Below are 72,089 nucleotides of genomic sequence, written 5' to 3' on the forward strand. Positions count from 1 at the left end.
GGCCGGACCCAGCACTTCCTGATCATCGGCATCAAGGCACCTGACAATAAAACAATTCCCGGCACAGTGAACCAAACAACTCCCGGAAAATTTTCCACTGTCAGTTCGACAATTCCGAAGGCCCCTCCTACTCTCTTGTAAGGTCACGTGGGTCTGCCAGCGGCTGGGATTCGTTTTTGCTTTCATTCACGATGGCGCAGTCGGATAGTAAAGACCGGTCCGCATCGAAGAGACAACAGTACTCCAAGTCAATTGATTTCTCTTTGTCACCGTAGGAAGTTCCATTGGATTCGGGAATTCTGGCGTTTTCCTTACGTTTGCTATCGAAATGGAGGTGGTAAGTGTGGAAATAATGTCATATTTTTACAACTAAATCCGCACCTTTATGTAGGCCTTAGTGTATAGACATACACAGATTTAAATTATAACATCGGTGTTTTTTTTTTTATCCGCATTTCTTAAATGTTAAGTTCTACATTTTCAGGCTGTGCTTTCAATCAGTCGCGTCGAAATTTCCGGTTATGATTGATATGTTAATATGCGGATGAAGCCGGACATTGTGTTCAACGTATGTAGTAGCAGCAGACGTTCACGGCCCTCGATGCGTGGTACACACGCCGTCCCTCGTGGAGTCCGCCAGAGGCAAGCCGGCTGTGATCACCGATGTTTAACACGTGCCCTGCAGCGCACGGGACCGCCTGCAGGCCTCGATCGGCACGAGACCTCAACCCCTCGCCGTTGCCAAGCAACTGTCGTGTTCCACCGGTCGAGCGACGATAATTTTGCTTGATTGATTTGATGGACTGGTCTGAGCTTTAAACTAGAGCTTCGCCAAATGAAAGACCGCGATAACGTGTATATCCAGAATGTATTGACATCACCGGAATGCGATAGATGTTCGATTGATTCGCTTACTGCATGGATTCCGCTGTTACATGTAGGTCCCTACACTTCCGTCCCGACAAGGATCGGTTCCCACCCACCGCATTCCCGTTTCCCCGCATAGTTTTAGGCCTAGGGCATTGATTAAATTAGTCACGATATGTAATTGTATTATAATAGTAAATTTATGAAGTCTGATAAATCATACTCTTTTCACGGACATATTAGTGTATTTTTTCACCTGTAAAAGGCCTACCGGTACTTATCAAGCGGTGCTCACTTTCACGTGAGGAAGTTTGTTAGCAACTTGCCATAAGTCTATGGTTTAATCTGGGCAGTCTGTTTCCTTCCGCCAATAAACCCTGCCGCCATGGTCATATAATTTTACAGGGCCTAGAATAAGTGAATTTTTCCATTGGTATGTATTATTATGCATCATTCAAATATACCTACATATATAAGTAAATGTTACTTTCGGACTTGTAAAAATCGATGAACCTGCTATAGTGAGTAGGCCTATCGGCTATACACCGCATCCTGCCATTCAACAACTGGATAGTGCCGCCATTCACGGTGAACCCGTGAAAATATCAGGTGATCTGTTTGCTAAGTAAATATTGTGTTTGCCAGCAAGTCACAAATGTTTTGTTGAGTTGATTTTACGGAGGTATCTATGTAATACAGATTACTCACACAGGACAATAGAGTAATTAGTAAAACTCCTCATAATTGTAAAAATACAGGCAGATGAAAAATAAATAGGTTTTAAAATTATGCCTGGAGTATTTATTTTTTGAATTTGATAATGAGTAAACTTCACGCAGCACTATACTCGAGGGCCGGTCGATATGGCGTAACCTGAAATTGTTCTTTCAGTCTTGTAAAAATGTATGTTTGCTTCGCGTTACCCTCTCTGCCCACGAGAAGGTACCCTACTCAAATGTTTCCTTTGAACTTTTTTTCCAGAAAATCTTTGTATTGTTTCCTTTCCAGTGCCATTTTCCTGTACTTGTAAATTTTATTCTGAAAGTTAAAAAAAATCCTACTTTTTCCTGATCGGGTAACGCGAAGCAAGCATTTTAAAAAGGGTGGGCCTATAACGCCCTACGAGCGCTCTCACTCTAAATATGGACGTCCTTGTCTGAAAAATAATAATAATAATATTTTTTATTATAGACAGCAATAGGAAACAAAATAATAAGATTACTGAAGCAGAAGTGTACAGATAATTACTGTTAATAAAAGGAAAGCAAACAGTAAAACTACATTAAAGTCGTAGCCTATACAAAGCTTGTACGTTTAACAGCGCTGTGTCAATTTGATCGAGGTACTATTAAAGGATTGGTTGAGAATTGTGCACTGTCCATGGCAAAAGCTATATCTCTTACGATATTACCAGTAATTTCTTTGCGAGTTAGATTGGGTGTATGGTTACATGGTATTTCGAAATTATTTTCAACCTGGCACTATACTTATTCTGTAAACCGGGTCGGAAGTTGGGGGGCACGTGACCATCCTTTCGTGTCTAAAACAAAATGGCCGCCGAATGTTAAAGCATTGGGGAAAAGGTCACTTTTTTCCTCTTGGCTATCGACCAGTAAGGCCTAGTTGTACAAAATAACGTCAGGAAAGCTCTGTAGAAATACTCAGACTGTGTGGAAAGCTGAAAATTGTACAAATCCAACGGATACAAGATCGCTGACAGCGATTCAGAAATAGGCATTTTCCTGTGGAACAACGTTGGGAGGACCGTTTTCTTCACCCACGCCGTTTCTTACTGAGGAGATCTAGCTTCCGATTGGCCTTACAGAATATTAGTCCCAGTTTCAACAAAGTACAACGAAGTATATCCCTTGGGGGTTACGTCATAAGAACGGCACCTGGAAAACCTTCGCCACTCAGTGTTTTATTGCAGTTAGTACTAGGGTAGGTGTGAGTGTAGCTCAAGTACCAGTACAAAAAGAGTTTTAAAGTAGACCCATTACCCCATTATACATCAGTCCTCTTTGCGAAGGCATCTCATTGTCACCTTGTCTAGGATAACACTCAGCCTCTCAACCCAATGCAGTGGCAATGAATGATGTGCCCCCCCCCACCTCCCACCACGCCCCCACCCCCAATCCACGTGGGTACACTTACAACCTAAATCCTGTTCTTTGTTCAGAAAGCGTCATTCTAAAACTTGTGCACATCACATGCGTTATTTGCATTCTCGAACTTTATTATTACGTCACGGTGAAGAAAGTGAAAGGCTTTCTGCCTGTGAAATTCTCGCTGCCAGAAGCATAGTCGTATGGCACTAGTCCAGAAACAGTTCAGATGTGGTTGAATCCTGCCAAGTCCCTCGCTAATATGTACTCATTAATTGTCAGTCATGATTACTGTGGCTTACTTTTCTATGAACTCATGTTGTTGTAGTTTGTTTAATGCTTTATTTGATAGACTTTTAATGAATATCAACAGAGCTCATGTCACAAGATGATGACAGGGTGTAGTGGTTTGTTTGTAATTTCATTCATGATGGAAACTGTCATATCTGAAGGCTAAAAATTTTCTTATTACTTTTCCAGAAAGACTTTCTTACCTAAACTCTATATATTTCATTTTTTTATGCTTATATCGTCTTTAGTGCTTATCTCTCCTGTGCTAAATTCACTTTGTTTTTATCCCCAGTACGCTAGTCACCTAACTAAAGAGCTTGATGATGGTTGTCTCAGAGCAGATAAGACATCACTGCAAAGCTACGATTACTCTAGAATCTTCACTTAAAGATATGACAAAAACACGTCGTACATACGTAGATTGATATTTTCGTGGATGTAGGCTTACAACACGTATATCAGCATGTATTATGCACAGCCCAAAAGGATATCACATACCTGTACAGATAAATGTCACGAAATTTCATCGACAAAAACAGGTCAAATTTGTGTTTTAAAAGGGCTCGGTGTTGTTTAAAAAATCATTGCAGATGTGCATATCATTAAAAAATTTACATGACTGTTCAGTGTTGCCGTAAATATAAGACGTACACGAGTGTACTTTTGTATGTCATCAGCAAGGAAATTCAACAGAATAGCGAGTGTCAAATTGGTATTTCCCCCACCAATTCTCCGCTTCTCCCTGCCTCGTTATCACTAGGTTGAATCTCCACTCACGGGCATTCTCCCCAAGCCAACCAAATGCCTTTTTTTCTTCTTTTTCTTTCTCTGCTGTTGATTGACAGTCAAAATTACTACAGCAGAAAGTAGCGCGTAACTGTCGCTTTCAGAACGCGGTCGGACCACGCATGCGTTTTTACTCTTACGAGATGCATATTGGTATATATATATATGACTATTTACCTGTGAATTTTTGTGTGGGGACAAGGGTCTGTGTACATGTATTTCACCTCTTCCCATCTGTAAGGAGACCATCTAAGTGACACTTTATCCATAAACTTCTGTTAACATGTAAACTTGTGTAAGAACGCGTGACTCTGTTTACCTGTCCACTTGCGTGAGGACACGTGACTTCACGTGTAAACTCTCGTGAGTTCACGTGCTCTGTTTACCTGTAACTTGCCTGAGGACACGTGACTCTGTTTACCTGTAAACTTGTGTGAGGACACGTGATTTTGTTTCCTGTAAACTTGCGTGAGGACACGTGATTTTGTTTCCTGTAAACTTGCGTGAGGACACGTGACTCTGTTTACCTGTAAGCTTGCGTGAGGGCACGCGATTTTGCTTTCCTGTAAACTTGCGTGAGGACACGTGACTCTGTTTTCTTGTAAACGTACATGAACACGTGACTGTTTACCAGTCAACTTGCGTGAGGACAAGTGACTCTTTACCTGTAAACTTGCCTCAGGACACGTGAATGTTAACCTGTAAACTTGCGTCAGGACACATGACTCTGTTTACCTGTAAACTTGCGCGAGGACATGTGACTCTATTTACCTGTAAACTTGCGCAAGGACACCTGATTTTAGCTTTTACTATTTAGCTACAAACTTGTGTGAGAGAGGACGCGGGACTGTTCAACTGTAAACTTGTGTGAGAGAGGACGCATGATTCTGTTCACCTGTAAATTTGTGAGAGAGAGGACGCGTAACTATTTATCTGTAAACTTGCGTGAGAGAGGACGCTTACTTGTAAGTTTGTGAGACTATTTACGTGTGACTATTTACCTGTGAATTTGTGCGAGAAAGGACACGTGACTATTTACCTGTAATCTTGTGTGAGAGAGGACGCGTGTCTTTACCAGTAAATTGTGTGAGAGAGAACGCGTGACTGTTTACCTGTGAATTTATTTGAGTGGGGACGTGTAGCATTATCTGTAAACTTGTGTGAGAGAGGACGCGTGACTCCCTTTACTGTAAACTTTACTGAGAGAGGACGCAGAATTGTTTACCTGTAAACTTGAGAGGACACGAGTGACTGTATTTACCTGTAAACTTGTGTGAGAGAGGACACGTGACTTTACCTGTAAACTCGTGTAAGAGAGGATGCGTGACTTTACCTGTAAACTTGTGTGAGAGAGGGCGCGTGACTTAACCTGTAAACTTGTGTGAGTGAGGATGCGTGACTGTACCTGTAAACTTGTGTGAGAGAGAACGCGTGACTGTTTACCTGTGAATTTATTTGAGAGGGGACGTGTAGCATTATCTGTAAACTTGTGTGAGAGAGGACGCGTGACTCTCTTTACTGTAAACTTTACTGAGAGAGGATGCAGGATTGTTTACCCGTAAACTTGAGAGGACACGAGTGACTGTATTTACCTGTAAACTTGTGTGAGAGAGGACGCGTGACTTTACCTGTAAACTCGTGTGAGAGAAGGTGCGTGACTTTACCAATAAACTTGTGTGAGAGAGGGCGCGTGACTTAACCTGTAAACTTGTGCGAGAGAGGACGCGTGATTGTACCTGTAAACTTGTGCGATAGAGGACGCGTGACTGTACCTGTAAACTTGTGTGAGAGAGGATGCGTGACTTTACCTGGAAACTTGGACAAGAGAGGTCGCGTGACGCCATTTGCTTTTAAATTTGCGTGAGAGAAGGCGTGACTCTATTTACCTGTGAATTTGTGAGAAAGGACGTGTGACTGTTTAGCTGTAAACGTGCGTGAGAGAGGACGCGTGACTTTACCTGTAAATTTGTGTGAGAGAGGACGCGTGGCTCTATTTATCTGTAAGTAGAATTTGAGGGAGAGAGGCCGTGGGACTGTTTAGCTACACACTTGTGTGAGACAGGATGCGGGACTGTTTACTAGTAAACTTGTGTGTGTACAGTTAAGGGACTATGTTGATCTATATTTTGTGTGAGGACACAATGGGTTCATGTAGCTGTGAGTTGTAAACTACTCTGGGGGCCCCCGTGGCTCAGTAGGTTAGCGCGCTAGCACAGCGTAATGGCCCAGGAGTCTCTCACCAATGCAGTCGCTGTGAGCTCAAGTCCAGCTCATGCTGGCTTCATCTACGGCCGTAAGTGGGAAGGTCCGCCAGAGCCCGGTTTCCTCCCACCATAATACTGGTCGCCATCGTATAAGTGACGAAATATTTTTGAGTACGGCGTAAAACACCAATCAAATAAATAAATAAATAAACTATCCTGTTTACGTTAGGTATAAGGGTTTGAAGGAGAACAAGACGCGACTCTGTTGATAGACTATCTGTGTACCCCAACATATCGACGGTTGAGAAATTTACCGGAAAGTAACCAAAGCCGCTTCTTCCAGATGTATGCCAGATGAAAATTTTGCTTGTGACGCCAAAATTAGTTACGTGAAGGCTGTTTTAAACATAGTTGTAGTGTTACATGTATCGACTTTCGCGTGAACTGGTTGCTACATGTGTCCAGGCCAAGACCGCGCGTGATGCTATAGTACGTACATATATACATACATACATATTTTGCACTGAAAATAACAGCTTTGCATAGAAAATAACGGTTTCGAATGTACCAAATAACGACCTTGGATATAGAAAATAATGCTTTCAGTTTGATGGAAATCCGGTCTTGGTTGGGAATATGGAGATTTTTAATCGAAAATTACTTTAGCACAGAAAATACTGGCTCAACATTTAAAACAAGAAGACAGATTTGGTTTGCTGGTAGTGTTGTGTTTGTGGTTTAGTGAAAAGGGGGTATGTCACTATGAATTAATTTCAGCCGATATATGCGTTTTGTACTTTTCTTACATTTAATACATGTGCAGGCCTCACAGCCTTTTCATGTGAAACTTCTGAATTGGAAGGCAGCCAAGGAGTACATTGCTTGTCTGTATTCAAAGCTATCAAGCGCTGGACCCAAACTTGAAGTGCATGTAATGCACGAGTGATAAATGCCAAAAGTATTTGCTAGTAAACCAAGACCAGGAATGTAGATATTCCGATAAACAACTACACAGTAAATGTTGTTACGTTTAAAATACACCTGGAACTTGCCTCGTGTATATTAGGCTTGGAAGTCGGCATCATTGAGAGTGAATGTCCCGTGACACGGTCAACATACCATCACTTAACAACCAGGCGGGCTAAACGAATATCGATGTATAGGGAGAAAGAGATATTGAATTAATAAATAGTGAAGAGAATATGACAGAAACAGAAAAGACTTCATGACGTGTTTCTGATCTACTTTCTCAGCGTGGTGCCGAATTTTAAACCTTGCGTGAAGTTTTAATCTATTTAAAGCTTTCCTCGAAAAGACAAAGAAAATGGAAAAGACCTTGTGTGCGCTCACCAGCTACGACGCATGCGCATTTCACAAATAAAAAGCAAGAAGAACACCAACAACAACAGTAAAAACGCTCCGCCCCCCTTCCACCCTCCCCACAAAGCTGAGCAACTAAATATGATATATGCACTTGTCACGCATGCAGAAAGCAGTCACGTTGTTGTCAAGACGTACGAACCGAGATAAAACGTGCAGTAATGCTATGTTAACCAGATGAACGAGGCCAAATTAATAATTGGAATACTACGAAACCCTGCTTGGTAATCTGTCAGTTTCTCACGTCTAAAAACTTCAGACAATAGGTATAACAGCCAAAGTGGTAATCCAGTTTGTCATGCTTAAGAGCACATGAAAAGTAATGCAGAGTCAAATTCAGCAAAAGCATCCAATATAGTGTGATAATATTGCTACCCATGAACTACCGCCTCCCAACGGGATAATTTTAAAATTTTTTCACTTCTGAAACGCCGTGATATACTGCTTAGGTACGGGCATGGTTCTTTATCATTGTGTAAAAAGCCTTTAATTGCATGCCGTAATTAATAGTGGTAGTAATATTACACACAAAGACTGCAATTAACAAATTATTTTATAAATAAAAACAATCCTTTTTAACATATTTACAGGGATATGGTTCTCTAAGGTTGCTAAGAATCTTTCTGAATTAACACGTTGATATATTGCGTTACGATTTTTTTACTTTCAACACAGGACATTAAGTATTTGTATTTATTTATTTGTTTATTTGTTTGTTTGATTAGTGTTTACGCCGCACTCAAGACTATTTAACTTATAGGACGGCGGCCAGGATTATGGTGGGAGGAAACCGGGCAGAGACCGAGAGAAACCCACGACCATCCGCAGGTTGCTGACAGACCATCCCACGTACGACAAGAGATAAACGCAAGCATGTGCTGGACTTGAACTCACAAGTGTTCCCGCATTGGCGGGAGGCCCCTGGGTCATACGTCGCGCAGGCTTGCTGACCCCATCGGCCACGGAGACCCTCACGACATATTGTACATCGTATATATTTGCATAGTGGCAATATTATTTATGGTACCCTTGGGGCCTGCGCGGCCGAGGTGATTAGCGTGCAAACGCGGCGCAATGACCCAGCTAGGAGCCTTTCGTCAGTGCGGTCGCTGTGAGTTCAAGTTCAGCTCATGCCGGCTTCCTCTCCGGTCGTAAGTGGGAAGGTCTGTCGCCAACTTGCGGATGGTCTTGGGTTACTTCCGGGTTGCCCAGTTTCCTCCCTTCCTCCGCCGTCGCATAAATGAAACATGCTTGAATACCGCGTAAAAACATCAAATAAATAAATAAATAAATAAATGAATAAATAAATAAAGGTGAACTTAAAAGACGAAGATTAATGCCAGAAGTAAGCGCTACTAAGACCTATTCCGTTTCAGGTATTAATGAATCTTCCCATACGGTAGTATAAGTAAATTGGTTTTGCATGCACTGAGTAAACTTGGCTTGACGCCAATATCATTAGTTTACCGTTAACATGTCGCATGACTTCTGTTGACTTGACCATGCATTGCTGCAGTACCATTATGGACGGCGGACTCACAAGAATGGACCTATACATATGTATAAGTCCACAGGTGTCAGCATTGCAACTGTGTTTGGTAGAAAAATAATGGACTATATTCCTAAGCAAACAATCAAATAAATAAATATTATACTTAATTGGGAAAACGAGATGGCGAAGTGAACAGTTGTGGTTGTAATCTCAAGGAAGGCTATGTGGTCAATCCCATTTAATGATGTGTAGGGGTGACAAGTGAATTAGAAGGTTCCTTTGTCGGGGGTCTGCGTGAGAGGTATGACTGGAGGTGGGATGAGGAGGAGTTGGGGGCGTTGGCTAAGGAGACACTTGTGCCATTGGTATTTGCATTCTTCCACGCCTCTGCGTGAGCTAATTAAGCGATGTTAATTAAGCTGTAGGTGGCAATGCTGGGGCTAAGTATGCTGCGTCAGGCAAGGGTCCAGTGGCTGTGCAGGACGCTACCATGCATTACCTCCAAAGACACTTTTAAGACTCAGGAATGGCTCGCATGGTGTGGGTGTAAGGCTCATGACCACGGCTGTCTTGGGCTGTGTGAAGCACGCAACGTCTGCCGGAGTATCTGGGCTGAGAAAATCTTAACCAAATCGGTGAGAGCTGGATTCGAAATTGCGACGATATTGAACTAAGCCGATTGGATGTGGCGAGAGCTGTTTTTTCATAGGGAAAATGGTCTTTCTTCTGCAACATGTCAATGTTATTGTCTGTTAAATTTGATGATAGCATATTGAGTAATTCAAGATCAGTGGCGTTTTTTGAGCGTTGATGCTGGGTGCGGGGGGGGGGGGGAGGGGCTTTAATTTGCTACTATTTAATTTACATGAACAGTTACAATAAAAGCCTAGGAAATGTTAATAGATAAAATACCGTATTTAATAGGTTAAGTGTGTTTTTTAAATATAATTATTTGCTATATATGTATCAATGGCCCTGGTTGCTTCGATTGGCGACATCGTATTTCCATGACATCGAGCTGATCCTGACTCAAATACAATTGTTCAAGGATGAATAATCGTTCGCACCAGGATTTAAAATCGGATTTCCTCCTCCGAAAATCCAGCACTACTACTATAGTGTGAGAGAACTGGAAAGCTGCTCCCTTTGCTACACATCCACGTTTGTTATGTACTCTTCCATAGAAGTGGCGTCTTTCGCTCTATAATGCTTTAATTCTAATCTAGTATGTATATGTTCCACCAATTGATTGAGCATGGCGGCCGGAAAAAAACCCGGCAATCAAAGTATCCAATAACACGCTAACATTGTAATTGCGCGCCCATTATAGTTCATTGTCCAAGCTAACACGTATAGAGCTCATTGAAACGAGATCGTTTGGGGATAATTTATTTCATGCACGCTCTAGGGCGCACCGAATTACCTGCCTTGATGTGACTCTCCCATTCAAATAATGCTTAGTAAGTTGTGATTGTTGGATCACCAGAAAATGGCTAGTGGCGGGTCAGAGTGGTATAAACTAGTTGAAGACTTATAGTTTCAAGACAGATTTTAATTTTGTAAACTGATTTGAAAAGACAAGGATAAACGTTATAGGCCAGTATTTTTTAAGCCATGCATTCTATAAGGAATTTACTGAAATCCTCTATTAAAAGTACGTGTGTTGCATTGTACATGTACGACGGATTTACAGCTGCGGTGAACTCCGTCAATTATGTATTTTAGACCCAAAATAAAAAAACACAGAGTTCATTTGATCTGACGCTCTGATTAGCTGATATCATATTTTCGGCAGTCATATGGTGAGCAAATATAGTTGCGACTGCAGTGACTCAATCTACATGAACATACTGCGTAGGCTGACTTCATTTGGCATGGTTGCACTTCTTGCAGTTTCACACCTCAAAAACCAATCTATCGTTACGTCATAGCTGCTGTCGTGTGACAAGGGAGGTAATTCAGGCGGAGCTGTAGTGAATCTCCACGCGCGAATACAACATTTACTGAACCCATTATGTTTAATTTAACGGAAATTTAACTACGAGACCAGAGGGTAAAATATGGACTTTTTAATTAATTGTACTGAGCTGAGATAACCAAGCCTGCTGCTGGCCAGTAAAGCGATGTAACAAAATGTATCTTGGATTTGGTGGTGTTCTGGAATAAGCCAATAGCAGCTATCGTAAAGTCACGCCTTTTAGCCGTGTTAGTTCGGGACGGCCCCTACCCTCTCTCGTCTCATCCTTCGTGAACTCTCGAGATTCCTGAAATGCTGGCACGGCGTATAGAAAAGACTACAACCAGTGAAATATGATCTCTCGTCAGTTTACCGTAGTTAGTTTTTCATTCTAACAGTAACCGTAAATGCTTAAATAGAAGCAACGTATACGTCCCATAGCTTAAACAAAATTAGGTAAAACAGTCGCAGTGAAAGCGGTGTTTTGACGAAGATGCACAGGTTAAGCACAAAGATAACATGGACTCGTCAATGGCGAATTGGTCTGATGTACATGGAACTAAACGTACGATACTAGAATTTAGACATCTTTCAAGAAACCAGTATTGATCCGTTTTTGCCTCGGCGCTTAGCCTTACGCGGTATAATCCCAAAACCTTTTGGCCAGTCTAAATATAGATATATGGATATATTCGTGCCTGTTCAGATGGCTGGTAAGGTTATATAGTATAGCTCCTTCGTCCCCAATTCCTGGTAAACTGGGATCGATTGCCATGTTTGAAGTGTGGTCCTCGCAGATTGAAGCGACTGTATGGTGAATTCTGTGGAAAACTAACAAGCCCGCTGGCCTCTAAGTTTGCGGGATCCAACTGGAAGGTCCTGAATTTCTCCTAACTCGGCTGGGTGTGAGCTTTCTTGTACCTGTAACAGTGACCGCCTCGATATAAATTTTTGAATATGTGGCTAATTACCAGCCATATATAAATAAGCCAAACTGCCAGTTGTGTACGTAGAGTAGATCTATAGTGGACGAAAACAGAAATGCTGAGAAATTAGTTAAAAAAAAAACGCAAGACACAACAAAACGGTTTTGTGACACCGAGCGCAAGACTATACAAAACCGTTCTGCGACACTCAGCGAGAAAACGCTATGCGACACAGGCCGATAAACACACATAAGCCGCTCTGTGACACAAACTCGAAAACGCGCAAAGCTTTTATTCCACATATAGCGCGCAGTACTGCACTGCGGCGGTCAATCGGTAAAGCCTCCACTGGCTTAATTCGTAAGCGGAAGGTTTGGTGTCCAATATAGACTCGAATCGGGGCTTAAAAGATTTATTATTATTTAGTATTTCCTTTGAATCAAAGAGCGCTCTTAGTGTTACGTGAACTATAACTGTCATGGCATTCAGCATCCAGGCTTTATACATCATTATAGTAGTTACGGTATAAAGGCTCACTCGTTACAATCCTGGCTTGCTGAAAGCAGCATGTAGTATCTCCGGTCTCACAGCCTGGCCTGTTTGGAAACCACGGTGTATCAGACGAGCAAGTCGCAAAATCTCAGAGAAAATGTCAGCTATATTAGTGTGTGCATGCCTGCCGATTGAGGATGACTTTGCCGTGGCCCCTACCCGCTACACCAAAAGAATCACGTACACTCGAATATCAGTGTTCCAACGATTGTTGTGTGAGTTGTTGTTATACTGGAATAGGCAAGACGTGAAAAGATTGTTTTGTACAGTGTCATGCATTTGTCCTTCTAAAGACCACTGTTACAGACAGTGCATTGTCAGTCGAGAAGTAATCAAACACCTGTGGGGGCTATTGAGAAACAGTAACGGTGTAGTTGTAACGCCTAGGAACGATCGAGTTGGCAACCAGGGGAATAAGGTCATAGAAGGATAATTTATAACAAAAACAACAAGAAAAGCTTAGACGAGGAATAGAACGCCTTTGCACAAGTAACATTGTTACTTAACTGTTAACATGGAATAGCTTTCTGAGTATAAGTAGATCAGTTATATTACTTTTGTTGTTAACCCTTTTAACTACTTTCTGTTGACGAGCTTGCTTCAGACAAGGAGGCGGTAAGACGGTTTGGAAGCGGTGAAGTGATATCGTCACTATAGCCATTTACACCAAACTGCGCCGCAAATTTATGTGCTTTTGAGATTTTATTTGGAGAAAAGTAGATCTTAAATGCTGCAAGGATATTAGAACCCCTATTTAGCAAAATATATCATGAAAATATAGTATGAACTATGTATATATATATATATATATATATATATATATATATGCTCTGAAAGACTCCTGATGTCAAAAATACTTTTCAAAATGTATCTATCTTTCGTATCAGTAAAAACAAAGAGAAAACTGTAAAACATTTTATAATTATTTTTCAAAATGCTATTTCATTTGTGCCAATTTTCAAGTGCATAGCTTATTATTTAAACTCAAAAACGGTTCCACGGGTTTTGTTATATACATTTTAGATTTTTCTTAGTATCGATATGAAGTTAAGACTTTCACAAATTTCTATTGGTTTGGAAAGTTTACAGAACAGATACCAAAACTGTTTATTTAGATTATGTATTCAGCTACATTTGTGTCAAATTTCAAAGCATGATGTTGAAAAAAAAAAAGAGAAATAAAAGTACTCCACAAGACGATTGTCTCTAAAACAGAAAGAAGAGAAAATGTTTTGGGGAGCCCAATGTGTCCACACCGCGCGCATGGGCAGAGGCCCACACTGCCTGTACTGGCAGAGTCCCTCACAGCCTACATGGATAGAGGCCCAGACAGCCTGCGTGGACATGGACAGAGACCCACACTGCCTGCATGTGCAGAGACCCACACTGCCTGCATGTGCAGAAAACCACACTGCCTGCATGTGCAGAGGCCCACACAACCTGCATGGACAGAGCCCCGCACAGCCTGTATGTGCAGAGGCCCACACAGTCTGGATGGATAGAGGCCCACACAGCCTACATGCGCAGAGGCCCACACAGCCTGCATGGACAGGGGCCCACAAAGCTTGCATGGACAGAGCCCCACACAACCTGCATGGATAGAGACCCTCACAGGCGGCATGGATAGAGGCCCACACAGCCTACATCGACAGAGGCCCACGCTTCCTATATGGGCAGAAGTCTGCACAAGCAGTGCTACACGGTTTTTAGATAAATGGTATAGCAGGAGGAAGTAAACATTTACCACAAGCATGTCTATCTATATGAGGCAGGTAATCCTCCTCAGTGAGTTAACCCCTCTTATCAGGGGAACTATGCTAACACGGCTGCTTTGTTTTGTGTGTAATAATCATCTTGGTTCACACACAACAAGTTTTACTTTTTGGTCAAATTGAAGGTATTATACTTAAAATTCAAATTCGGCTTTCATCTTTATGTGAGTGGAAAGTTAAGAAAATGGATAATCAAATAGTTTAATAAAAAACTGGTCAAATTGTGGCTTGCATGTCCAAAAAGAAAAATATATAAAAAAAATAATAAAAAAGCAGTAAACAATTATGATGATATGACCTACGCTGAAACAGAAGGAAATAGCAGCGGGAGAAAATAAACATTGAGCAGAGGCATGGCTATTTATGTCTTCCTCCCCAGTGAGTTAATCTTTCTAATGAGGGTGAATTAAGAAAGCACGGTTGCCTTGGCTCACGACAAGTTATACTTTTTGTTAAATTTAAGGTACTGTTTTTACAGTTCGAAATCGAGCTGCGCTTAAACGCAGGGCTGATAACATTAGTTAAGAATGTAAAGGGGTCAATTTGAAAACTAAGAATTAACGAAGCATTTTCTAAACTCGTTTCTTTCAATGTTATAGAAGGCCACAGGGTTTGCAGAGGTTCCGTAATTGCGAAATCTTAAACTTATTTTATCAGATATGCATTAGATATTGCTGTGAATGGTTCACCTTGTTTTGGTTGGAGCTTTAACTTCACCTGTTTCTCATTGGAAATTTACAGAAAATAGAACTTAGCTACGTAAGAAAACTGCTGTTAAAGTATAAACATAGCCTCATGATGTTTCACAGCCAAAGTGAAGCGAAGGCATAAACAGCAATGAAATGCATACCAAGATGATGTATGAAATGAGTGTGTCTTTTCGGTGGGGTCAGAGATTATCTGTGATCCAGACTTGGGTCTGCTCTAGTGGTGACGGAGCTTCTCATTCCTCTCTTCTATATGAGCTGTGCCCTTTTGTAAAGCTCCGAAGCATTGTGAGGTAATAACAGACGTTATTATGTTAAGGCTGGTTGGGTTAAACTCAAAAACATGTTGCTCTGTAGTGATGGCCTGTTTATTTTGCAACATTTCAAGGGAGGCCATCGGAAGTTAGAAATAGCGATTCGGACTGTATTTTCTTTTCATTCAAAACAACAAATAAATAAATAAAGAAAAAAATAAAAGAGAAAGACTTTCCAAAAGTTAGGTTTGTGTTTTGATACCTTTAAAATCTATCAATCTTGTTTCAAATGCACTCCAATGTTTGGCTATGGCTAATGCCGGAAAAGGAAATAAAGAATAAAGAAAAATGAGAATAAAATTTATTGTTATTGAAACAAAATGACAGACGAGGGACAAAACGAGTGGTTGTTTGATATTAATCAGTGGTTTACCGTGCAGAGCGTAAACACCTATATAAGTATGTTTAGCCTTGGCTAACCCTGCCCGGAGCAGCGTTTCATTGTTGCTAATCTGTTCCGCACGAGCTCAGACGGTCAGCACTTCTTTCTTTAAGAGGGTATGTGATACTATAGTGTAAAGGCTCTTGTCACGTGACCAAATGGCAGCCATATAATGAAATTCGCCACGCCGCCCTGAGTAGTTCGATCGGAAGCGAGCGAGCGAGCGAGCGGTAAAATGAAGGCGGACAATCGGCAGACGTATACGAATACCATCGACTTCCTGTTTGTTACCTTGGGGAGTTGTGTTGGCTTAGGAAATGTTTGGCGTTTTCCTTATGTTTGCTACCGGAATGGTGGAGGTAGGTTGCTTTTGTTGTCGCTGTTTTGATATAAGACTGTACCGCGGACATTGTTATTCACGAATTACATTGCCATACCTGATGGAGCCGTTTTGCCGAAAGACACCTTTGCGCGGTGGTTTATGCAAATATCTTTGTAACCATTCACAATACGAAAGCACAACCCGTAGAAAGTGTGAACGTGTAAATCTTAAAGCCAATTCGACAAGATTTAAGCCGTGTGTCTAACGATATTACTGAACGAAGAATTGCTTGTGGAGCAAAAACCGTGGGTCTTTGGCCGTGCGACAGAAAATGTACTCCCCGGAGCGTGTAGGAGGGCAGGGGCTTGTTTCCCTTAGTGGTCTAAGGAGACTTAGCGCGCAGGGCATCCTGGACATCGTATTATGACATACCCACAGTGTGATGTACCTCTTTTATTTATCCTTGAGGTCATACTGGTAATTCACCGCATCTTAATCCTTCCAGGATGCTGGTTCAGGAAAAAGAAACCATATTATAAGCTACAAAACAACGGCTTCTAAGAAATCGTCAAATCAGTCATTAAAATACGTATGTCAGCCACATACTCTGTATACATCCTCAGGTAAAAACCATAAGCTAGAAGAAATGAAATAATGTAGAAATTTACACCTGTAGGTTTTAGGCTTGCACATACAGGTTGTTTGTCCAGACTGAGCTGCATGGCCATTGTGTATACACCCAGAGTTAGCGACAAAGTGACGTGACATTTGTGCAACGATTGGCGTTCGTTGATCTCCCTGGAACATTTCTTTTACTCCTTGTAAACAAGCATCTGCATTATTATGTGCAAGTTTACGTAACCAGACGGGGTTTTTGTAACCAGACGGGGTTTTGTTGCATTTTCTACCCGGTCTCTTGTCATACATGTTTAGATTCATCATGTACGTGACAGTCTGCCCGAGTTTTCAGTTTTGTGGAAAGAAAAACTGCGTAGGAAAAGGAGGAGGAGGAAGCATTTGTTTCAGTCAATATTGAAATAAATGCATAAAACGACATTGTGTGAGTCTTAGCCGGGACCTTTTGCCACGTTGTGTGAGAGATTCTTGGTTCAAGGATAACAGACTGGGTACAGTTCCTAAGCTGAAAAAAACTCCCAGTTGAGTTTTCGTAGAGTGGGGTACATATCTTTTGTGGAAGCAGGGTTCACGTTTTAGGGCACCCTTTAGGGCACAGTGAGGAAGTTGTGCACCCTTCAGGGCACATTTAGGGAGCTGCGCATCCTTGCAGGCACACTGAGGAAGGTGTGCGTCCTTCTAGGCACACTAAGGAAGGTGCGCATCCTTCCAGGCACAGTGAGAAACGCGCGCATCCTTTCAGTCATATCGAGGGAATTGTACATTTTTATAGACAGCATGGAGTGTACGGTATTCAAGACAATGGATGGGCGTTTGAGACAAATTGTATAAAGAACATAGTTTTTAACAGACATTAATAGAGTTCGCTTGTGAACTAGAGGCGAAGTGTGCTCTTGTTATACCCTGATATGTATAGCACATATCATACCTAGATTTGCCCTGCCTATATCGAAATATTGGCTCTCCACAGGTACCATAGAACGTCAAAGGTATCCGATTATAACCGCAGTGCACATTGCAGTCACTTTTGCCCGATTGATCATTAGTGTCGTACGGACTTCGGGGGTCAGAGTCAATGAAGCGTGACAGGTGCGCGCTTATGCGGAATTACCTCCACTAGACCGACCCTGTTCAAAAAGGCTAAGGCCAGTTTTTATGAAGAGGCAGGCCCTCTTGTTTGTAGACCAAACAGGTTTTTTTCTTTTTGATTTATGATTTCGCGAACTGATAAATTAGCATTACCCCAAAGAAAGCACAATGGACAGTTGGAGAAAATGGTTGATTAATTTAAAGGCAGTTTGAACTGACATGTGACGTTAAGTCCAACGAATAGGGTGGATTGAACACGTGAGACGAACGCATTGCAAATGTGAATTAAACTGAATTAACACTTCGACAGCGTGACAATTCGTATATGGTCAAACACAATGGCTTTAGGATAGTCATTTTGCATTAGTATAGGCCATTAAGCATTTATCTCGGTTAGATCTTTATTCTCTCTGTTCGTGGTAAATGCTTGAATTGTATATAACATAAAACACAGCCATAAACACCACAATTTGAAAGGAATTCAGTAGGAAATATATTAAGCACAAGGCCTTACATCGAATATCGCAATCTAGCTTGCAGACATGTCTTCTAGTTAAAGTGTTTGGCTAAGAGACGAGGACTCTTGTGGATAGGAGTGTTCAAGGAAGAAATGTCACCTTAGAAAACCCCTCTCCCCGCCCCCACCCCTCACCCCAACCCCCGCCCAGGATAAACAGTCACTCAGATACTCTTTCATATTAAACACGCGTCACAAGGATATGGTGGAAAGATTGCGGATGTCGCGTTAAGACATAATCATTCGTTCAGCAGATACGCATTTTGTACATGGATTATTCAATCCCAAAATTGCTGATGTGTTGGCAGTCTCTTGCTCTATGCACCTCTCCGGTCGGCGGCCCACGGACATGACCACAATAACCAGGGTCAATTTACCGTTTATTTAAGGATTATCTCATTAATACACAAGTCTCCTTGTTTTGCTACTTTTCTTGGGGTTCTGTTGAAGTTAGCTGTGAGACAATAGCGGCTTTGTTTAGATACCGAAACATATGGTTTACGTGTCGTGTTCTGATTGGTTAAAAGGAACAGTCTGTATTATTTATTTATTTAACCGCGCATTATTTTCAGCTAATGGTGGAGTTGGATTCTGGTAGCTGTATTATTATACCGAAAATCCGATAAAAGTTGTTTGTCCTGTGCAGTGATCACTTAAGCTCGGTGAAGCGGAAGGTAGTTGTTTGTGTTAAGTTAAGAGGCAGATTCAGCTAGAATTTTTGTTTATTCACGTGATCACTCAGCCATTCATTACGTGAAGGGGACATGTTTATTTTTCTTATGAGTCACACAATAAAAGTGATGAGTACACCCCTGATTTGATTCATCATTGCTGTTCTATTTAAGGAGAATGAAACGTATCAGTAGTAGTAAGTATATTTATTTTGGCAACTGTCCAACTGATGAACAAACAACATGTTCACGACGAAGTAAAAATAACATGTTTTGAATGACGTCACCGAACAATTGTTGTCTGCTTGACACCTGTGGTGACACATGATTGTCCACTCACGGGTCACAATATCCCAGCTTAGATACCTGAGCCTGGCTTGTGCTTTGCATATAACAAAACGCCAATACAAATGAACACACATAAAACGCTTCGTATATTCCAGTTTTTCTTTCATACGTGAAAAAAACAAGAAAAAAAAAAAAACAAGGAAGGAAAGAAAAATCAATTTGAATGCCTTTTGCTTCGCTCCCCATTTACATTTGACATCAGACCATGCATGAATCTACCACATCAAAGAAATGTTGTGTGAATGTTGGATACGCTGTCCCTCTGTAATTTGGGTTTTTTTCTTTAAAGTGGAGATTTTTTAATATAGCCTGAAATAAACATTGATGTAATAAACATATATCAGAGTATATTATGTTGTCTTTGCAGGGGTTTTCCTCATCCCTTATTTGGTGGCCGTGCTGCTTATTGGAATCCCAGTGGTCTTCCTCGAGTCCGCTCTGGGACAGTTCATGTCCAGGGGAGCCATTAAAGCCTGGAAAATATCACCCCTATTCCAAGGTAATAGACTCGTTAAAGATTGTTTGACTTGGAATAAGGAAAAATTAACCGTGATATTTCATGAAATTCGGTCTTTTACACAATTGTGTTATAAGATGATAGTGGTTTATTAGTGGTCATTTGAATTAACACGAGTTCTTGAATTGAGTCGTGAAAATTCACTTAAATGAGAATATTAATACATTGTCTTGAATAGCGTCTAACCCTATTGAATGTTTCGCTAGTTGTGCGTGTTTTCTGTTTACTATGGCCTCTCTGAACACGGATCATCGTGTTACATTGTCATATTGCCATAGATACCTTATCACTCGTTTCACTGTTTACCTGTAATTTCAGTGTTCGTTAGCGCTTCATTGTTTAATTTCACCATCACCTCCATTCCATTTCAAGAACAGTATCTAATCCTTTTTTGTTGTTGTTGTTGTCTAGGTGTTGGTTTTTCCATGACTGCTCTGAACGTCTTCAGTCAGTGTTACTACAACGTGGTGCTGGCATGGGTGTTGTATTATCTTTTCTCATCCTTCACGACCCGTTTACCTTGGTCTCATTGTGGAAACGATTGGAACTCGGATCGCTGCATCGAACGGTGTGGCAGCTACAACCGTACCGATAACAACACTTTCGAAGGCACCGCATCTGATGATGCAATTACGAACCGGACCAGCAAGTACTGCTCCATGCTGTATTCGGGACTCCTTCCCAACTATACAGCCAATAATTCTCAAGTGTTTATGGACCCAGCTACGGAGTTTTGGGAGTAAGTTATCTAAGTTTATTGTACTTTCCGCGGTACTGAATCATGCAGTGAGATAAATTCTACACTCTGACCTTTAAGTTATGTTGTTTATATACCATACACAACCACAAAGCTAAACGTATGGCTGCATTGTGGGGACTGATAGTTATCTGAGGATGCTGGAATGTAGGGGCATTAGATCGATACTTTCTTGTGAAGCCCAAAATTCATGAGACAAACTCACAAAGTGATGCTATAAGAACGTTTTTGTTTAGCCTTTTCTTTTGTTTGAAGATTTGAAAATATGAGCAGTATATTTTTTTATGCCATTGAAATGCATGGTCAATATTGTGGAAAGCGATTCTCTCTGATTTGAAGGAAAAAAATAGTTTCTTAAGACATTGTACGTTTTTGTGGATCGTATGTTTTCTTCCAGCTCTGCTAGGTTTTCTCTTCCCAAGAAACATAAGCGCAACCATATAACTTAGATATGTTTGAAGAGCGGGCCACGTGTTTGAAGTGCTTGCTTATCACTTGTTAGGTCGCACCACACCTATGTTCAGTTCCATTCTCAGACAAATAATTTTCTAGATTTATCTGCTTTCATTGGTCGCGGGGCCATGGTTACATTAATCTGTCGACTACGCTTCTCTTGAGTGGTCGTGCATGACGTTTGCAGGATACCACTTGCCTTCCACCATTATGATGTGGAAAAGTTTGCCTGTAGTCGGTGGTTTTCTCTGGGCACCGTCTTTTCCTGTACTGAAAAACCGGCCGCCGTCATATAAAAAAAGTCTTCTTCAGTATCATTGCGTTAAAAAACATCGAAATAAATGAATGTTTGAGAAAGGCAAAGTAAATAAGTAAATAAATAAAACTATTTTGTTTCCTTGTGAAGGCGCAAGGTGCTGGGTGTAACGGAAGGGATTGAGCACAGCGGCAGCGTTAAGTGGGATCTCGCTCTTTGCTTACTGCTCGCTTGGCTCATGGTCTACTTCTGCATTTGGAAAGGCGTCAAGTTGACCGGCAAGGTAAGTTTGTTGGTTTATTGATTTATTGGCGCATGCAGCCTTAAGGCTATTCACTGCAAGACGGCAAGATAAAACCTGTAGTCTTGACTAAGAAGCAAAACAATCTTAGCTAGGTCCAAAGTTTTTTGCCAAAGGGTATACATTAATCTAAGAATCTATCTGGAAAAGATTTTAAGTCAAAAACTACTTACGCGCCGTTAAGATGTTGCTTTAAGGATACATGAAACGCTTGCTTTTTATGTCTTAATATGTAGACGCTAATTAGAATTGGGGGGTGCTGTGCTGATCTCACGTTTCAAGTGTGTTCATCGATGACGTCATTTCCGCAAATTCCCTAGCATTGGCGGAAAACAGTCATATACGTTTTTTCTCATTGGTTTAACATATTTTCCTTCATTCTCCTTAAATACATACTCTTGGGGTTTTTTTAAGCGAAAGTACTCATCCATATACATTATCCAGTCCAGTGTCATTTGTCAAACAGCGTTGTTGTATTGTTGCAGATCACATACGTCACTGTCACCACACCCTACTTGCTGCTCTTCGCTCTCCTCGTCCGAGGAGTAACCTTGGAAAGTGCCTCGTTGGGTATAAATTACTACCTACTTCCGGACTGGTCGAAACTTGCCAAAGTCCAGGTGTGTATTCCAACTGCATTCATGCGCGCGCGCTCTCTCTCGCTCTCGGTGCTGTGGCACAACCTTCTGTGTAACTAGCTTTTGTATATAGTGCATCTCATTTTTTTTTGCAACTGAAATGTTTGGATCTGAAATACCTGCATCAAACCGTGTTAATCTTCCTAGCAAACTGTATTAGACATAAACATGTTATAGAAATTCTGTAAGCTATATAGGCCATAGGTTCTGTGTTAGCGGGAAGATATTAAAACTGACCTTGGCTGGCGGATTCTGGACGTTGGTCGAGTGAAGAGGGAGATGAAGAAGCCGATACTACCAGTTACCTAAAGGTGAGGCATCTTGTCGTTTTCAAACTAGAAAGTTCCTCTTTACTGCTGAAATTACTAAGGTAAGGAATGCTGGGAATAAACGCGTGTGACAATCGGGGATATCATGACCACTCATCGGTTCCTGTGAAAGAGTTTGTTGTTTCATGACCAGTAGTGTTGTGTTGTGCCAAGTCAACTTTGTTTGAGCATGTGTTCTTGGTATGAAGTCTTGAAAACAAAAGTGGATCTTTATCTTGTTTTTATCATGTGTTTTAAAAATGGGCAAAATGGACAATACAAATGAGTTTTAAATGCGTCACCGAGATACGTTCAAAATTTGTTATCTGATTGGGGTTATAACTTAGATCCCCAAAAAGTTTTCCTTGTGGCACCGACCCCAATTTTAGTCGTGATTACATATTCATCCGGTTTGTTAACTCTGCCAATCTTCTGTATTCAGCGTATTTTTGTATTTTCTGCAAATCTTAGGGCGTGTGTGATTCAACAAACCAAAGAGATATGTGAATCCGCAAACAAAAGAGGTATGTCAATCAGTAAATAAAGAGATATGTGAATCCTCGTGCAAAAGAGGTATGTGAATCCTCGCACAAAAGAAATATGTGAATCGGCAAACAAAAGAGGTATGTGAATCCGCAAACGGAAGAGGTATGAGAATCTGCAGACAAAAGAGGTATGTGAATCTGCAAACGGAAGAGGTATGAGAATCTGTGAACAAAAGAGGTATGTGAATCCGCAAACAAAGGAGGTATGTGAATCCACAAACAAAAGAGGTATGTGAATCCACAAACAAGAGGTATGTGAATCCGCAAACAAGAGGTATGAGAATCCGCAAACAAAAGAGGTATGTGAATCAAGTTCTCTCCATAAACCTGATTTCTTTTTTCTCTGTATGTAATCTTTCTTGAATAACCATGCCTTTGTTTTGCAGCATTTCTGTCTGTTATTGGTTTGTTCTTAATTAGGTTGACGTCTTCTTCACAGGGTAAATGGTTTGAAGTTTTTCTTTTTGTGTTGAGAGAAGCCAGATATTATCCGATTGCGTTATCATTTATACAGTAGTCTTGTCTTGACGCCATTCAGTAGGTGTCTTTACAGCTGTGAAAACGCCTAGACATGTATCGTTGTTATAGACATTTGCGCTAGACATGATGTTTTAAGGAGTTTATATTTGTGTTTACTTTCTGATATTTTGTCACACCATTATTCTTGCTGGATAGCGACAGTGTGTTTTTTACTTCTAGACATTTCGCTGCCCAGTCTTGTGGTATACAGAGATGTAGGTGTTGTTCAATAACTTGACCAGTTTGTATTTGCATGTATACAATATGAAGTGAATTGGTCATATGTAGGTGTTGCCTTCCGTTTTTCTTCCTGTAGGACATTTTTTGTGTTTTTGGAGTTGGGAGTGTACGAATCATGGTACATTTCATCGTTTGTTTTTCTTCGCATTTATCATTGAAGGGAAAAAAATGTTGAACTGTATCAAATGTGTGATCATACTTTGTTGTCTGTATGTGTTTAACATCTCGTTGCGAATACACAGTTTTACTGACACTCTCAAATAATTTGACACAACATTCCGTCTACAAGCTCATAACAACAACATTTGCATATCTTCCTACATGGATACCAATGCTGTTAATTATGGCGATGGACAAAGTCCATTCTTTAATGAAGATCTACCTGATCTTAGAGTGTATATACCCATAACTGAGTGCGTACTAACACAACCCGTCTATTTCTGCTTGAATAATTGTGATTTTGGCGTCATTCTAATAAACCTAATGTTTGGCATGAAAAACTGATCCTCTAAAGTGTCAACGTTTTTGAATAAGTCCCAAAAATGTCAGAGTATAGCCCATGATAAAGCCTAAGCTACCAAAAGACAGAAGGGTTAATATCTAAAGCCGTTGACATCCATACCTGTATGGAATTGCTTAGAAAAATGACAAAGGCTTGTTATTTTGGTAGAGATGTCACCTACAGTCAAACTCAGTCAACGGTGAAACTTAGCCCCTTGGAATATAATGTACGGGGGCGATAGAAATGACTCGTGTGTTGGTAAAATTCCACTGGAACTACCTGTGTTACTGTGACCCAAGCAGGTTTTATATTTCCTTATTTGCTTGTCGTTAGGTACTTGTAACCATCATAAAACACGGCCTTTTACACATAAAACACAAGACCCTCTCGAAACGGTGTTTAAGACAGCAAAAGGGTTGTTGCGTGCATGGTGCTGGCGTCGTTTTTTTTTTCGTCAAACCAGAGACACCAGTGCATAAAGAAAGGAGAATTCCTGTGTCTATTCGAAAACTGTCATATTGTACACATCGCCCCTCTCCCCTTTCCCTTCCCCAACAACCCCATGTTCACTTGGATGGTAAATCTCCATATAAAAAAAAAACGTTAAAATCTAGTTTCAAAGAACAGGAAATACTATTGTGGCCTAAATGGTCGTTTTCTACGAATATTTTCACAGGGTTGCATGATTATGACGAAGTAAACCCGAATTTATGCGTCTTTACGTCATGTCCGACATAATTGTCCTAGAAGACAAAAAAAGGCTTAAAAAATAATAAACATATAAATAGAAACAAAAGAAATAAATTAAAAATAAGTATTCTATTAAGCTGTAAGTAATTTTAGTTTATTTGTGATATACATTTGCTTATATTCAAGGTACTGTTACTTGGTAGCATACTATTTATTAACCTATTGCAAGATTCACAGTTATGTTTTCCATGGATAAACTTCATACTCTTCCCAACGGGATGCCTGTAGCAAACACTTCCAATGGTTCCATCATCAACTCTGTTGATGCCGACTGTTTATGGTCAGCTGTATATAGCCGATGCTGGCAGAACTAAAATCTCACAAGCATGCTGAAAAAAAAAACCGCTCTGTTGATTTCTTACATAATCCTTAAAGCAGACCTATGATGAGCAACGTAACTAACTAACAGGGTGTGCCAAGTTGGCGCTCTTAGTAAGCTTGTTTCAGCCTAACTTCGCCTACCGCTGCGCAGAGACCGTTGACTACGACCGAAGACAACAACAACCAGTCAGGTATGAAGCCGAGTCCATGTAACCCTTGCAGCATCATCCAAACTGTCTTAATGAACTATGGCGTCTTTGCTTGAGGCTAGACGCCCAACCACCCAAGCCCCCCAAAATATTTTACAGGTCTGAGCGGTACAAGACTGAAGAGAGATGTGTGGTGATGGTTCCGCTTGGACAAGCCTAGCTTTCGTTGCCCTTGGAGAAAGAGGGGGTTTTCCCGCCGTTTCACAACTGGCAACAATGTGGCCAGTGTTTGCGAACACTTCTGAGCTCAGAGGTTTTTTGTTTATTTAAGGTGTGGTTAGAGGCAGGCATTCAAGTGTTTTACTCCTACGGCGTCGGGCTCACTATTCATACTTCCTTAGGAAGCTGCAACAGGTTCCATCACAATTCTCTCAGGTATTTTGGCTCGCTGAACGTATGTATGAAATCACTCACTTTGTGAATGGGGCGTGAAGGTATGGCGGACCATTCACACTTTGGATTGAGTTTTTATTGAATGTTTTCATCAACTACTACCACAAGTACAAACTATACCATTCACAACACACCACTTTTAATTAAGACAGTACTTGTATTTCTATTTTTTTATTTTCTACTTTGAGGAAGAGATAAAAAAAAACAACAAAAACATCTGAATAGTTAACAGCTTCTAATTAACGAAACAGCAGCTCTGTAAGCACCCGCATAACTCAGACTAAAGGTTAGTTAGTTAATACCCATCACCTTCACAAGGAAGGAGCTATCTGCCTGGAAATTCACTCCCGAGAATCTCCAGTTCTTGGAGAGGATGATGGTATAGCGGGATGAGTTTCAGTGGTGGGTAGCCTAACTCTTCGCATAAGTCTTCTATAGCTTTCTGATACAGATTTTTGAAGAGCTGTGTTGATAAGCAGTGGTTAATTTAACTGGATTGCTTGTTTTGGAATGGTAGAGATGTTAAGAAAGGTATAGCATGGAAAACGATTTTGAATATTGGAGGGCAGTTATAGCGTTTTGTTTCATCGTTTTCCTGCCAATAAGAGGTTTCGGAAATTTTCTCTTTTGTTAGTTTGCCATTTAGCGTCTATTCTTGCTTAGACGTTTTCATGGGGAAGTTTTATACGTTTGTCGATGTGGATAGAGCAATTTGGTTAGGTATTTATATTGTACCAGTCAGTGTTGTCATATACGATATTCTTCATTTTCTGCTGGCACTCTGCCCATCTATCAATGTTCAGACAAAAGATAATTACCAGATAAAAGTATTTATCGAATTTAGAAGGACCGATTTGGCTGGTTTTTTTCCTATAACAACAGCGTTGGCTACGTCTGAAATTCGGCACCTGACCAGTGATGTACGGGAATCTGTGTTACTAAGCGTGGTGTCACATTTCATTGCAGACGCCGAGAGCGGCATTATTAATTTATGATATAAATAATAATAATCACTTAACAGTAATTTAGTACTTATGATTACAAAGCCTCGTAAAATGTCAGTTAAATGACCTTGAACTTAATTTTGACCTTGCCCTGTCATCATGGCGTCTTGTGCCCAATGCGCTGCTAATCCTTGAGAGGACTATGTTTTGTTTCCTTTCCTCTGATTTGACCAGCCTCAGCGGTTGTCTTCCGCACATGTCTAGATATATGTATTTTGTTTCTTTTTTAGACATATCCTGATATTCGCGTGCCTGAACAGTGCAACCAGTTTCATATCTGGGTTCGTCATATTTTCCGTGTTGGGATTTATGGCGAACAAACAGGGGCTGTCTGTGGACAAGGTAGCGGGCTCAGGTAAGACCAGCGCATTTACTCTCTTTTGTTTTACTCTCAGAGCAGTCGTGGACAGTTTCGGGTTTCTCTGTCCGATCTTATTTATTTGATTGCGTTTTAACGCCGAACTTTTGTTTGGAGGAAAGAAACCTTTAAGTCCAAAATTTCTGATTAAGCTTTGAGTGAACTTCAAAGAATTAGATTATTAAAGCAAAAGGCCAGCTGACGGGATAGTGGTTAGTGGTTCCAATTGTGTATTGGACAAGGTGCAGACGTACAATATGTAAGAATCGAGAAACCAGATGGAAGGACGGTGACTTTAATTTTGAGCGGAAACATTTATATCCTCTGCTTTTCTGTGTGCGACAGTCTTATTTCTGTCAACAGTGATGTAATTAGATACCAAGATGAACAAGGGATATAAATTTGGGCATATAAAAGTATGGGTACTGCCCGTCCGTCTGTCTGTCTGTCTGTTGTGCTTTGTTTCCGTGTAATAGATGCTTCAAATATTATCCCATTGATACAATTGTTTTTGCAGCTTCATTGTGTGGATCCAGTTTGAAAACCATCTCGGTCCATGGACAAATTTTTCGTATTTAGTACGGGATATAAATTACCTGAATTTGGTAATTTTGTAACGAAGCCTTTCCCTTTTCTGTTACTGTATAGGACCTGGCCTGGCCTTTGTGGCCTATCCCGAGGCCATGTCCCAGATGCCAGCGGCTCCAGTCTGGTCCGTCGTCTTCTTTCTCACCCTCATTCTACTGGGGATTGACAGTCAGGTAGGTCAGAGGTTATAGGTTACCTTAGTTGGTGTCAAAGGTCATGCCGACACAAAACACTGGGCGTCTGTCAATTATATGCATTATGACTAAGTCGGTGTGCAATAATTATCGTAGGTGCGTACCGAAAATGAGAACAAACCAGAAAATGCATCTTCCTGCAGAAACATAATGGGTTCACACTGATCCTTGAAATCCAGGAATGTACTTGAATTTTATTGAGAGAATTTCCATTCTTTGAAAAACAAAATATTTAGTGTACGTTCCTGAAAGCCTGTACTGAAACTGAATTTTCTTAGAAAGTGTTGGAAAACCTAGCTCATTAGGTCCTTGAACATCCTGGAAAACAATCTGTCACTAATGGGAATCCTGATGCGACGAATTTGATACCTTTAGTACATTCTATGACATTGGGCCGGAAATGCGTCACGAAGTCATTCGCCACCAATATCATAACACGGAGGCTTGTTTATAACACTTAGCCTGTGGCCCCGGATGTTTGAAGGGTAAACAATTTGTCTATTTATATAACACATACAACAGACGCTTATATTATTTGAACGCAAAAAACGAAACAAGCATTTCAAAAACGTTTAAACTGTTTTGATGTCGCTTAAGAATGGTTTTCCAACCGGTTTCAAGCTGGGTACTCTGTCATTCTTTTTTGCGAAATTCTCTTTTATTGCACGAGAGCACTGAGTTCGCCAGCTGTTTGTCGACTTTGGTTGTGTTATTTTTTTTTCTTTGTTGTTTTTTTAATTTACCTGTAAAAATGATGGTCTTGGGCGAAGTTCAACGTTCAAAAGACTAATAAAGCAAACAAGTACGTCTCCCGCGTTTTGAGACTTGAGTTTTGATATACATAGGCTAGAATGGAATCCAACCATAACAAAAGTGTTGGCGTGTACGCATAGGGAAACCAACTACGATCTTCTACTACGACCTTGAAGTTGTAATGCTATATCATTCCGACTGAAAAACGCTTAGGGAGGTCTTGATTTACAGCTATTAGTGAATGGTTTAACAGACGTTCTCTACAGCTTACCCTCCAAACACACACGCCCCCCCCCCCCCCATCCCCAACCCCACCCCCAATCCCGTGTCCCTACCTTTAGTTACGTGGTAGTAGTAAGCTTACAGTACACTTTTCGTTTTGCAACATTTTAAAATTTGAGCTGAAAAGTTGTACTAGGTATTGTTTCTTTTGGCTAGTACCCAAACTGCAAAGAACGTGAAAATAACGGAGCTAGGCCTACGAGTGGTACGTGAAGCGTTTGCAGTGAAGCGATTTGAGCGGATTTCTGTTCCCAAAACACGTATGATTACTAAGCCAATAGTTGTGACAATAATATTTGTGTATAGTGTAGAGGAATTAAGTGAGAAGCTGTTTAAGAAAAAAAAAACAGGCAAACATGACCAACCCTAACATAGTAACGTTTGTGTTTGAAAAATTAGAGCTATGGACAGCCACATTAGAAATCATAAATATATATTAAAAAACTTTGTCTTATATAAGGCAGTGGCGATCCCTGGTGCACCCCTGTAATCGGTGCTGAACTCACCCTACCTTTCCGTCAATGACCCCTGATAAGTCTCGTGGGGGGGGGGGGGGGGGCAAGGGGCCGTCGGGACTGGCGCTAACTGCCTCTGACCGCTTCAGAATGTCCAGCACGAGATAAAGCAGATTTCACAAATTACTTCTCAGACCGTTTTGATGATTTTTTTTTCTGTTCATATTTTCTAAGCTGGATATGTTTTTGTACGTCCTGTCAAACAAGACATCTGCTTGTAATAGATTGCAGAGGTTTTATTTCTTTGTCCGAAATATATTAACCATGGGGACAGTCTTGGTATTTTTACTCCATGATGTAAATTAATGAATACAGCTAGCTAAAACCCAATGCAGGATAGTTTATTAGAAGTGCTTATAGAATGTTGTTTAGTTTCGGTGAAATAATTGGGAATTTTTGAGTACAATGAAGTCCTCATATTTTATGGGTTGCAGTTCTTTGTTTGGCTCACTTTGCTTTATTGTTGTTTTGTATTCAGTAAGCAGATCTCGCTTGTTTTCTTTTTTGCTTCATTTTACTTTGCCTATCGTCCTCGTTATAAGAGCCACCAACAAAATGCTGGACATTTAGAGCTACAAACCCATTCACGTCTAGTATTAACATAAATCCCCACTAAATCGTTTGAAAAGATATGACGTGTATAAACAGAACAGACAGATGTGTGTATCTAGGCTCGATGTTGACGGTAACCGCGAAAACACGCTGCTCTGAGAGACCTTGTTAAGGTCAGATGTGTTTGTCAGCCTTCAGGTTTTGACGGGAACATTGCGCATGTCATCCTGTGAACATGGCAAGATGTCAGGCAGGGCGATTACATCTTTGTCCTAACTGACCGAAACCTTTGACTGATATTTTCTCCGCCAGCTCTCCAATGGCTAACGTAGGCATGGGAATTTATCTGAAAATTTAAAGACAAAATGTTAAAATAAACTAATTTTTCAACTTAGATCATGCAGTTACAATTCAGACGTCGTGATATATGTTGTAAACACTGCTGTCAGAAGTGCGAATTCCCATGCTGTTGACTTAATTCACAATTCAGCTGCATAGAAGTATGCATTTGAAAGATGTCTTAACTTTCAAAACTGAGTTCATGCAGAAACCGTAAGCTAACATCTCAAACTCAACCCTTACACAAGTGCCTAGTGCAACCACTTGTGACGCCTCGGCTCACAGGACCAGTGAGTGTAGATAGCTGCACAAGATCATTTGAAACTATGCCTCTAGGCAGCTACACAAGTTCATTTGAAACTGTGCCTCTAGGTAGCTACACAAGATCAATTGAAACTGTGCCTCTAGGCAGCTACACAAGATCAGTTGAAACTGAGCCTCTAGGTATCTACACAAGATCATCTGAAACTGTGCCTCTGGGTAGCTACACAAGATCATTGGAAACTGTGCCTTTAGGCAGCTACACAAGATCATTTGAAACTGTGCCTCTAGGCAGCTACACAAGATCAGTTGTAACTGAGCCTCTAGGTATCTACACAAGATCATCTGAAACTGTGCCTCTGGGTAGCTACACAAGATCATTGGAAACTGTGCCTTTAGGCAGCTACACAAGATCATTTGAAACTGTGCATCTAGGTAACTACACAAGATGATCTATGTCTTTCACTGTACCCAAGAACAGTACAATGGTTCACGTATATGATTTATAAGGGCTTTACAATGGACTGCGAAACATTGAATCTTATGCTAGCTCCATGAGCTACGTCGATACATTGTCTGAATTAATGGGAGTAACGCTTGATAAGGTCAAGAATGAAAGCCAGCCTAGGAATCTAACAACAAAATTTTATTCTCCTTTCTTGGTACAAACTTAAGGTATGGTTGCTTGCAGCAGAGTTGTAAGAGATGTAAATAATCAATATTAGCCTTGGGCTGGTTGCCTGGAAGCATTATTAACTTCACAGCGGGATAAAAAAAAAACACACGCACTCGCCTTTACCTGATTAACAAATTCTAAAATTTTCCGTTCATCAATATTCATGTTACGATAGCAACAGCCTGGATGTGATGACCCAATGAGCCTCAGCTGTTGCGTGCCTGCGCGGACGTCTTTGAAAGCCATCAATGCACAAATTACCGACCGGCGAGTGGAAGCAAAGTGCATTTCTCCTTACACAATATCTTCAACCTCCCCAGGAACCCATGCTTTTATTTGTGTGCTTTTTTTTTCAGCCCTCAGTTGTATTGAATTTCTACTCTGAAATAAGTTATGTCTTGTTCATCGATTTGTGTGTAATGTAATGTTGCTTAAATCCCAAGCTTTCACCCTATTTAACTCCCTTTCGCTGTTGATATCTCTTTCGCAGCAATAAAAATACGAATGCATATCGATTTTTTTCTGTGCGATACAAAGTCTCAAGTTTTATTATGAAAATTTGTTGGAGGCTCAACACTTTCTAAAATGCTATAAATTTAACACTTTACAAAATGCAAAGAAAATGTTGTAATTTTGCAACGTATCTCAGTGTAAGCTTGACTCTTTTCGGTGTTGTGCATGTTACGTACCTTCTTGATGCATTTTACATTATAAATATAACATTTTAAAATATTGCTCACATTTTGCAGTATTTAACATGCATCATTCTACCACTGAGAAAATGTCAACGTTTTAAGAGTGTATCCACACTGCAAACGAAAATGCTTTGTTTATACAATACACAATGTTGATGTTACTTGATGTTATTTTGACATTTGATGAAATGTGTCCACCCGATTTAGGGAATACAGTGCTATTAGAAAGGTTTGGCTAGACGTTCGCGTACCTCATGCAGGGCACCTAGCCCTTGGCTTACTGAACACAGAGCTGATCGGCATCACGTTTTGGCGTTTCTATTAACACATGCTGTTACGACTGCGAGACCAAATTACCGCGCACTTTTTCTTGAGGTTTATACTAATCAATTGCACCGTCAAAGTAGAAGCAGATGGAAGGGTTGGACTCAATATTCAATAATACACTTTCAGGCTGTGTTTGAAAGAATGCTTCTTGTTGTAACAGAAAGATGAGAAACTGTTCACGGTTATAAATTATGTGAAATCAGTGATCTCCATTTAAGACAAGTTCACCTAAACCGATGACGTCACCACACTTACCCATCACGTGTCACGTCCAGGCTCACGTGTAGCCGAGCCTCACCATTATTGTAATGAAAGCTGAGATCAGTGAAACTTGACGCTGTTATGAGGGTCACATAGGCTCACAGCAGAGGTCATATGAGTTAATTAATTCAGCACAGGTAATATTAATTAATTAATTTATTTATTTATTTATCTATTTTTTTGATTTTCTTTTTTTTTTACTCAAGAATATTTCACTCATACGTCGCCGGGCAACATTATGATGGGAAGATATACTAATTGAAGAAGAATCTTAAATTGCGTTTTGGGCATTGCATGTATATAGTCTTGACCAGCCTTGATTTTCATGACAGACTCCGTCTTCACTAGAATCATAAAGCCTTAAATACAGTCAAAGCCCCTGACCAGTGAGGTTGAAGATTCCAGTTCAGCTCTAGCTGGTTCGAATGTGACCTTTCAGTCAGGCAGGTTGTTAACCCTGTATGACAACCCTCGAAGGGCCTCGCAGGTCCTCGCGTAGTCATTGCTGGGTCCCCTTTTGCCCGGTAGGATGAATTGTAGAATTTCGGAAAACAGTCTATTACTAACATACCTCGTCCATCCTGCCACTCCTTTGCACAGGCATGAGATTTGTCCTCTTTTTGGAGGAATTCCTCTTTATTTATACAAAAAAATGCGTCACAGTGTTAAGAATGTAATTCAGGAATGCTAAAAATGACAAAATTATGGTTGTGCTGTATAATTTGCTCTTTTTCATCGTAGTGTCTGTCTCATCCCTGTTTACAATGCGTGTGCTCATAGGGCACACGACTGTTAAAATCCCGAGATGTCGATCATCGCAAAGGTAAAGATTCATCCATCCGGAGAGTCCCCCTCCGTTGGCTTTTCATGTACGAAATGGCCGCCATCTACACGGCGCGCATGCGCAGCCAGGCAGCTGAGTACGAAACGTCTGACTCTTACTGGCTTCATTTGTGGAGGTCAGGCATGTCAAAACAACGGTGCGTGCTCTAGTTTGGTTCCCTGACGCACTGGTTGTACCATGTTCGCGTAACAACAAAATGACATAACCAGCATAATTGAAGAGAGGGATAGTTTCGTATCCAGCTGCCTGGCGGTGCATGCGCGCCGCGTAGATGGCGGCCATTTCATAAATGAAAAGTCAGCGGAGAGGGGGACTTTAATAATTATGGATGGATATTTACCTTTGGGGTGATCGACATCTCCGGATTTTAACTGTCAGGTGTCCTGGGACCCTAAGCATTGTAAAGGAGTGGCTGGATGGGCGAAGTACGTTAGTAATCGACTGTTTTCCGAAATTACACAATTCATCCTGCCGGGCTAAAGGGAACCCAGCCATGACAACGCGAGGCCCTACGAGTGTTGTCATCCAGGTCTAGCAGTTTGTCAGGCATAAATCTGACCTTTGTCGTATAAATAAAAATTTTTTTATCACCAACCAAATAAGTGAATGAATAAAAATTAAATGGTACTCATGAAAACAGCAGTGCAACGATATTCACGTTCAATAAGTCCGTTTTTGTGTCTGTCTTGCGTGTGTATTTAAGGCCTGTGTGTGTGATAAGATACCATCGCTGAGACCAAAGAGGCTATAAAATCTTCTTGCTATGTAGGTGGATAAGCGGTTACCACGAGCTTTATTGCTCAGCTGCTCTATTTTTCGGATACAAATGTAAATACAAGTGCGTAAAATTTATTGCGGCTGTCAACACGCGAACGGTGCGTTATCGTAGCGCTTCGCTGGATAATACAGCCAGTTTGCCTCAGTTTTCGAATGCTTGCGAATGGCTAAAATAACTAAATGTAGACACAGGAAGTAGTTCAAACTCGCTGCGTACAGGAGGATCGAGTTAATGGTCTGTTGAATTGGATAAGCTCTGCAGTCTACCCACAAACTAGATCAATCAACCTGGTTTTGGACTGACTTCCAACATTAGCGATCTTACCAGTGCTTGTTCTCCTTGCTTGTTAATCAGTATACTTATCTGTACCGGAAAAAATTGGAGCATTCATGGGCCTTTATTTATGATCGCCCTACTTTAGTTCGACAAATTACTACTTGACCTCTTTGCCCTTGCTCTGTTTTTTTTTTTTTTTTTTTTTTGCTTCAAGGCAGTTTGTGGCCTTGTTTTTCTAACTCGTGCCGTACTTTGCTAATTGACTGGAGGAAGAATGAGGTCTTCTCTAGGGGAGACCAATTACACCCTGGGACAAATGGCTTCTGGATGATTGTCTGCGACAGATACAATGGGTTGTGGCAAGATTTTCTGAAACTAATTTGTTCTCGCAGGATTATTTGAGACAGACCTTTTCTGCCAGGATTATTTGGGACAAAACGGTTCTGGATGCTTGTCTGTGACAAACGGGTTCTGACAGGTTATCAGGGACAAGTGGGTTGTGGTAGGATCATCTTTGACAAATGGGTTCTGGCAGGAGTACCTGGGACAAACGGGTTTTGACAGGTTATCTGGGACAAACGGGTTCTGACAGGTTATCTGGGACAAACGGGTTCTGACAGGTTATCTGCGAGACATAGGTTGTGGCAGGATTATCTTTGACAAATGGGTATGGCGGGATTTTCTGGGACAAATTTGTTCTGGCAGGATAATCTGGGACAGACGTTTTCTGTCAGGATTATCTGGGACAAACGTTTTCTGACAGTATTATTTGGGACAAACGTTTCCTGGCAGGATTATCTGGGACAAATGGGTTCTGGCAGGATTATTTGGGACAAACGTTTTCTGACAGGTTATCTGGGATAAGTGGGTTCTGACAGGTTTTCTGGGACACATGGTTGTGGTAGGATTATCTTTGACAAATGGATTCTGACAAGATCATCTGAGATCAATGGGTTCTAGTAGGATTATGTGGAACAAAGGGGATGTAGGGGATAGTCTACAGGATTGTCTCAGTGACTGAAAAGACAAGCAGCTTGTTGTTGTTTGCATGTCCTATTCATCCTTGCCCTGGCGACAACTCCAGCTGTTCCACGCGTGTTGTTTTGGTTTATGGTGGATACCTAGATACAGATGTGTCAAGATGTCGCGCCTAACATTTGAACATTTTCGCGGTTTGCCTTGTTGACCTGATTGCTATTTTCCCTATATTTATATACTATATGGAATAAGGATGGCGGGTTTTCGTGTGTGCATGTGGATTTTTGAAAATTTTTTGTTATATACATACATGCTGAGACGATCTGTTACGTATTTGTTACGACGAGGAAGACAAATAGGTTTGCAGACAAATGTTGTACTGACAGATTATGATAGATGTTTGTCTCAATATTTCTGTTACTAAACTATAAAACTGTAAAAAACTATATTATTTTGCGTTTTCAAAGTGTTTCAGTATATAATTATTTCACATTTTTTTCTTGTATATAAAAATGTGCCCTCCCACCCCTCCCTCCCCATTCCCACCCTCTCCCTCCCCATTTCCACCCTCATCTTCCTTTGCTCTTCCCTTCCTCTTCCCAGTCGGGCCCTTCCAGAGATCAAGAGTTCCAGAGCTTGAGAGATCAAGCTGGGTGATAACCCGAGAACATCATAACCGTCTCACAAAACTTGACTCTTTGCATGGTGAAACGTTACGAGTTGCCCTAACTCGAGCTGTGTGATTAGCACATCTACGCAAGAGTAGGGTTGCACTGCAGTGGCATTTCTCCAAACATTCACTCATGTTATTCAAGACTGAGACGATGCCAGATGCCATATACATTCTGTTATACACTGTAATGTCTTAAGTTCCGTTGCAGCCACACCCCTATACCCCCCCCCCCAACCACCACCATCTTTGACCACAATGTCGAGGCATGTTCACATTCCTTTGTTAGTCAACAAATACACGCACTGATCTGAGTCATAGTTTGCTTTCAACTGGATGGAAATTCGTTCCATTTATGACGTCGTCAAAGGTCATAGCCCAATGAAACAGACGTCAAATTTATGCCAGACATGCGCATTGAACCTTGTTTTGTGGAATGCACTCTTAACATAAGCGATACTCAGAACCATATGAGCGAGTTATGCGCGCTAAAGTAAACCTGAAAATGAAAACACCTGAGTGTAAGAAATCGATAGTCATCGGGAATTCAGTACACGATCTAATTCAGTGGCGCAATTCCATTATTTTTTTGCCTAATTTAGTTAACGTAAGAGAAAGTATGTCGGACACAAAATTGCCGCGTGCGCCGGTTGTTTGAGCAGATATGCGTTCCATTTAATAGCCAGAAATGGCCGGGTCATATAATTATGGGTTATGCAGGGAACAATAATCTATCTTCCTGTACTCGGCGTGAATTCAGCGAGAGATTGGAGGGGGGTGGGTGGGGGAAGGGGGGGGGGGAGAGGGTACGTGGTATGGTGGGAAAATGGGTCTGATAGTGAGAAGAGCGTTAATTGTATGGAGGCTCTAATGTTGTTGACCTTACAAATGCTGGTGTCAATTAGAATGGAGGTCCATTTTAAGAACGCGTAGATTGCAGAGCATAAATGATACATATCTGTGAGCGATCATCCGCTAATCCTGCGTACATAGTGTGATAACCACGTCTAAAGCGTTTCAGCAATTCTCTAGCTATACTCTAGCTGTTGCCTTGGCGTGTTGAGCTGACGTGTCTTCAGGAGAAGTCATCGATCGTGAAGGGACTCCTGTGGCCGCATCTGTTGCTGTAAAATAATAAATAGGTCGCCGCCTTCGATTGAAGTTACGCCGCAGAGCCCACAGTGGGGTCACCCCGATCTTGCAGGCTTCCCGGAACTCCGGTGAGCTGGGGGCCTCTCGTATCCTCACAAGACTGTGACGTCTACACGCTGAGTCGCGTGGAAAACTACCGGCTGCCACTGAATGATGAACTGGGCTGGTTGACCCCAGGATTGACTTCGCACAGGGCACACTGAGGCATGTGGCCTAGTTTTAGCATTCAGTCAGGGAGCTGGGCATTGGTTTCTGGCTGCCGTCGACGCGTCAATGACAGGGTCACTTGGTTGGGATTGACGACACGAAAGCTATGCGTCTGCCAGGCGGCACAGACTAAATGATGTAACACATCCTAGTTGGATATTTTTCTAAAGGTGTCTTAATGTTGAAAAAGAAAAAAAAATTAAGAAAAGAATAAAGAAAAGTATAGAATAATTAACGTATTGAATTACAGCTGTGAAAGGATTCAGTGACAAGGGATGTACCTGCGTAGGTTGAATAAACGGTTTGTAACGTATGGCCAGACTGTGACAACCCAGTTTCGCTGAACTGAAATACTAATTGTGGTTATCTCCAGCCCAATCTTTTAGGCTATAGAATACCTATAGATTTGACGGTCTACTGATGAAACTCACACGCACGTGTTTTTTTTTTTTTTTGTTTTTTTTTTTTCTATTTTGGGTACTCTACACGTCCTTGGCATTATAACTGATCTCGTGTAATTTAATATCAGTTGAAGAAAAGCACTGAACCTAGTGAAGTAGACGAGGGGGCCTGCACGGCTCAGTCGGTTAGCGCGCTAGCGCGGCGTAATGACCCAGGAACCTCTCACCAAGGCGGTCGCTGTGAGTTCATGCTAGCTTCCTCTCCGGCCATAAGTCGGATGGTCGTGGGTTTCCCCCGGGCTCAAATAAATAAATTAAGCAGACAACATGTGTTACAAAATTTTATTTGTTTGCTGGTATTGTTATTTGCTCTGTTGTCAAGATCACGGCCATTTCTTTAGTATGACATAAAGCAAAAATCAGATAAACAAATAAATAAAGACAACAATAAAAAAAAACTCTGACGTTGTGTCTCTAAAAACATAGGACGGTACAACAAGATTCTTCCCTTCACAAAAATTCGACTTCAAAGCAAAAAGGGAAGGCAATTTTCACCCAACAAACGGTCGTCGGTAATTAAGTATACGTTCGTGTTTAAACGTTGTAAAGCATACCTTGTGTCAAGGTAGACTTTTTATTAGCTCGGTTGTACAAAGTAGGGGGGAGGGCTTATGTCATACCCCTGGTCCCGGTCTTCAGCAACGGTTAAAGCATATGGCATTTGTACGACACTAATCTTTGAAGTAACAATTTCTGACATTCGAAATAAGGGTTTATTCAAGGGTAATGTGGGTAAATGCATATTATTATGCCTGCGTAACAAATGGAACTGGCTGTAATTGAACCTTGAGTATTCAGTGACTGGTCTATTCCTTGTTGGGACATGGGAAGAACTGACAGTAACCTGTGGATGGTCGTGAGCTTTTCGTGGGCTCTACCCGTTTTCCTCCCACCGTAATTCTGTCTGCTGTCGTATAAATAAAAAAAATAAAATCAAATAAATAAATATTGATAAGTTCTAAGCCTTGCTACAGGGTAAAAATTTATGTTCAATTTAATTAATGAATGGCGAAATTTCTAGCCTGTTTTTTTTTTTTGAAAAATAAAAATGTTCCTAGCTTCTAATTTTAAGAAATGTCGTCTGATTAGGATGTAAATTATCAGTAAAAGAAAAACGCTCACTGCGAAGGTTGTATAGCGTCCCTAAGTACCTGGCCCTTCTAGTCACGGGGTGTTAGTCCACAGTCTGAATCTTTGTTTCGTGTTTCAGTTCGCTCAATGTGAATAGTGTATAGCGTCCTCAAGTACTTGGCTATTCTAGTCACGAAACCCTAGTTTTAGTCCACAGTCTGAGTCTTTGTTTCGAGTTTCAGTTCGTTCACTGCGGAAGTTGTATTGTGTCTCCAAGTACTTGGCTATAGTAGTCACGAAATGTTAGTCTTAGTTCACAGTTTGAGTCTTTGTTTCGTGTTTCAGTTCGCTCACTGCGAAGGTTTCATAGTGTCCGTGACGGACCTGTTCCCCAAGTATCTCAGGGGAACGCCTAGGAAGGAGATCTTCATCGCTGTTCTCTGCACCTCCTGGTTCCTGGTTGGCCTGTCCATGGTGACCGAGGTAAGTACGCCAGCAATTAGATTAGGTGTTTCACGCTGCGCATCGACCTGGTACATGGATCAAATCGCCACCAATCAGGTTAGGTGTTTCACTCTGCGCATCGACCTGGTACATGGATCAGATCGCCACCAATCAGATTAAGTGTTTCACACTGCGCATCGACCTGGTACATGGACCAGATCGCCACCAATCAGATTAGGTGTTTCACACTGCGCATCGACCTGGTACATGGATCAGATCGCAACCAATCAGATTAGGTGTTTCACACTGCGCATTGACCTAGTTCATGGGTCAAATCGTAATTAGTCAGATTGTTCGTTTATTTATTTCATAAGTGTTTTTCGCCCTATTCAAGAATATTTCACATATGCACCAACATTATGGTGTGGGTAAAGCGGGCAGAGCCCGAGGGAAAGCCACGACCATCCGCAGGTTTCTGCCAGACCTTCCCACGTACAGCTCAGTCAGATTAAGTGTGTCATACTGCCCATCAACCTGGTTCATGAGTAAGATCGCTACGCTGGATATAGGAACAGTTGCAACCAAGGCGCCAGTGCATGGCTTGGAAAAAAAAAAGCATTTTGCTCTTACCTTTCTGCTTCGGCCCCAAGAAAATGTTATCTTACCTTACTAATTCCATATCTCAAGGAGCCAAATTGGGTGTCAAATAGATCATTGGCCCAAAGTTTCAAACAATCATTTCAAGCACTGAACTGAGAATCCTTTTTGTGGATCTCCAACTTAGATACACATACTTACATTGTACAAGTTTTGGATTCTGATTTGATTCATTCGCCTACAACGTTGTATTACGAGCTGTTGTTTGTAACTGTTTAACCGATCCAATTGTCAAGTCATATATCACTCGTAAATCACGAGGGGACGTGCCTCATTTCCAAAGCAACCTAATTTCTAAAACTCCATTCCCCAAAGAAATATGTAATAAATGATTATAACAAAAGAAGATGGTGATGAGAATTATTATGTTGTATAACGCCTTCCAGTGGGACAATTTGCCCGTTTTATCCTTCAAGGTCATTCAGGACACGTCATCGTTCATAGAATATTGTATTTATTTGATAAGGATTTTACTACAGAATATTCCACTTATACGGCGGCCAGCATTATGGTTGGAGGAAACCAAAGAAATTGCGGTCTGGGTTCAGTGCCTGCTGTGGGATGTTTTTGTTAGTTACTTCCTTTGCGCACAGGCATCTGTGGTTTGCTCTGAGAGTCTGGCGTCGTGTAATGTACAAGATGGTGTATTGTCAAGTAGAACACCAAAAACCATTCAAATCACTCAATAAATGTTTAAATCCGATTGTTTTCTGGCGCCACACTATGACCCAGAAGCCTCTCACCAATGTTGCTGTGAGTTCAAGTCTAGCTAATGCTGGCTTCCTCTCCGGCCATACGTGGGAAAGTCTTCTAACAACCTGCGGAAGGTCATGGGTTTCCCCTGGGGCTCAAGCTGCAAGGTTTCTTCTTACCATAATGCTGGCCTCCGTCGTATAAGTGAAATGTTCTTAAGTACGGCGTATAACACCAACCTAATAAATAAATGAATAAATCAAATTGTTATCCGGCAAAAACATTCCCACTGCTATTGTAAATATTGTGACTTGAGTTGCGGGATGAATGTATCACCTCTCCATCTCACTTTCTCTCTCCCTTCCCCCAGGGTGGTGTGTACGTGCAGCAGATATTCGAGTGGTACTGTGGGGGACGAATCTTGCTGCTGATGGTGTTTCTACAGTGTATAGGCATAGCCTACTTCTATGGTAAGTACAAGTTTGCCTGACGGCTGATGAGTCTCTAATACAGTTCTTAGAGGTTCAGATTATTTGGCTATACTTTGGTTCAGTAATAATACTGGTCGCACGTGGGAAGGTCTTGCAGCAACCTGCGGATCTACCCGGTTTCCTCCCACCACAATGCTGGTTGCAATGGTATGAGTCAAATATTCTTGAGTACGGCGTGAAAGACCAATCAAATAAATAAAGAACTAAATATAGTCATACTGTAAACAGGTAAACTTGGTGTGAATATGTCTTTACGTCTTAAGTTTCTGTGTTTCTTATGATGGATATTAAAACTTTTCTCAGTTTACCGTATCCTGTGAATATTGTCCTTGTTAATTGTCGAACAAAAATTGCTCGAATGTATTAGGCAGTGTCGTCCTTTTCGGAGAATGGGTCTGATTGTGAGCAGAGCGTTATTTGTATGGAGGTTCTAATGTTGTTGACCTTACAAATGCTGGTGTCAATTAGAATGGAGGTCCATTTTAAGAACGCGTAGATTGCAGAGCATAAATGATACATATCCGTGAGCGATCATCCGCTAATCCTGCGTACATAGTGTGATAGCCACGTCTAAAGCGTTTCAGCAATTCTCTAGCTATACTCTGGCTGTTGCCATAGTGTGTTGCTCTGATGTATCTTCAGGAGAAGTCATCGAGCGTGAGGGGACTCCTGTGGCCGCATGTGTTGCTGTAAAATGATAAACAGTTCGCCGCCTTCGTTGGAAGTTACGCCGCAGAGCCCCCAGAGTCCCGATCTTGCAGGCTTCCGACCTTGCTAAGCCTTTCTCAGTTTACCGTATCGTGTGAATGTGGCCCTTGTTAATATTTAACCATGATTCCCATGAAGGAAACGCCCGTACCAGTTTAAGTTTCGTTCCTTTGGGATGACAAGACCAAGATGACGAGCACATATTTACCAAAACACTTCAAAACGGGACGTGATATGGTTTTAATTGTTACTTTAATGATGTAATTCTTCATTACTTTGATTAAATCGCGAATTTTTTGCCTCTTTTTTTTTCAGGAATTAATAAGTTTCAACAGAATATCGAATACATGCTGGGGTATAGAGTTGGACCGTTCTTTAAAATCGCCTGGCTTTTCGCCTCTCCGCTGTTCTCAATAGTAAGTTGTCTGAATGAGATTGTGTGTAGCTGTGTTGAAATATTAAAAGAGAGTACAGATGTAGTCAATACGATTTGCAGCTTTCGAGTAAAAAAGTCATGACTGTTCACATATTGATGTTTTGATGTATGTTCCAAGTCCATCCTACAAACCAGGAGAAAAATCTGTGTACGAAGTTTTATGAAAATTTCACCAAAAATCACTCCTCCAACCATGAAATGAATGAGAAAAACACAAAAGTAAAATCGACAGTAGTAAAAATTATTCATAGAAGAAACATGTAAATGATATGCTAACTGGTAACTTAGGCTAGCGATAGAAGGGGTGGTGGTGGGGTGGGGGGTAATAAAGGGGGGTAACTGCATGTCAGTCGACGCAAATCAATTCACTTTGGAGATGTGACATTCTAAACTTTTTTAGTCAAGGAATGGTTCTTTGGCATTTCCTCTTTCGTAAGTAGGTCCCACTTCGTTAGCCTTTAATCAGATTAAACTTATTTGCATGACTATATTTGCATCGAGCGTTCCGGTCACAAACTTATTTTACTTGCCAACAGCTGCTGTTCATTTTGGACATTGTCCTGTACCCGGAAATGACGTACAAGCGGAAATCTGGCGTCTACTACTTCCCAGACTGGGCACGTGGGGTAGGCTGGCTCATGTCGGGAATTCCCCTTCTATTCATTCCTGGAGTAGCCATTTGGCGTTTGATGCACACAGGCGGTGGAATCACCAAGGTAATGAGGCAACCTCTGTACAAAGCAACTGAAAGCATGACGTGTGACGGGAAGCTGTAAATGTCCAATCAGATATCTTTCTTGTGCTGCTAAAACACATGTTTCTTCTGCCGGTAAATCGGCATTTAAATGTCTCTCTTGTGACGGTAAATCAAACGTCTTTATGGTGATAGGCAGTCACCAAATCACATCCCATTCTTGTGTCTGGAAAGCACTAGTCAGTGTCTTGTTCGTGGTTCATCTCCAATGAAATCTCTCTCTTTTGCTTGTAAGTCACCAATCAGTTGTAAACTCATTTTTATGCTAGTAAATCACCAATCACTTGTCTACTCTTCTTTGTGCTGGTAAATCACCAATCAAATGTCTTTGTTCGTACAGCGTATCCGGTTCCTGTGCAAGCCTCAGTTTGACGATACTCAGATGAGCCGGTCTTTGAGGCGGATTGGAGAGTCCAAACCTGATGACGAGGTGGAGTTGTCTACCTTGACCACCAAGTCGTGATCCCTGACCGTCAAGTCAGGGTTCGGTGCTTTGACACAGCTGGGAAGAGGGCAGGGCAAGGAGACTGAATTGGGGTCGGGCTAGATAGCCAAAGAGATTACACTGAAGTCTGCGCTTTGTTTGGACGCTTGATGTCCATACTATCCTGACTCTAATCATCTTTACGTACGAAAAGACACAATGGACGACGTGTTGCCATTATTTTCACTCATTCTATCGCACTCTGAAGAGAGTTTCCTTGCCGACCAAATGGTCATTCGAAGTATTCTCAAGGGTGGGTTTTAGTGGAAAGACTCACTTCCACCCTTGGATTCGCGTGAAGGATTCTGGGTAAAAGAAATGGCGCATCATTCATGGCATCATTGAATTTCTCCACGGACAGAACGATTGTCGACTTCGAAGTTACATGAATTTTTATTTGACATCAGATATCTTCGTTTTAATTGTAATTTGTGTCAACTTTTACCGCATTCGCATTTCTAGATATCCTGTATTTCTCTTTGTTAACTTAAGGTTTTTTAATGTAATATCACCGCTGTATATTGCCTTTCTCAGGGAGGCCATCTTATCAATTTTTGCTTTCTTTTCCTGGGAGCGTATCTTGTTTTTGTGTTTTTTTTGGTTTTTTTTTCTCTAAGCGCCTAACTTGTCTTTTTTGTTTTTCTATGGGAGCCTATGCTGTCCTTGTTTTTACCAATTCTGACAATTCCAGGCATATCCAGAACAGTATATGCGACACTCTTCGATCTCTATCGTATTGGAGAGGGAAATAAAACAGACTTAACATTAACAGTTTGTTTGCTTATTTTTCTTACTGTTGTTGTTTGCATGCTGCAGAGTAAATATAATAAATGGCTCTGCACGGTTTCCTCTCACCATAATGCTGGCCGCCGTCGTATAAGTGAAATATTCTTGAGTACGGCTTACAACTCCAATCAGTTAAGTAAATTAATAAGTTTATATTAATCGTTTTACAATCGTCATGACACCCCGTCTCGTCTGTTGGAACCTTTGCCAACGTTTACAGAACTGAGTAAGTACGTTATGCGATCTTGCTCGTAGATCTCATCTACATGTATAATCAAATGAAAAATCAATAAGTAAAACATAAGAGAAAATTGATTTATGAAGTGTTTAGCTAGTGGCCCATGTGCTACGTATATAAAACGGGCGCTCATCAAATGATGTCGTTTGTATCTGCGGTTGTTGGGCCTAAACGTGGGTCGTCTTTATATAGGCCTATAAACAAACTACCTCCACGAAATGGCTGAAATATTGCCAGCGAGATGCTAAATATTAATCATTCAGCAAGCTAATTTTGAAGGATACCCCTTATGTAGTAATTACATGCAGCTGGTACACGCACAAAAGCCACCACTAGGAATATTAATTTCTGCATGATGTTTTATGGTGCGTCCGCTGAGACAGAAAGTGTGAACCGATTCATGAAATTCGAGAATTAACAACAAGGCACTGCACAGGACATAATTACAGTATACTGCTTTCCTTATATTATGATAGCGTATTATGATAGCTGGCAAAGTATCACATTAGTGAGTTACTTCATGTATCACGCATATATGTCGTAAACACCACACGCAAAGCCCCTCATCGTGAACCAGACGTGTGTATATCTCCAAAGTTTAGAAAGCACGCATATTTTAATATTCTAGAAAGCACGTTTATTTCAACATTCTATAAAGCAGGTTTATTTCAACATTCTAGAAAGCTCGTATATTTCAGCATTTTAGAATTCTAATTAAACTCCGACTCTCAAAAAGTTTGGAGCGCTGCGCTGGCCTAATGGTTTAGAGGGACATGGGATCAAACCCGGGTCGGATCAAACCAAAAATTTTAAAAATGGTATTTGTTGTTGCCTCGCTTGAGGCAGTATAAGGGAGATTACTGCCAAGAAACAGCACTGGTTGAACCGGTGTCAGTATAATGCACCTTGACGGAATGAACTCTTGCCATAAGAAGACACGGTTTATGTACACATACCTAATGATTCCTAGTCGTTATAACTCAAAAATTGTTACGTACGACGTACAACCAGAAGCATACATGCACACTGAAACGGTCTGGGTAACCTCCGTGAAATGGTGGTTAGCGTGCAAGGGCAGCAAAATGACAAGGAGCCTCTCACAGGTGAGATCATTGTGAGTTCAAGTCCTTCTCAGGTTAGCGTTTTTCCTCCCAAGGTTGTGTTTGGGATGGTCTGGCAACAACCTGCGGATTGTAATGGTTGTCCCCGGTTCCGCCCGGCTTCATCCCACTGTAATGCTGGCCGCCGTTGTATACGTGAAATATTTTTGAGCACGGCATCAAACACCGATTAAATCAATAAATAAATCAGTTCAAACGATTTGTTCTTTTCACAACGTCATGCAGCATGCCATAAAGGGATGCCACTCTATCATAACAAGCGAGTTTTTTTGATTACAGGGAGACTACTCTGCTGTGAGAGAGATTTTACTTTAGCGAGTAAGATGCATGGTTGATGCATGCTACAATCCGGTCGGCAAACCCTATATATGCCACATTCCAGCCTCCTACATAGATAAAACAAGATGATGTAACATACAGACACAGATGTGAAACGCACTTCAACTGACACAACACAAAGTATCCGAAATTCCAAAAATTCCCCAGATGGGGCTATTATCTTGATTCCACCCTTCAGTGGTGTTATATGCCAATCGGGCGTGTAGGCCTATGTGCTATCTTGGCTTACCAGTCGTCGGCCGCGATCACTCACCCATTTTTTCAACCCTGGACTAACCAAAGGGCTTTTATCCATAAGGGATTGACCACGTTTTTACAGAGCCTCTTGTAATACCACTAGGACATAGTATGGGGAGGCTTTTGATATATTCACATTCGCCATATTACTTAAACCAGAAACTTACAAGCGCAAGTAAGGAACTACAAGTGTTCGAATCCAGTCCGTAAATGTTAACACCAGAGCACATTTCTCTCATTCACTTTAAACGGTTGTTGTGACGTCACTCTATTCAGAAATCGTGATTTCTCCCCGTACTTTCCTAAATTCGCTTGTATACATGTCGCAATACATAAAGGATGGACAGTTAGCCAGACTTTCTCCACACATGAAATCAAGAGTTCAAAGTACCGAAAGGTAACTGACACTCAAAAAGCATCACGAACCTACTCAAAAAATAATGTGGTAAATTTAACTTAAAGTCTGTTATCAGACAATAAAATCTTGTCTTGTATATTTTTTATTTTTTTTTTTGTATTTTTTGGAGTGTATACACACAATATTTATTCCACTTAGAAATTGGAACCAAAGCTGGCTACCATGGATTGTGTGAATCTGAGACCAGTTTTATGCAGGAACATTGAAAAGGTGAAGTGCAGAGAAGAAATATGTACATGGAGAACAAAAATACCTCAGACTACCTGACCGCTCAGGAATACCCCACTCGTTGGCTCGTTCCAAGAAGAAACGGTCTAAAGTGGTCTAGAGGCACTTACAGGCACTTTCCGAGTTCGCATTCTGTCGTTAATCAGAATAGCCTAAATTAACTCTAAAATACATTTTTTCAAATACTTTCTCTCTCAGGTCGTCGCTAGCACCTCCTCCGAAGAAATTATCTGCTTTCCATACTTTACTATCTTTATTTTTTGTCGCTGCTTTGAATTTCATCGAACTCAGGTTATTTGAGAAACCTGGACTTCTGCGTATAATACCTCAAAATATGTGATTGAGTGAGTGAGTGAGTGCTTGGGGTTTAGTTGTGCGCCCTTTTTGCAGAACGAATTTCCATCGCTCCTTATCTAGCGCTGCTTTACTGAGACGACTTCCCGAAGGCAAGTAAGCAGCCCCACACGAGCAATTATACTGATACGGGTCAACCACTCGTTACACTATCCCATTAATACTGAACGCCAAGCTAGGAAGTTACAACTTCCTCTTTTTCAACGTCTTAGGTGTGACCCGACCCAAGATTGGTCATGGATGTACCGCCCATGAAGCGGACGCTCTACCAGCTGAGCTATCGGGGCCGGTCTCACAAACACGGAAATTTCCCTTCAATGTGTCAGAAAACGAGATACTACTTCCATACCACACTCCTTACAGCGGATGCGCCGTTCTGTGCGTTTGCTTTACATCACTGCCATAACCAGCAAATTTTGTACAGAAATCTTGAACAACGGTCTCTTGGGTCACGGCGAATACTTTATATACTTGCATTCTCTTTATCAAAAACATGCAATACAAGATTCTAATCAACACGTGAAACAATTTTTATTAATGAATGTTGATTAAAGAATTCTGCGTGAGGACACTAGTGATGAGGCTAGGCCTAAACAAGCCTACGTGTGTCTTACAGGCTCCAAAGGTCAAAATTGTCTAATGGTGGTAGTGATGTAAAGCGAAGATTGAGCACGACACATGTGCGCTAAGGAGCAATCTCGATCACAACTCGCGCATGTGAGTTTATTAGGCTACTCATAGACATGCATGTGCTTTTTATTTGTTCTCTGGCTGTTTCACGTTGTACTATGCTGTTATAACTGTGGTCCTCACACATGCACTGACAGTGAAGGCCCACTGTCCTTGAGTCTACCATGCAGTATGCTTGAACCAGTCTTCTAATGCTTTAAAGATATTACTGTTGCCAGTCAGAAAGTGTTCTGTGCTGTACAATTTCTACGAGTCACAATATGATAACGGTCTTATTTCAGGTGGCAATGATTAGTGACAAAAGATTGTGTCTTAGAGCCACCGGCTAAACCTCCATTAAGGAGCCTTCATTAAGGTGGGTACGTACGCCCCTTCCAGACGTATATGCCAAAGGCAGGAGAAATGTATATAGAATTTGACATGTAGACCTATTTTTGAATTTTTTTAGCCGTTAATATACTAATCCGTAAACAATAACACATTTCAAGAGTCTCGCAAAATTTTGATTCAGTCTTACGCAATCCCTAAAGAAAAAATAAACCTTTCGACATCTGGCATCGAAGCAAACACACAGGCCTGGCTGCGTATACAATAAGCTACAGTACTATAAATGGAGTACTTAGTTTCACGGTTTACAGAGTGTAAAAAACATTTCTGGATAAAATGAACCCTGTATGTAGTAAAAGCAAAAAATCTCAAGTCGTCGTGTTTTTTAACCTGTCATACCAATTATTACATTTCTGTCATATCTGCTTTGGTTAAGATCACTCATGCATGAGGTTTCCCCCGAGGTTGTGCCCGGCTAGCTCCCACCATAATGCTAGTCGCCGTCGTACAAGTGAAATATTCTTGAGTGTGGCGTAAAAAACTCCAATCAAATAAAAGAATAAATTTGTTAAGATTACATAAGATCATATAATGTTTTTCTTCAAAGCCTTTTATTTTTCATTCATAGCAAACTCACATAAGAGCCATAGATAACTCTAATCTTACAGTAAACTCACGTACGAACCCTAAACAGTTCTAATCTTACAGTAAACTCATGCATGAGCCATAGATAACTCTAATCTGACAGTAAACTCACACAAGAGCTATAAAACGTATAAGCCATGGGTAACTCTATTCGTACAATGTAGAACTCACGTATGAGTCAGAAATAATTCTAATCTCACGTATGAGCCAGGGGTAGCTCGAATCTTACAGTAAACTTACGTATGAGCCGGGTAACTCGAATTTTACATTAAACTTAAGTATGAGCTACAGATACGTCTAATCTCACAATTAACTCACGTATGAGGCACAGATAAGTCTACTCTTACACTAAGCTAAGAAATGAGCCATATGTAAGTCTAATCTTACACTAAACTCATGTATCATAGGTATCTCTAATCTCACGGCAAAACCACGCATGATCCATAGATAACAATCTTACAGTAAACACATGCATGAGCCATGGATAGCTCAAATCTTACAGTAAACACATGCATGAGCCATGGATAGCTCAAATCTTATAGTAAACACATGCATGAGCCATGGATAGCTCAAATCTTACAGTAAACACATGCATGAGCCATGGATAGCTCAAATCTTACAGTAAACACATGCATGAGCCTGGGATAGCTCAAATCTTACAGTAAACACATGCATGAGCCATGGATAGCTCAAATCTTACAGTAAACACATGCATGAGCCATGGATAGCTCAAATCTTACAGTAAACACATGCATGAGCCATGGATAGCTCAAATCTTACAGTAAACACATGCACGAGCCTGGGATAGCTCAAATCTTACAGTAAACACATGCATGAGGCATGGATAGCTCAAATCTTACAGTAAACACATGCATGAGTCATTGATAGCTCAAATCTTACAGTAAACACATGCATGAGTCATTGATAGCTTAAATCTTACAGTAAACACATGCATGAGCCATGTTTACAATACAAGGACTCTGAAAACACAGCATGTCACATATTGTACACATTTTCCACCTTTTTTCAAACAAATTACACTACACCTTCAACAAATTCCACCAGACAATTAATCTATGGTATGTTCATAATTTGCCGATAATTAAGGGTAGGAAGAAAATGCGTTTGCCTTATTTTTCGGCATGTCAGAGGAGGCAAGTCAGTAATAATGGCGGAGTACCGCTGAGATGTGTGACATTCTGCAGGCGTTCTAATCTGTGAGCTGTTATAGACTACAATGTACACAATGCAGAGCTGTTTTCTTGCTAGAGCGCCACGTGGAGAGCAACCTTCGAGCTAATTAGCCAGTTGGTAACGTACATATTAAAACCATACTCCTTACAGCGCATGCGCCGCTCCCTACATTGGCGATGTAAACATCACCGTAACCTCTAGACAAGCTTGAATTCTCTAGCCAGTGAGACGCACGTGGGCTTGTAAAGGCTTAGCCTCATGACTGGTGTCCTCGCGCCGCGTTATTTAATCAGCATTCGTCTACAAAAATGGTTCAGGTGTTGGGTAGGAAGATCTTGTGAATACTTTAGATAAAGAGAACGCATGAGTACATTGTATTATTATAACCGAAAGTTGAGCTTTAGTTATTTTTGACATCACTTCCTACTTCATCGCCTTGACCCAACTGGCCTCGGCGTCGTCTAAGATTTCCGTAGAGATACCCCACTGATACCGTAGAGAGAGATGCAATCGCTTTTAGGAATATGGGGAATACAAAGTAGCATGGTAAAAGCGGTAAGCAGTTTTAAAACATCTGTCGTCGGTTTTTTTTTTTTTGCTCTCAAAATAATCCCACTATTGATGAGCTTTCTACAGTTACAGCTCCAGCTTTAACAGCAAATATTCTGCCTGGTTTACAAGTAAGTATATGTCAGAGATGGTTAATGTTTCATTTGAAATTAACTCAAGTATAGCGCTTCTGTAGAGCTAAAAGAAACTATGCACGTTAAATGGCATAATTTTTTTCTGCCAGAAAGACATAATAATATTAATGCTTCCCCAATCAAACAGGCCTTTCATCAGGAATAAATAACAGCATAGCATTTTGTTAGGTTCTAGATTAGTTTATTTATTTATTTTTGATTTTCGTTTCAGGTTACGACGTGCTCACGAATATTTCACTCATATGAATTCGGTCAGCATTATGGTGGGAGGAAACCGGGGAGAGCCCGGGGGAAAGCCACGACCATCCGCAGTTTGTTGGCAGATCTTCTCACATATGGTCACGGACGCTTCTCTGTTAACATCACCGTATTCTTTTACCCAGTTTCTTAATTTCTGCTTGTGTAACTTTAAGCTACCGTAAGTGCATTTAGAAGAAGCGTTAAAATAAAACCCTAACAGAGGTAAATTGACAAGGCGCCGGATTTCACCGGCTACATGTGACCATTTACACTGTATCAGACTGTTATCGCTGCTGTTAACTTTCTGTACCATAGTCTTTCTTTACTCTATTTGTTCGCTAATTGTTCTAATGTAACAGCTTCAAAATACTTGCGCATGCAAAGATGCATAGTAAGGTGATCCATAGGTCCGCCAACAGCATGTGTATCTCTTTTGCCGGTCTGTACATCGTACAACACAATCAGGCTATAAATATCTTCCATAAAATATGTAACATAGCAATTCAATGTATGTTTTCACAACCCAGTTTAACATGTCTATGCAGTTCTAGGGTAAACTTTTCACACTGATAAGGAGAAGGAATGTGTTGATGTCATTTATATAAAAATAAAGATAATTTTTTAATGAATATGCTGCTGTATTCGTCGAGACAGGCATTCATACACCAGCCCTCAGCCAATAAGGACAGGTCAATAATCGCAAAGCCAATTCCCAAAACGAGTTATATCACAACCCACAAAGAACAAAGAAAATATATAAAGTACGAAAATAAGACGGAATCAAGCAGAGAAAAGCAGTCAACAGTTTTCAATGATGTTGGATGCAAGGTATTTTCCAGGCTACTGAGTGAAATCAATATTCATATCGTGTACCATTCTAGGCTATCAGTTTTCGATAAAAAAACATATGTATCTCTGTGGCGCTTTGATTGTAACTGTTCATATACCCGAAGTGGCGATCAAATTCAACACGATGAATATACAGCCCCTACCCCGTGGTTAAGCGGAATTAGACGCAATCATGAAAGAAGGTGCTAGAGAGTCTGGACGCTCTATCCATATTTACTTACAAGAGAATTATACTCATTGCAAAACTTTAGAAACTTGGAGTGCAAACCTTTGATTTTTGCAGAAAGTTTTTGCAGTAACAACTTGTGACGTTGATTGATATTATTAATGACAAATTCAGGCAAGTCACTGAACATCGAAACATGCCATGAATGGTAACCCTTGTAACCCTTGTATTTACCAAACACCGAAACAATTAATGATGAAATTCTGTCTATTAAATCCGTGTGATGAATGGTGGTATAGAGAGTGGTGAAATGCCAAGTAAAAATGTGCTTATACCGTATATGTATTAGAGCGTTTAGTTCTTAGGGGGAGACCTTTAGAGTTTTTAAATATCCACAAACAGTTGACGTCTGAACTTTTTGCAATCTCACAGAAATACTTATTCCAAAATGGCTGTACTTCTTACAGTGTCTTCACTAAGAGAGTGGATACACGTATGGTGGTACAGCTTGTTGACCCCGCAGTAAAGCACACTTTGTACGGGGATTTATGTATTTTTGGAATCCAGTTGAGGTAAGTCGGTGTGACGGGAAGGTACGGATATACTCCTCTGTTTGAGACAGGACTGCTGTTTATTAAATAGTTCCTCCAGAGTATAGGTCGTTATACAATACGTTGATGTTGTGGAGGTTGTCGTTCTAATATTAAGGAGCCTCTCACCAATGCGGTCGCCGTGAGTACGTGGGAAGGTCTGTCAGTAACCTGCGGTGGGTCGTGTGTATCCCAGGGGCTCTGCCAGATTCCCTCCTCCCTTAAAGCTGGCCGTCGTGTAAGTGAAATATTCTTGAGTACAGCGTAAAACACCAATCAAGTAAATAAATAAATAAGCGATGGAGGCTACGATGTATACAAATCACACTGCATATCGTCAAGATGTAAAACAAAATCCACGTTCTCAAAGACCAGCGTCATTCATAAAATCAGCATTACGACCTCTTCAAAATAGACTTAAATACAATTTTTACGGAAGATACAAAATATACCAACAGTATTTGCAAAGTTACAAAACAGGTATGTCCCAAAATGTACGTGTCTTGAAAACGGATTGCCACAAAATTTCCTCAGTTATTTAGCGAACCTTGGTTACGTCTACAGGTTGGATTATCTGTCTAACAAGGTGTGTTTTGGTCTAGCTGCAGTGCAGTTACAAAAGTTACAAAATCCAATGTATAGAGCATTTGCTTGGGATAAAAAGTATTGCTCCGCCAGTAACGCCAATCAGACTTCTGCAAATAGATACATGACTTATTTTCATACACACAATTACTACTTTCTCACCTCCTTTCCATAAACCCGGAAGGCTCACACAAGTTTTACATTTCCACGCTTCATCGTTGCCAGCTATAAACGTTTAAACAGTTACACATGGGTGAAAAATAGGTTGATATGCGGTTACACCAAGCCAAAAAAGTATTCGTGTAGAGCAGACAAAAATTGTGTTCTTTAGCTTGTACTGTAGACGACTTAAAGGCCTGAAGCAAAATTGGATGACGCCGCTCCTCTAGACAAGCAGAGGCTTTAGATCGTCTGTCAGACTGGTGTGGGGGATTTATTTATTTAATTAATGCTAAATGCCGTACTTAAGAATATTTCACTCATTCAGCATTATAGTGAGTGGAAACTGGGCACAGCCCGGGGAAAAACCACGATCATCCACAGGTTGCTGAAAGAGCTTCTCACGTACGTACGCTATAAGAGCAATAGTGTACCAAACATGTACCAGATATGTACACATTCTATTAAGTGTGCTAAATTTGCTAGGGCACATTAACACGTGCCTTGGTGTACCTACACTTTAAATGTGTATTAATTTGCGTACACATAAACACATGCGTACAAAACAGTACAGATTCATTTTTTAGAGCATTTAAGTAAACGGAAACACACAGCTTCCGTTCTGAAAAACGTCAAATCTATGTAGAGAGAACTTAAATCCTAAACTTTTCTAGGAATCGCATCTTTGTATATGTCGGATAACTTCTCCACTTAACCTCATTCCGGCTCCTTCGGAAATTCCTCATTTGGTACATGTGCGTTTGTAAACCTTGAGAGCAACTTTACCAGCAAATTCCCACACGCGAGATCTTTGCCTGAATACAACACTTGACATCCAAATTAAACCTTGTTTGGAGTGATTCAGTCGGGCGTCTGAAAATAACTCTCCACCATTATTTCCAAAAACCCGGAAAGTTCATCCGCTTCAAGCAGCTTTGCCTGCTATACCTGAACAGTGAAACACAGGTCATAAACAACGTAATAACGCTTGGGTTTAAGATCATACGGAAAAAAACGGGAATAAAGTAAGAAAAAAAAGGGAAAAAAAAGAATTTATATTCTATTGATACATTGGTGAAACGCATGGTAGTAAGGCTTGGGTTTAACGTTATAGCTTAAAGAAAGAAAACACGAAGAAAAACAGTATTTATATCCAACCTTCGTTTCAGAGGACACTCAGTGGATCTACACAAATTCGTATCGAAATCGGACAACACGTGAAGCAGTTGTTGAATGGAAACCAACGACCAATCATAATCTAAGAAAATAGACTGTGCATAGGCGTTACAAACCGAACCGCATTGACCGGGAATCAACGCAAAACAAACGAGGCCTATGTCGTTAAATCAAAACAAATTAATAAACTCTTCATTTAAAATTCTTCAGATTTAGTTATTTGATTGGTGTTTAACGCTGTATAAATGAATATTTCACTTATACGACGGTGGCCAACATTGTGGTGGGAGGAAACCAGGTAGAGCCCGAGGGAAACCTATCCACAGCTTGCGGGTAGACCTTCCCACGCTCGGCCAGAGAAGAAGCCAACATGAACTGAGCTTGAACTCATAGGGAAGGTATTGGTGAGAAGCTCCTGTGTCATGGCGCCGCGCTGGCGTGCTATCCACCTCGGCTACAGAGACCCGCTTTAAAATGACGAGATGATGTTGGTTTAAACGGTGATTTTGTTTTTCAGATTTATTTCAGGTTTTCATTTTGACTCCAGTCCACAACATGCAGTAGAAATGTATTAGCCCGTAATACTAATAAACTGAGTCAGACAAAAATCAATAAACCCGTACTAGAATTACAGTGCCATGGATAGTATGTACAGCTATGGTTCAGCGCGCACTTGCTGTGCTGGCTTCGTAGACTGAGTCAGTATATAATATTTTGATATATTATATGGGCGGGTCTGCTTGTCTTTTGATCTGATTCATACCTCTCGTTATCTCTCTAGGAATCAGTATAGTTTACGAAGTGAATTATGGAGGTCCGAAAGAAATCAGACGGGAATGGAAATCGGTCTTACTGCTACTGGCCTAGATGTATACATGATGATTCATTTATAGGTGTATTTGTTGGCAGACTTAAGGCTTCAGAGCGTATATATATATATATATATATATATATATATATATATATATATATATATATATATATATATATATATATATATTTGCTAATTAATGTTTAACTCCATTTTCAAGAGTCTTTCACTTACAGGATAGCAATCAGTTTAATGATGGTAACACGAACGTCCAGTGGAAAACCACCACCCTTGGGAAAGTTACTAACGAACTTCAGCATGTGTGACGTATAAATGTGAGCACCATTTTGATGGAACACAAGCGGTCTTCAACGAACGTTAGACTACAAAACGGCCACACATGCGTCGTTGACCAGTTAGGCCCATTATAAGTAAGGTCCCACGAACTGTGAGATCAAGAGTGAATCTACAAATTTGTGTCCTGTCTAAAGGCGGGACTGAACACTCCATCTGCTCGTTACCAGAGTAACTGTAGATATATCGAGACGCTCAACTTTAGTGGTTAGCCTTGGTAATAAACATGGTTCATTTCACTGTGAACGGTTTTAGCAGACCGCGTAGATGTTTACCGGATTGTTGTTGCTGTTTTTTCCTGACCTACATTGTCTGGCCGCAGGCGTTCTTATCTCTCCAGATTTTAGGTCCCAGTTTGTGAACTTACACACTGGCTCTTGTTCAACGTTCTGCTAAAGACACGTGTATACCAACCTTCATCCATTCTCACATTTACGGCGTCCTTCCGTTAAGAAGATACTTAGCAGCCTCTGCGAATACCTCTGGCAAGTTTCTAGTTGTCTTCTTTAGTCCAAACCTGACCTTCGCTGACCAAGTGCTCTATCAGCCTCTGGCGGATGACCGCTATCCTTTGACCAAAAAGGTTGCAGGTTCGAATCCAAGCTGGTTAGGTTGCGACTTTTAGTCAGGAGGTTTGCCAGGCACCAGGAAAGGTGTGTCGGTTTTCTCTGCGCCCGATTTCAGCCATTCACAGAGCTCACAGCCGAAACATGCGTGAAATATTCCAAAGTAGACCTGCCACGTAAAACAAGAATTCAATAAATTTTAACTGAGCTTATCCAAGTTATCTTTCTTTCCTCAGGAAAAAATCTTTCTCGTATAATATATACTAATTATGTAATATATTATTTATTTATTTTTTTATTTGAATGTTGTTATCGCCGTATACTCAAGATTTTTCATCGGTAGAAGAAACTGGAGCGCTCCGGGGCGTAAACCATCGGCTTTTACAGATGGTCTTCAGTAAACGTTAAACTGTGCAAATGGTTATACGATTGATGTCAGCAGTTTAGTGTCCCACACTCAAAGAAATAGTCCGTTAAATTTGATAGAAAGTCTGTTGTTTCAGTGATGGTAGAATGTATTCTGTTATTGTTGCAGATTACTCTTTTGAAAATAGTACACACAGCTTGTAATGGACTAACAGAATAATATGTTGAATATGATACAGTTGTATGTTATAACAGCGGCCTCTGTGTCGCACAGTAATGACCCAGGATCCTCTCAGCAATGCAGTCGCTGTGAGTTCAAATCCAGCTCATGATAGCTTCCTCTCCGGGCGTACGTCAGAAGGTCATGCAGCAATCTACGGATGGTTGTGAGTTTCCCCCAGGCTTTGTCCGGTTTCCTCCCACCATAATGCTGGCTGCCGTCGTATATTCTTGAGTACGGCGTAAAACACCAATCAAATAAATAAATCAAATATATTATAACAATAACAGAATAGGTCTACATTCTAGCATCACTCTCACAAGAGATTTTCTGTTGTGCTCTGTTGAGCTTAACAGATTATTCCTTTGAGTGTAAATACAGTGAGAGTAGGGGAATATTCAGTTCGGAACAATAACAGCATGGCTGTACGTGGGAAGGTTTGACAGCACCCTGCATACGGTCGTGGGTTTTCCGGTGTCCTCTCACCATAATGCTGGCCGCCGTAGTATAACTGAAATATTCTTCAGCACGGTGTAAAACACCAATTAAATAAATAAGCAAGACAACAGCATGCTTAGCAATTAATTGTCGGACGCGGAATCTCCAGCTTATACCGGTATTCACTTAGACTCTCATGATGCAAATAGCAAACAGGAAACATATGTGGTAATAGCGATAAGAACCGGGGCTCGGCTCATGAAGTTTGGAGAGAATACGGACGTTACAGAATATGTGCTATATAACAGCGCATGACTGACTCAACTACATGGGTTTGCATTCCCGCGGAACGAGTGCAGTATCGACACTGAGTAAGTATAAGCATAACCAGTATATGTACTGCTTTAATACCGTACCATGTGTTTGGATACAGGGTCGGCGTAAAGAAAAATCATAATTATACAATCGATAAGAAGGTTAGATGACGGATGAAGATAATAGAGTTGCATATGAAGCCGAATTATCTACTGTGTATTCACAACTAGAACAGAGGTTGTGAAGTTAACAACCCGCTTCGGTAAGCGCACGTTTTAATTCTCCTCAGTGTGTCATGCGGAGCTGCGTAATATTTATAATAACTGGGATTGTAATTGTAATTAATGTGCGCGTGAACTTTTTTTAACTAGTAGGACGTGTCCTCGATCTAACAAAAGGTCGTGCGTTTGGTGCACGTGAGAACTGTAGCCATTTAGCGCAGGTTTCATATAACACTCGTAATGTTGCGTGGACGTAACTATACCGTCGCCACTTAATGCACACTGCACACGTAGTTACATTATAGTTCAAGCAACGTACGTTACGAGCGCTTCGTTAAAGCGGATCCATTACGTTCAAGAGACTATCATCGTACCCAGACAGCTAGCCAGACAGTCTCACGTTATCATCATACTCAGGACTCCAATAACCAGACAGTCTCAGGTTATCATCGTTCCCAGGACTTCAGCAGCCAGACAGTCTTAGGTTATCATCGTACCCAGGATTCCAACAACGAGACGGTCTTAGGCTGTCACCGTGCCGATGACTTCAACAACCAGACAGTCTTAGCTTATCATCGTACCCAGGACTTGCGCAGCCAGACAGTCTTAGGTTATCATCGTACCCAAGACTTCAGCAGTCAGACAGTCAGGTTATCATCGTTCCCAGGATTTCAACAACATGACACTATTAGTTGAACCATCGTACTCAGGACTTCAATTAACACTGGATATTAGTTGTTCAGGCCAACGGAACACACAGAACGGATGTAGACAAATGATACAGGGCATGACCAAATATGAACTGTTCGAAATACATGAACACACACAAAAGGTGTATCCTGATGGTACAGGGTCAGCTCTAGATATTAGCTGTTCAAGCCAACGGAACACAGAGAACGGATACAGACAACTGATATAGGGCCAAATATTAACGGTTCGAACTAGGAGAAGACACGTAAAAAACTGGAGAAATGTGGCTGGGTCACAGCAAAATATTCACTGCTCAAGGGAGTTGAACACATGTAATAGGTGCAGACAAAGGATATGTGCATAGACAAAGGCTGTAGGATCATCATGACATATAAGTGTTCTATTCATCTGTACACACAATAAGTGCATAGACAAAGGATGTGGGTGCAGAGCGATGTTGACGTAAGGCAATACCCTATAACGATGATAAAGGAGATACGTTGTTGTTCACTAAACACCCATATTTCATGTTCTAAAACAGAGTGAAAATACGGGTGTCTCAGTAGAAGATCAACAGTATACAAGGACTCAGTGGAACGAATCTCGCTCGATAAACAAATGCCATGTTATGCTGGCTACATATAGCTTGTTGTATTCTACGCCATTTGTGACATATATAATGAGGGGTGTATGGGCTGTATCTAGTTAGATGAGTAGGGCCTGCGGCAAGGAATGAGCTGTTCAGGTCTGGGTGCATTACCGCGTGAAGTCAATCCACCGAAGACTGCTGCAGTAACGCGTGTACAGATGTTAATCAAATGCCGCCGTATTTGACGTAGATGCCTCAGTACCGGGGGCACCGTGCTATATAGGTTACAATGAATCCAACGTTCTATGTGATGACTTAACGATTTTCGTTTTTGGTCATATGCTACATAATGATACATATAAATCAAATGTCTGAGGTCTGTCTAAAAGCCCCAAAGTGAATATATCTTGGTACACGTAAACATGTATTTGCCCATACCCAGCTTATGTGGTAACTATTTATTTATATGTCTGAGTGTTGCTTAACGCCATAGTCAAGCACTTTTCATTTATACGACAAGTACAATATTTTATTGTACGGCGTTATACACCGAATAAATAAATAAATAAATAAATAAATAAATAAATATAAATTCATTTATATTTATTTGACAGCCATTTGACATTTTTTATTAATGGACAGCAGCCATTTTTTCAGGTGAATACCACTGGAGTTTCCGGAGTACGCCGGCGACCTTAGGCAACTTTCCCACGTGTGACATGTTGGCGAAAAACAAGCTTTCATAAATCGCTTATTGCCACAAAGGCCCCTTGAACAAATCATTATGAGGAATCTCAGAAATTCCATGTCCAAGAATAGGATTGAGCCCACGTTAGGGCGACTTAGGGATTTACCTGCGCACGATCACACGCCGCTCTCTGTGACTATATTTGAACGAAAAACTCCCAGATCGTTTATACTGGATATAACTGGATATACCGATGTCTACAGGGGAAGAAAGGTAAAGACGGGTACTGAAAAAGAATGTTGCATGTTTAATGGTACTGAATTCAAAGCCACTGGCTTTACAACCTACTTTTTATTGTAACGTCACTGGCTTCACAACCTGTTTTTGACTGTAATGCCACTGGCTTCACAGCCTGATTTGACTGTAATACCACTGGCTACACAACCTGATTTTGACTGTTATGCCACTGGCTTCACAACCTGCTGTTGACTGTTATGCCACTGGCTTCACAACCTGCTTTTGACTGTAATGCCACTGGTTTTAGAACATGCTTTTGACTGTAAGGCTCCTGGCTTCACAACCTCCTTTTGACTGTAATGCCACTGGTTTTACAACCTGCTTTTGACTGTAAGGCTCCTGAATTCACAACCTGCTTTTGACTGTAATGCCATCAGCTACACAACCTGCTTTTGACTGTAATGCCAATGGTGTTACAACTGCAGCTTTATATTGACAGTAATGCCAAGTGCTGACTGCGACAATCATCAAGGAGTGCATTAAAAACAATACCCACTCAGCATCACCTCAGTTTATTGTTCTGCAGAGCAGTTCTGTTCAAAAAAGCTTCCTTGTGTTGTCTAGCTGTGGTGTAAAGTGAGGGAGTAAAGAGAGCTATGCGAGGTAGTAAAGAGAGCTATGTGTGGGAGTAAAGAGAGCTATGCGAGGGAGTAAAGAGAGCCATGCGAGGGAGTAAAGAAAGCTATGCGTGGGAGTAAAGAGAACTATGCGTGGGAGTAAAGAGAGCTGTGCAAGGGAGTAAAGAGAACTATGCGAGCGAGTAAAGAGAGCTATGCTAGCGAGTAAAGAAAGCTATGCGCAGCGCAGAGGTGTTGAACCTTCATTGGTCTCAACGTACAGCGCGACACATACCATCTTTTACAAGTCTACGCCATTGCGTAAAAGCATAGGGACTATACAGATCTCTACTTGAGGTGCTATAATGTCTTCTGATAGCGTATACATGAAGCCATATTTTTTACATTCATGCATGTGGTCTGCTAACCAGACCAAAGAATTCGTTTGTTTCTTGTTTTTTGTGTTTACATGAAGATTTAATATCAACAGCATTCCCACCAATCAATTCACGACGATGTCTCCTTGTAATAGGCTGGTCCATCTTCTGAAATATTAATAGCCCTGTATATGTTAATGGAACAGCGGCCATGTCGAAGACACCAAGCATAACGTACGCCCCGCCCAGTCACACTATACTGGCCCTCCGGTACTTACGCAGCCAGTATGCTCTCAACATCCAGTCACGGAGGTACCAAAATTGCTCTACGGGATTCAGCAGGATTCATTACGCGTAAGAATATTTTCGCAGATATTTTGCTGGACAGTTGTGGGAGAGGGTAGAGAGCAGTGGGTAGGTGTTGCCTTGAAGAACGGTCTACTTTTAGACCGCCCTTTTAGTCCATGTTGTATATATATATATATATATATATATATATATATATATATATATATATATATATATATATATATATATATATACAACATGGACTAAAAGGGATACTTACATTTGTATACTATAATAACCAAAGCACGGGTGTAGTTTAGAAATGCGTGTCAGTGTGTTTTGAGGTAAGCGGCTAGTGTGTCATAGTGACGGCATCAGCGAGGTCTGCGGGAGTGACATGTCAAAGTTAAGGCGGATACTGTCTGACTGTGGAATGTGCATGCCTCGGGAAGACAATCTGCATCTAAACAATCTGCATCTAAAGTGCACTCTTTGCATATACTCAAGAAGACCAGCACAGACGTGGTAAGAAGAGAAGCCTCCCTTGTGCCAACTGAACCATGCCCGTTACTCTTCCAAACAAGTGCTAATGTTAAGGACTGTGCATCGTGGAACCAGATAGGGGAAGGGAGCAACGTTATGGATACCTTCGGGATATAGAAGCTGTCAGTTATGCATAATGTATGCTCATATTAGTTATGCTCGTCACACTCTGGTTTGCAAAGCCAGACCCGTCCAAGTGGAATATATGTACTTATTGATTTACTTTTTTCTCTCTATTTGTATATTGTACTGATTTAGACGAATACTGGAGTTGAAAAGTAACAAATATGATTGTGGTCAGGTTTATTTAAAGGCCTCGAGGAATCACCGTTCTGCACCTTGGAACAAATAGCAAAATTGATGATGAATCCATTGTTCATGTTAAAAAAAAGGCCTTTCGGCTAAGCCAGCGTCGAACTCTACCAGACGATCTGATTGGTCTAACGACATTCGGCCTGAGGGAGAAATCATGTCACATGGGTTCCGCACGCGAGGGCCAAGAATGGAAAATTTTACAATGTCACGATCAAACCGACCTTTTGCTCACCCCAATATTTCTCCTGAAATGCCAACAAAGAGGAAATAAAACTCGGCTAGACAAAGGCAGGTTTGTAACAGTGATCTACTTGCCGTTCTTTCTACACACAAAACCCGATAAACTAGTCCGAGCAAGTCATCGCCCGAGTAGTCACGATATTTTTTTAAAACCGTCCTGCGGAAAATTGTCAATCGCTGATTGGTGGCCATGTTAACTTTTGTGGATAAATTTTATTCTGTTAATAGAGAAGAACGGAGTTGTACTGGACTGATTCTACAGGTGACCGACCCTAGTGATGGACGTACACAAAGAAGAACCGAGTAAAGTCAGGCCAGAATGGGGGAAGAAAATCGACTTTCTCTTCGTGACGGTGGGAAGTAGCGTGGGACTCGGCAATGTCTGGAGGTTCCCCTACATATGCTACCGTAATGGAGGAGGTAAGAAGTATTATTTATTTATTTATTATTTATCTACATATCTATTGTCGAAATGATTTAATCTAGATGATTAGGTTTGTCAGGTACCTTCACCTACAGATACATGACACACCGCTGGGCTCAATGCCGAAACCAGACCAGCGATTGCTGGATTTGAACAGTCGACTTCTTTTCTCAAGGGATTTTCGTTTGTATAAACAACTCATTATACCACTGGTACTCGACCAGCGAGGGTATAACTGTTGGAATACACATGCACGTAAAGTTAGCTTAGGGTAAATTATGATTGCCACTGGTTACTCATTTCTGTGCCGCTTCGGTGGCCTAATGGTTAGAGCGTCCACCTTGAAGTCGGGAGGCCCGGGATCAAACCCAGATCGGGCCATACCAAAGACCGAAAATGGCACTTGTTGCGGACTCGCTTGTCGCTCAGCACTCAGAGGTTAGAACAAGGAAACATGACTGGTTGTCAGTGTAATGTGAATGGGCAGCATGGACTCGCTCTGAAACAAGAAGACACAGTATATGTACACACACCTAATGGCCGCTTCATCGTTATATGACTAAACAATTTTTTAAGTACGTCGTCAACCCCAGTTATACATACATATACTCATTTCTGACGTATTTCCAAATCTAAATGGTATATTAATTTTACGTAATTAGGTATTGGAGTTAGGAATATTGGATGCATTAGGAATATTTCATTGGATGCTCTGCCTCTGCAAGACTGGTCTGACCAATCAGAATTTCGCATCGGGCATTTCAAATTTGAAATCATGAACCTTATGACGTGAGTCTTCACAGGAAGAACACGGCCACGTAAAACGTTAGGGTCGCCGTCTGAACGCAGACAGTAGATCACATTGTTTTTGGCATGTATATTCGTCCATACCTCCTCTGTAAAGCGAAAAGCGTCATACTCGAGTATAAGAAGTACAAAAAACAAGATCTTATAGAATTTATTAAAGTTGCTCAGAAATGATTAAATGTCTACTACAGTGTGAACAATATAAGCTTTTAATCTACGATCACCACAAACTGCACTAGTTCGACCTCTCACAACAACAGCTGTTAGGCAACAGCTGTGAAACTACCGATGTATTTTATCTGGCTGCTGACAACAACAATATAGACCGAAGTGAAACACTTTGGATTAATGCTTTTTTTGGAAGAATTTTTTTTTTTTAATTAAAGATTCATATACATGATACGATCGAGGATCTAGCTGTTGTGTGGCATGGAGACAAAAATAATGTTCCGTGTAATGGCGCGTATGTGTATGAGGCTGCTATTGTTGCATACGGCGTTCATTTACACACATATATTTTTTTTACTAAGGCAACAACACTGAAGAGCCTAAAGCGGATCTCTTCTCGAATGTTCCTGATTTTGATCTGGAGCAATTCAGTGGGTGGATGAATGCATGGAATCATCTGGCTTCCATAGATTATGATCATAGAGAATATCACATGCATGAATTCACCTCTCGCCCACCGCCAGTTACACCCCAACCAGGATAAGCTTCCTTATTCCTTGTTCCTAAATATCAAATCAAATAATAACAAGCCTGTACAACATATTATTATGCCGTGAAAATTCGGAGACTAGTTTGTTCGCTTCAAAAGAGCACACAATAAAGCCATGATTACTCAACGGCGCAGAGCCACCCGTTACTGTTCAGAAAGGTACAAAACCTGGATATACTGTGAGGCAGGTACTCTCTAGGCACACTGTGCGGCAGGTGCTCCATAGGCATACTGTAAGACAAGTGCTCCATAGACATACTGTCAGACAGGTGCCCTTAAACATACTATGATCGAGTGCTCCCCAGGCATGCTGTGAGACAGGTACTCCCTGGGAATACTGTGAGGCAGGTGCTTCTTAGGCATACTGTGAGGCAGGTGCCCCCTAGGCATACTGCGAAGCAGGTGCTCCTTATGCATACTGTGAGACAGGTGCTCCTTAGCCATACTGTGAGACAGGTGCTCCCCAGGCATACTGTGAGGCTGGTGCTCCTTAGGCATGCTGTAAGACAGAAGCTCAATGGGCACACTGTGAGACAGGTGCTCCCCAGGCATACTGTGAGGCTGGTGCTCCTTAGGCATGCTGTAAGACAGAAGCTCAATGGGCACACTGTGAGGCAGGTGCTCCCCAGGAATACTATGAGGCAGGTGCTCCCCAGGCATACTATGAGGCAGGTGCTCCCCAGGCATACTATGAGGCAGGTGCTCCTTAGGCATACTATGAGGCAGGTTTTCCTTAGCCATACTGTGAGGCAGGTGCTCCTTAGGCATACTGTGAGACAGGTGCTCCCCAGGCATACTATGAGGCTGGTGCTCCTTAGGCATGCTGTAAGACAGAAGCTCAATGGGCACACTGTGAGGCAGGTGCTCCCCAGGCATACTATGAGGCAGGTGCTCCCCAGGCATACTATGAGGCAGGTGCTCCTTAGCCATACTGTGAGGGAGGTGCTCCCTAGGCATACTGTGAGGCAGGTGCTCACCAGGCATGCAGTGAGGCAGGAGCTCACCAGGTATACTGTGGGAAAGGTGTGCCCTAGGCATAATGCGATACAAGTGTTACCTAAGCATACTGTGTGGCAGGTGGTCCCTAGACATACTGCGAGATAGGTGCTTCCCATGCATACTGCGAGACAGGTACTCTCGAGGCATACTGTGAGGCAGGTGTTCCCTATGCATACTGCGAGACAGGTACTCTTGAGGCACACTGAAGGCTCCACAGGCATCACAGGTGCCCTTAGACATACTGTGATCGGGTGCTCCCTAGGCATACTGTGAGACAGGTACTCCCTAGTGATACTATGAGGCAGGTGCTTCTTAGGCAAACCGTGAGGCAGGTGCTCCCTAGGCATACTGCGAGGCAGGTGCCCCCTTATGAATACTGTGAAACAGGTGCTCCTTAGCCATACTGTGAGACAGGTGCTCCCCAGGCATACTGCGAGGCAGGTGCTCCTTATGAATACTGTGAAACAGGTGCTCCTTAGCCATACTGTGAGACAGGTGCTCCCCAGGCATACTGCGAGGCAGGTGCTCCTTATGAATACTGTGAGACAGGTGCTCCTTAGCCATACTGTGAGACAGGTGCTCCCCAGGCATACTGTGAGGCAGGTGCTCCCCAGGCATACTGTGAGACAGATGCTCTATGGCACACTGTGAGACAGGTGCTCCCTAGGCATACTATGAGGCAGGTGCTTCCTAGGCATACTGTGAGGGAGGTGTTCCTTAGGCATACTGTGAGACAGGTGCTTCCTAGACATACTGTGAGGCCGGTGTTCCCTATGCATACTGCGAGACAGGTACTCTTGAGGCATACTGTTAGTCATGTGCTCCCTCGGCATACTATGAGGCAGGTTCTCTTAGGCATACTGTGAGTGAATATCATGCCCTTGTGAATTACACAACAGCTAAACAGTACGTTGTAGGCCTAATGTAAGGCAATATCATGCCCCTGTGGTGTTGCACAAATTCGTTGTTGCAGCCACACAATACCGAGAGGCAACTGCTTATGCTGCACCAGATGGGCCTTACTGTAAAGCTGTGTTCACAGCCACATCTTAGTAGTTGTCATTTACTGAAAGAAAACAAAAGCAGTTTAAAATGAAGGAATTCTGACAATGTAGATGGCTATGTAATGATTCGTTTTCACATGCATTCGGCGTTCGGTTTAATATTTATTTGACTTCGGCCCTACGTGGAAAGGTCCGTCAGCAACCTGCGGATGGTCGTGGGTGTCCACCGGGTTCTGTCCGGTTTCTCTGTATAAGTGAAATATTCTTGAGTATGGCGTAAAACACCAATCAAATAAATAAATAAATGTATTTGACAAGCCAGGAAGTCCTATTTCAGTGAGTCGACGTGAGTGGTTGGAAGTTAAATTTTTGAAGTAATTGCTTTCTAAGAAATCCTTTGCGTTAGCGATCTGTTTGTTTTACGCATGTACCGGTATTGCATGGACCAGCCGAGAATCGACAAGCAGGAAAAAGTAGGGGTGAATGTTTTATGTACCTGTATCAGTTTCAACAGAACCTAAGAGAAGTAAAATCTAGAGTTTCCTCAACCTGTAATGCTGGACGCCTTCGCATAAGAGAAGTATTCTTGAGTACAGACAAAACACCCATTAAATAAATAAATAAATAAATAAATAAATAAATAAATAAATAAATAAATAAATAAATAAATAAATAAATAAATAAATAAAAGCTAGAGTGAAATACATTTGGTTGGGTCATAAAAATGTAAGACTGGTAAAATGTTTTTTGTAGAAGATATTCGTAAACTTAATTCTTCAGAACAGAAAATGTTATATTATTGTATAAATAAGCCTGGCATTATCGGAAAGAAGAGGCATATTTCTAGTCACAGAGCTAAATACTCAGATATTACTTTTAAGATTACAAACAGACTGTTTAGGAATTTTTTAAGAAAAATAATTCCGGCTGGTGTAGAAAATCAGGAATATTTTGAGTCGAATATTCTATTCTCTTAATATTTCAGACAAACAAAAATTGAATAAATAATATAAATTACTCCATTACTCCTCAGAAAAGAGGTAACCACAAACTTTTTTACTGATTATTCTAATTTTAGTGTAATTTCTCTTTTTCTAATATGCAGAAGTTTTAATAACAAAGGAAATACAAATATCTTGAGAAATTTGAAGTGTATTGTATTGTATTTATTCACTATAAGTATAATTAGAAAACATGTTTACAGAAAATAAAGCATGGCGGGAATAAAGTCACAGAGGGCTTGATCTATCCCGAGGAAGTACAAGTATCTAAGAAGGCGATGGTTGTAGGTGAATTATAAGTAAATAATAACAGAGTAAACGTTTTACATATTTCAGAAAAACACAATGCATTGTTATGTGCCAAAAGAAATGCTGTGTTGCATGGCTGTGAGACATTTATATGTTTAAAAATAAGTCAGAATTGTTTCATCAAGTAATCTTTTATTTTGGACTTAAACAGAGAAAGTGAGTCAATAGAAATGAGAGAAATCGGTAGCCTGTTCCATTCCCGGGGGACCATATTTTGAGTAGAGAGAACGGTTGAAAGAGTGGAACAGGGGTCTAAATATGTTAAGATTGCGTTCTGGTTGGATAATTGTATGTATCTAATAGTTTTCGAAACATGTTACGGCAGTTCAGGGATATTTTATAGGGGTGATATATATATTTATGAGCGATTAATAAAGTAGACTGACGGGTAGAAAATTTTACTAGTAAAATTTAAAAACTGAGATCTGAAAAAGAGGCTCGGTGTACTCGAGTCGATTAGATAGGGTTACTGAACGCACTGCGCGTTTTTGTAACAGACTCAAGTGTCTGAGATGACAGGGATGAGTGTTACCCCATAAAACACAAACATAGTTCAGAAAAAGGGAAATTAAGGAGTTATAAAGTAGTAATAGAGTTGGTTTGTTGCGAGATACTTTAGTGCATATGAAACTGATATGGGACGTCCAGGAAAGTTTGCTGTTAAACATGATACCCAAAAATTTAAATTCGGAAAGATAATCTATAACTGACCCTTGCATAAAAAGCCGAGGAATGTCCTTAGGAGAAGAGGATATCGGTCCGATGGCCATACATTTGGTTTTGTTCATGTTTAACGATAGCCTATTTGAAGTCATCCAGTCACGAATCTATTCGAGTTCAGCAGACATGGTAGTGACTGCTTCGTTTATATTTCTGGATGAGATACACACACTTGTGTCATCGGCGAAAAATACATATTTTAGTACAGTGGTGACATTAGTTATGTCGTTGATATAGCAAAGAAATAAGATGGGCCGTAGGATGGATCCCTGTGGGACTCCGCAGTCAGCTTGGGCAAAAGAGGAAACTATGTCTTCATATTAGACACGCTGAGTTCGGCCAGCTAAATAACTTGACAGCCATAGGAGTGGTTTGGCATGAAAGCCGTAATTTTTGAATGCTTAGTCAGGAGTTTCTTATGATTCACGGTATCAAATGCTTTAGACAAGTAACAAGTAAAAAAGTAAGAAGACTAGTTTCGCTGTTTTTTCTAGCAGATACAAAAAATCGTGTAAATAACATGCTGCATGCATGGCGGAATGATGGGCACGAAAACCATATTGATCACGCGAAAACCATATTGATCATGCGAAAACCATATTGATCGATAAGTTTCGTGTAGGCTGGGTTCTCCTGACTTATGAATGGGTGTGGTTTTAGCAATCTTTAATGAGTTTTGTGAGAAAAACAAAAGTTACTGGTAGACGTTCTTAGTTCCTTCTGACCAAGAGCATAATCACGATCAGCCGATACTTAGAAATCATAACTCACGTAGTCCAATATCCCTGCTGCATATTCTGCAGATGTAGGATGCACATCGCCGAGGTCTGGTCCCTTTGCATTGTTTCAGTCTGATTGTATATACTAAATGTACTGACAACACAGCATTTTTAGTAATCCTAGACCAGTGACGCCTAATAAATTGCACTTAACATCACTGCATATTTTTTCACTTCATTCTGCCTTTACCATGGTGCTAGGGGGCGTCTAATTTTGTACTATTTAAGCATTTACATAAAGAGTCAGAATAAAACCCTAACTGAAGTAAATTAACAGGATGTATTTCACCGGTTGCGCGTGATCATTTGCCAACTATATCTCACTGCTGTCGCTGCTCTGTTTTTTTTATTCTCAGTGCTTTGTCTTTTGTCTATTTAACATGGATGACTGACAGTCTGATCTGGCTTAGAAGTTCACAAGGAACAAAGCCCTTCATTCCTTATTTATCTCAAGTATATTTTCCACTTAAGCACACCATTAGTTAAGTAAATCCACCTTCAAATTTGAAGGGCAAATTCTTTAAATGACGTCTGCTGTGATCAACGACTTCTATGGACGAAGGGGAAAAACCAACGGCTATATAACGAGAGTATACAGAGAGAATGCCGATTAACAGTTGATCTCTTTGAATGTTATTAAAAGCTTGAACTAAAGTAAATATTCTACGGCGTTCGCTTCTAAAACCTTGCCTGTTTCATATTACAGTTTGTCGTGAACTTACAAGGCACATGGAGTATCTACATATATCATGTCGCCAGCAAAAAGTGTGAATTTATTACCAAAGATGTATACAGCTTTGGATTAAAGAATGTGTTTCAAAACGTACAGTCCATCCTTCCATCATGAGTGGAAAATTTTAGCGCATGACTTACACTCCTCAACTTCGGGTCGAGGCAAAACTGGTGCTCACTTCTTGATGATAAATGTTACCCAAAATAGAAAAATGCCATTAAGGGAACAAACACATCCTAAACATGGCCTTTAGCAAAGAGAAAACGTCTGTTACGTAACTCATAGTTGCAATCGCACACAATAGCGCCACTGTCTTATCTGTCTGATGTTGTCAAATACGACTTGAGATTCACTTTATTTTAATACTGCATGGTAAAGAAAAAAAAAGAAAAGAAACAACTCTGCTATATGCGTCACAGAAACAGCTGGTGTTTTTTGATGATAAAAAAAAAGACGTCTATCCTCGGTACATTCGTACTGAATAGCCAACTGATAATTCACTGAAATACCCAAATTTAAACGGACAGATAGTTATCGCATTGAAGGAGGACTGATAATTCGCTGCACTTTACTGATCTGTGTCCTTGTTCGTGGGGCCTTGGTGACATTAAGCAATCGACAACTCGTGTGGCCGTTTGCGCTAGCTAATCTCCCTTCAAGACATCTTGTCTTCCATCAATATGACTTAAAGTCCGTATACGTCAAACGTAGAAAAGTAAATCAATAACTTACTCCGGGCATAAAACTGCCAGATATCGTATGCATCAAATAATTTGTTTATTTGATTGGTGTTTTACGCGGTACTCAAAAATATTTCACTTATACGACGGCGACAGGCATTGTGGTGGGAGGAAACCAGCAGAGCACGGGGAAACCCACGATCATCCTCAGGCTGCTGGCAAACCTTCTCGCGTACGGCCCGGAGAGGAACCCAGCATGAGCTGGACATGAAAATAAATAAAATAAATACTGAAATGTGGAATGACAATTTGCTACAGCAAAGAAGAACTAACTGATAATTCGCTTCAGTGCGGTACTGCAAATTGACAACCTTTAGCAGTAATGAAAAGTGAACTGACACTTCATTGCCGTACTAAAAAGTATACTGACACTTGCCTCCAGGCCTAAACTATGATTTGTCAATTCGCTATATGAACTGGACGATGAACTTCGCTGCATGTGGTACTGAAGTATACTGATAACTGGCAGTTGATTATTTAGCTGTGAATTGACAGTGAACCGTGAGCTCTTTGATTTTATGCATCTTTAGGTCTGCCAGCAAATTTTAGGTCTCCCCTCACCCCCAGGCTCGTCCCGCAATAATGCTGGCCCGCCGCCGTATAAGTGAAAAAAAGTGTAACACATCAATCAAATAAACAAATATTTTAGGGGTCCAACTCTGAATTTGCTTACTGTTTTATTTCAGGGGCCTGTCTAGCTGTAAAACAGCTTCTGTTTGAGTAAAAGTGCCTGTCTGGCTGTAAAATAATTTGTTTGAGTAAAAGTGCCTGTCTGGCTGTAAAATAACTTCTGTTTGAGTAAAGGCGCCTGTCTGACTGTAAAATAACTTCTGTTTGAGTAATGGTGCCTGTATTTCATTTGCTCACTGTTTAGTGTTAGGCGACTCTCTGTGTGTTTGTCTCTAAACTTGCTTAGTATTAAGTATTTGATTGTAGGTGTCTGCCAGTTTCTCAGGTTACCATATTGCTACATCTCTCAGTTTCAGATTAACTGTTTG

General features: G+C 41.0%; 2 protein-coding genes across 3 annotated transcripts in view; both read left to right on the forward strand.

Annotated features, from left to right (window-relative positions):
• The first annotated feature begins 205 nt into the window (after positions 1-205).
• LOC135478983 (sodium- and chloride-dependent taurine transporter-like) lies at positions 206-44,705 on the forward strand. 2 transcript variants are annotated; one of them, XM_064758674.1, is made up of 13 exons: positions 206-337; positions 19,686-19,817; positions 20,247-20,574; positions 21,452-21,584; positions 22,088-22,222; positions 25,906-26,009; positions 27,262-27,386; positions 28,038-28,150; positions 39,615-39,752; positions 41,434-41,533; positions 42,578-42,678; positions 43,235-43,414; positions 43,793-44,705. In XM_064758674.1, exons 2-13 carry the CDS (start codon positions 19,769-19,771, stop codon positions 43,913-43,915), a joined length of 1,629 nt encoding a protein of 542 aa, XP_064614744.1. In that variant the 5' UTR covers positions 206-337; positions 19,686-19,768; the 3' UTR covers positions 43,916-44,705. The 2 variants fall into 2 exon arrangements, with proteins under 2 accessions (XP_064614744.1, XP_064614743.1); XM_064758673.1 differs by lacking the exon at positions 206-337 and adding an exon at positions 15,961-16,094.
• Positions 44,706-63,094: 18,389 nt separating this feature from the next.
• The window catches only part of LOC135479243 (sodium- and chloride-dependent GABA transporter 2-like), a 24,212-nt gene continuing 15,217 nt past the window's right edge, over positions 63,095-72,089 (forward strand). The window contains exon 1 of the mRNA XM_064759046.1: positions 63,095-63,277. Within this exon, the coding sequence (XP_064615116.1) occupies positions 63,136-63,277 (142 nt within the window). The 5' untranslated portion in view covers positions 63,095-63,135. The remainder of the gene's footprint in view (positions 63,278-72,089) is intronic.

Source organism: Liolophura sinensis, chromosome 12, assembly GCF_032854445.1.
Source record: "Liolophura sinensis isolate JHLJ2023 chromosome 12, CUHK_Ljap_v2, whole genome shotgun sequence".
In the NCBI taxonomy this organism is placed as follows: domain Eukaryota; kingdom Metazoa; phylum Mollusca; class Polyplacophora; order Chitonida; family Chitonidae; genus Liolophura; species Liolophura sinensis.

Coding starts and splice junctions, on each gene's coding strand:
- LOC135478983 (XM_064758673.1), top strand. CDS start 15,971: ATGAAGGCGGACAATCGGCAGACGTATACGAATACCATCGACTTCCTG. Junction 28,151..39,614: donor TACTGGGGATTGACAGTCAG/GTAGGTCAGAGG, acceptor TTCGTGTTTCAG/TTCGCTCACTGCGAAGGTTT. Junction 39,753..41,433: donor GCCTGTCCATGGTGACCGAG/GTAAGTACGCCA, acceptor CCCTTCCCCCAG/GGTGGTGTGTACGTGCAGCA.